Source organism: Alosa sapidissima, chromosome 17 (genome assembly GCF_018492685.1).
Source record: "Alosa sapidissima isolate fAloSap1 chromosome 17, fAloSap1.pri, whole genome shotgun sequence".
NCBI lineage: Eukaryota > Metazoa > Chordata > Actinopteri > Clupeiformes > Clupeidae > Alosa > Alosa sapidissima.
The window spans coordinates 7,930,780-8,000,974 of record NC_055973.1 but is presented as its reverse complement, the minus strand read 5'-3'; the positions used below and the strand labels follow the sequence as shown (position 1 = coordinate 8,000,974).

At 42.0% G+C, this 70,195-nt stretch overlaps 6 protein-coding genes and 1 pseudogene across 12 annotated transcripts; 4 read left to right on the top strand and 3 right to left on the bottom strand.

The window, feature by feature from the left end:
* Positions 1-2,006: 2,006 nt before the first annotated feature.
* ropn1l (rhophilin associated tail protein 1-like) lies at positions 2,007-7,871 on the bottom strand. Of its 5 annotated transcripts, none has more exons than XM_042068499.1 (7): positions 7,730-7,871; positions 7,272-7,433; positions 7,014-7,143; positions 6,717-6,878; positions 5,830-6,005; positions 4,948-5,045; positions 2,007-2,293 (listed from the first exon to the last, which is right to left on the bottom strand). In XM_042068499.1, exons 2-6 carry the CDS (start codon positions 7,400-7,402, stop codon positions 4,988-4,990), a joined length of 657 nt encoding a protein of 218 aa, XP_041924433.1. In that variant the 5' UTR covers positions 7,403-7,433; positions 7,730-7,871; the 3' UTR covers positions 2,007-2,293; positions 4,948-4,987. The 5 variants fall into 5 exon arrangements, with proteins under 5 accessions (XP_041924433.1, XP_041924434.1, XP_041924431.1 ...); XM_042068500.1 differs by having other exon boundaries at positions 2,007-2,284; XM_042068497.1 differs by lacking the exon at positions 4,948-5,045.
* Positions 7,872-8,162: 291 nt separating this feature from the next.
* LOC121688240 (arylamine N-acetyltransferase, pineal gland isozyme NAT-3-like) lies at positions 8,163-9,841 on the top strand. Of its 2 annotated transcripts, XM_042067706.1 has the most exons (2): positions 8,163-9,528; positions 9,624-9,841. In XM_042067706.1, exons 1-2 carry the CDS (start codon positions 8,706-8,708, stop codon positions 9,671-9,673), a joined length of 873 nt encoding a protein of 290 aa, XP_041923640.1. In that variant the 5' UTR covers positions 8,163-8,705; the 3' UTR covers positions 9,674-9,841. The 2 variants fall into 2 exon arrangements, with proteins under 2 accessions (XP_041923640.1, XP_041923639.1); XM_042067705.1 differs by having other exon boundaries at positions 8,165-9,841.
* Positions 9,842-10,606: 765 nt separating this feature from the next.
* On the bottom strand, positions 10,607-22,867 carry LOC121688637 (E3 ubiquitin-protein ligase MARCHF6-like). The gene is made up of 26 exons (XM_042068352.1): positions 22,635-22,867; positions 21,848-21,947; positions 21,626-21,699; positions 21,309-21,452; positions 21,060-21,132; positions 20,270-20,438; positions 19,385-19,598; positions 18,718-18,779; positions 18,492-18,524; positions 18,312-18,363; positions 18,139-18,197; positions 17,903-17,983; positions 17,712-17,780; positions 17,496-17,570; positions 17,091-17,225; positions 16,849-16,968; positions 16,631-16,731; positions 16,021-16,158; positions 15,449-15,677; positions 14,917-14,986; positions 14,114-14,295; positions 13,704-13,838; positions 12,692-12,781; positions 11,940-12,072; positions 11,060-11,195; positions 10,607-10,957 (listed from the first exon to the last, which is right to left on the bottom strand). Exons 1-26 carry the CDS (start codon positions 22,651-22,653, stop codon positions 10,867-10,869), a joined length of 2,784 nt encoding a protein of 927 aa, XP_041924286.1. The 5' UTR covers positions 22,654-22,867; the 3' UTR covers positions 10,607-10,866.
* An 842-nt stretch (positions 22,868-23,709) lies between these two features.
* On the top strand, positions 23,710-27,107 carry LOC121688911 (annotated as a pseudogene).
* A 1,843-nt stretch (positions 27,108-28,950) lies between these two features.
* cmbl (carboxymethylenebutenolidase homolog (Pseudomonas)) lies at positions 28,951-32,463 on the top strand. Of its 2 annotated transcripts, XM_042067489.1 has the most exons (7): positions 28,951-29,071; positions 29,424-29,569; positions 29,853-30,067; positions 30,148-30,255; positions 30,432-30,574; positions 31,369-31,460; positions 31,578-32,463. In XM_042067489.1, exons 3-7 carry the CDS (start codon positions 29,853-29,855, stop codon positions 31,755-31,757), a joined length of 738 nt encoding a protein of 245 aa, XP_041923423.1. In that variant the 5' UTR covers positions 28,951-29,071; positions 29,424-29,569; the 3' UTR covers positions 31,758-32,463. The 2 variants fall into 2 exon arrangements, with proteins under 2 accessions (XP_041923423.1, XP_041923424.1); XM_042067490.1 differs by lacking the exon at positions 28,951-29,071 and having other exon boundaries at positions 29,401-29,569.
* Positions 32,040-38,001, bottom strand: cct5 (chaperonin containing TCP1, subunit 5 (epsilon)). Its single transcript, XM_042067488.1, has 11 exons — positions 37,773-38,001; positions 37,024-37,084; positions 36,750-36,914; positions 36,225-36,423; positions 35,759-35,951; positions 34,629-34,778; positions 34,201-34,320; positions 33,832-34,017; positions 33,143-33,280; positions 32,627-32,807; positions 32,040-32,315 (listed from the first exon to the last, which is right to left on the bottom strand). Exons 1-11 carry the CDS (start codon positions 37,875-37,877, stop codon positions 32,188-32,190), a joined length of 1,626 nt encoding a protein of 541 aa, XP_041923422.1. The 5' UTR covers positions 37,878-38,001; the 3' UTR covers positions 32,040-32,187.
* Positions 38,002-38,280: 279 nt separating this feature from the next.
* On the top strand, positions 38,281-60,417 carry mtrr (5-methyltetrahydrofolate-homocysteine methyltransferase reductase). The gene is made up of 15 exons (XM_042067487.1): positions 38,281-38,770; positions 38,931-39,084; positions 39,322-39,475; positions 39,556-39,673; positions 39,915-40,302; positions 40,642-40,755; positions 40,927-41,080; positions 43,887-43,975; positions 46,308-46,488; positions 49,145-49,187; positions 50,068-50,260; positions 50,515-50,633; positions 56,757-56,849; positions 59,019-59,204; positions 59,645-60,417. Exons 1-15 carry the CDS (start codon positions 38,655-38,657, stop codon positions 59,787-59,789), a joined length of 2,247 nt encoding a protein of 748 aa, XP_041923421.1. The 5' UTR covers positions 38,281-38,654; the 3' UTR covers positions 59,790-60,417.
* The last annotated feature ends 9,778 nt before the right edge of the window (positions 60,418-70,195 follow it).

The following is a 70,195-nucleotide window of genomic DNA, read 5'->3' as shown; positions in this document are numbered from 1 at the left end:
ATGAACATTTGTTCCTTTCTTCCAAATGGCTATAGGCCACTGAATAGGTTGACTGATAAAATGCATGCCCATGCAGCTGTAGTTCAAGCCATTCAATGTATCTGTGATTTATTACTTGTCTGTTAGATGAAGTAATATATGTATTCATGACTGACCATACAAAACAGACTGTGACCCGGTCCCCTTCTTGTAACCCCCAAGCCCACCCTTTGCCACCAGACCCCCATTACCTCAGTGTACAGCGGACAGATAAGGGTTGTAATTGCTGTGGATAATTAGCTATTTGCTCAGTGCCAGAACAGCTGTGAACTAGACTGCAGCTGTGAATAGTTTGCTCGCTGGCTTGCTCACTCACTCTGACTCCCTCACTCATTCACCAACTCATTCATCAACTCTGTCTCTCACTCACTCACTCACAAATGTCCCTAAGTCACAGCAGCACAGAACAATACTCACCCATTCACTCATTCATAGTTTGCTCGCTTGCTCACTCACTCACTCTAACTCACTCAGTCATCCACACATTATCTCTCACTATCACTCACAAAATCCCCCACAGAGTCACAGCAGCACAGAACAATATAGGTCTAATAGTGCAGTGAATTCAGAGTCGGGCTTCAAGATTTCAACAAATTTGCTACTGCATTTTGTGATTTAACTAACTCACTGTGTGTGTGTGTGTGAGTGTGTGTGTGTGTGAGAGTGTCTGCACATGTACATGAAGGTCTTGATTGTTGAGAACACATGCATGTCAAGAGGGAAGAGTGAAGACATTTAGTAACTGGAGTTGGCGGTGCTCTCAGTCCAGCCAAGGCCACTCTCAGGGCTATCAGGAAGCGGATCTCTGCAGCGTTATAACCAGCCTCACTGAGAACCTTGAGCCTCATGGCCAGGTTAAAGGTGTGGTTTGTCAGCTGGGAGGATGTAGTGCACAGTGTCAGGGGCAGCTCGTAAATTAGCCCAAAGTCTATAGCAAACTCTACCATCAAACATTGGTTCAAAAGATGTGTATTCATGATTGAAAAGAAAACGTTTTGATATTGCTCAACTCCTTACATGACCTATATGGCAGAATTACTTACACTGCCACTGAGGTGTATTTTTTTGAAACTTCATTTAATTTTGTTATTAACTTAGTGTGTTATTTCCAGGAAGTCAATTTCCTGTGTTTGAATGCCGTATTTCACAAATTCACAAGCAGTTTCATCTTTTCAAATATTCTTCAGTTTCATTTCATTTAATTATCAACAAGACCCATGGCAAGTGCAGCCTGTCCGGTATAAAAGTTAATTTGTGTGCCCTGGCCACAAACATTTACTGCAACCACTAATGTCTATGTCCCATTATCAGATTAAATATGGCATCCTTGATGCTATGCTGAAGGATGCTATGGCTGAAAAAAGGAAAACCAGCATGCAGGGCATTTCTAGTCTAATTAATGCCACTTGGCACTGTGGGTCAATCAGCTAATTACAAAGTACTTGGAGAACAAGAGAGGAGATGTACTATTGCAAGTGACCTTCTCGGGGAAACCTAAACAAACATAGGAGGCCCTATTGAATGAAAATAATTTGCCAGCTTCACCCAGCCCTCCAAATTGCAATTAACGCGACCTAATCATTTCTCCCTCTTCTTTCTTCTAATCTAGCTGGGACCCCGTGTTAACCTCCTATTCAACAAATCAAAGTGAGATTGTGTGTTTATGTGCAGTGCTTGTCAATATTCTTGTCTGATTATGTGTTGTGATTAAACACAGCTAACATGAGGCTCTTGATATGTGGAGTTTTGGGGGGGATTTGCTGAAGTGGATTTGCAATCTGCCTGGCAGCCCATGGGAGAGTTGGATTTCCAAATTGCTAAACAAAACGAAAAATGAATGAGTCACTTGTGTCATTGTTGTTAAGAAGTACCCATGACCTCTATTGCGGTAAAAGGACAGGGGAGAGAGAGAGCAAGACAGAGGGGAAGTTCGACGTTCGGCAAAAACAGGAACAGAGACTACAACATCAGTAATTAGCGGACCATATTTTAATTCATACAGTAAAGTGTGTGTGTGTGTGTGTGTGGGGGGGGGGGGGGGGGGGGGGCGGCGCATTTATCACAATGCCCACAACATGAAACATAATCCATCTTCCACACATTCAGTTCAACCATTGAGTTCTGCGGTGGCCTCAGGCCGCCAAACATTACACCCAGTGACCATCTGCAACCAATCAGGACCAGGCTCTACTCAGCGTTTTCACCAGAGAGGCTTGTAAAGTCCGAGGGCAGAACCATGCCTCCTCTGTGTCCCCTGAAAGAGGAGGGGGAGAATTAAACAAATGTGGCAAATTGGTATCATGTGTACCCTGATACCGAGGCATTACAGAGGAAATGGCTCTCATGTCATGTTTTGTTCCATGTCCTGGCTCTACAACACTGCATGAATATTCATCGATTGTCTTGTACTGTACCATGTTAAGCACACACCATAAACCCCATGGGGCTTTGAGGGGGTCTTGTCCCACCTACTTCCTATCATGACGTACTGTATGGTCCTGGTCTGATTTTCTCCTCAGCTGCTCTTACTCACAACCTTCCGTATCCGGTAACTATCAGGCATGCATTCCCAGTAGTGATGTTCTTTACAATATCTGTCGAGCATCCTGCCAAGATTTTATGTCTAGGTGACAACTGAGAATACCACTGAGAGTAGATGGGCAGATTTCCATAAAGTAACACCCTTATGTCAGGAGATGTAGAAAGTGCAGAGTGCTGCTCAATGATAATGTAAGTGCAGGCCAATCGATCCAACAGAAAATATGGAATAATTTTAACACTGAAGGAACACTGGTGATTGTAGGAAATTACAGTGGGCTTCATGGTGTGTATACACAAACGTGGGTTGTTTGTGTGTGTGTGTGTGTCTGTGTGCAAAGGGGATGGAGGGTGGAATAAACTTGGCCCCCACCACAAATACAGGAAACACAAAATCTCCTGACCTCATTTCCTTTCACGTCACTCCTCACCCACAAAACAAAACAAAACATGCCATCTGCTTATTGTTACCACCTCCTCTACAGCTACTTACCATGTGGACATACTACTGACAATAAAAAGTAATTCATAATTTACTGGTGATATTTTGGAGTTACTAATATTATATTACTTAACATTTGTGAACTGCATATAAAAAAAAACACTAAACCATTTACAAATACTACAGTTCTTGGGTTTACCATTTTCATATCTGTCAGTTGCAATGTCATTCTCACAATGTGAAGGTTTAGGTCTTGAGTTTTGAAAGTTTTATGCTGCAATTGTTAACATAGTGCGAAGTGCAGAGAAGGCATTTAATGGCTACAAGACAAATAGCCATCTAAGATCTAAGCTCTTGACATCAAAAGGGAGTCAAGCAAAAACATGAGATGCTGACTTCCTAACACAGTTGTGAGTAGTGAGCCTGCCAATCAGAAAGGGGCTTGCGGAACACTAACTGGAAGTCTGGCAAAGTACCATCAGGGATTACAGAGATGAGGCAGCACGAATCTCAGCAACTCATGGAACACAGCAAAGTCAATGGAGATGAAAGTGCTGAGTGTCAAAAAGACTGATTGCGTCATGACGCCATCGGTGGTGTGTGTTTGTATGTGGGTGTGTTTGTGTGTGTGTGTGTGTGTTTGTGTGAGGGACGCTGTTGCCAGCATCTGTTTTACATTTCAGTTTCAAAAGAGTGATCAGAACATGAGCTCGACACACGCGGTCAAGAGGTGACAGATCTCACAGGCAACATTAAGGGAGAGCATGGGAACTGTGTCCACCCCGTGACACCAGCAATCTACAGCACATCATCGCATTACTCTATGTCAACCGAACATTAGCATATGAGACAGTAAGGCTGAGTACTGAGATGCTTCAAAACTGTAAAAACAAATAAAAACAAACACGTTTCACGATCAGGGTAAGCCCTTGACATTATAACCACATCCATGTGTTTGTGCCTCAAAATATGTCATTATGTTGGATAGCGCCCTGTTATGATTAATGACTAGACATTTTTTTTATTCAAAAAATGTAGATTTATCTAAAAATTGATGTTTTAATTTTAAAACTACACCACTTTACCACATCATATTACAAAAATGCATCATGGGCAGAAAACTGGACCACACAAAATCCCTGCGGAGGACTGATTTGTGTTTCCGACGCTCTACTGATTCGTTCGAGAGCAACATGTGTTCAAGTCAAGAGCATCAAGCTACAGTCCAGCCAGTGTAACTTGTGGTTTGGATTTTTTTAAAGATCCTATGTGCTGCTGCTGTTTTGAGTCACCATTGACCATGGACTTTATTAATTGTTTTATGTAGCCTATCACACTCACATTTAATGGGTACGCTGGCGACTTTGCCGCACCGTCTATGCTGTTTGTGTTGGAGCGCTTTGGGTTGCACTCTGTGCATTAAAACGTGCTATATACATAAAGTTACCTTACCTACCTACCTACCTACCCTAAATTATGTCAACACAAACTACACTACAAATATTTAACGTTTAATGTTTCAGATGTCCACTCAAACACATCTATTGGATTGGAAGTACATATCCAAGAATTATCAATGACCATTCGCCATGAACATTTTTGGATGCAGATGAAACACATACAGACACACACACACGCACGCATGCATGGACATACAAACACACGAACGCACACACACACACACACACACACACACACACACACACACACACACACACACACACACACACACACACACGGCACGCGCACACACACGCACACTACACTTAATCATTATTATCAAACTGTGCAATAGGTAACAGTGACAACATGTCTTCTAATCTAGTAATAAAAATGACTCTTGTTTTATATTTAACACTTTATGTATATTTATATACTGTACTGACACTTTTCATTATGCCTCTCAACTCTCTCCTTCTGGGCCTCACCTCGTCCATGTGCGCTAGCTACACTAGGCCCAAGTCTTAGTTACTTTTTGCGGGTGGTGGAGAAATTGGACAATTGAATCATGCCTTCTTGTTTGGCTCTGCAAGTCACATAAAAACAAATACATGAGAGCATGAATTACACAATCCTTGGAAATGTCTTACAAAAGCTGGCGTTCTCTTATGTTGGAGAGCTCATTTGGCTAAAGTTTGTGAAGCAAAGTGCCTTGTAAAGACAGCCTTAACTAAGAATCATAGCACCCTTTTACTGGTAAGGAAATATTCCATGAACAACACATACAGGTTTCCTATGATAACAAGCATGATAACTGTTCTGATTACTGATAACTGTAAACTTTAATGATAATTAAACTGTCCTAAGAGTAAACTGTAAGTATCAATCTGCGGTCCGTTACTACTCTCTCTCTCAGAATTAGCATTCCTACAGCCCTGCACAGCTGTGCTTGATGGTTAATGAGGTGTGGCTTTAGAACTGACCTTTGTGGCCACAGAATATGCAAACACGCCTGTGTCTATTCTCAGATAGTCTGCAAGGTACGTTGTCAAATTCATTTGACATTTTTCACAGTCAAGCAGAAATTAATCTTGACTGACTGACATTTAAGAGAGGGCTCTCAAACATGAACTGAAATGATTCAAATTCATATACTGTTCTACTTCCAACTGATACAGAATCACAGCAACTCTACTGAGCCTTCCCAAGACAGCACCTATGACAGCAGGAATGGCCGTTACTTAGAAGGAAATGTTGTTATTAAAATTATGTGTATGTGTGTGTGTTTGGGCACGCATGTATATAAGTTTAGAAGAACATACATAGCCCTGTGTGTGTGTGTGTGTGTGTGTGTGTGTGTATCTACTTACGCAACTTCCTGTAGATTCTGTATGAAGCTGTTGATCTGGTCCTGTGGGAGATCTCCATCCAGGCGGGCCAAATATGTGTACAGACTCACAAACGTCTCATAGGGAATATGAGCAGCACTGCCCTCTGGGTCGTCAGTGAGGATCTCACACGCACACTTCAGAGCACTTATGATGGACTATGGGAGAAGAAAAACCATTTTTTGTTATCAAAATGTTATGGGCAGCATCTGTAGCACAATGTACAGCAGTTGTGCTACAGATTTATCGATTCATAGATTTTATATATTCCATGATACATTTAAGTTACAATTATATTAAATTAAGTTACAATTACAATTAAATTAAAATGAAAAGAATTCAACTGTGAAACATGCATAAGCCTACAGCCAAGAACATTAAAAGCCGCTGTTATGAGTGGGATTCTGAGCAATTAAAGGCTCAATGCTGCCACCTAGACATTACAAAGAGGAACTGCATACTGGTACAAACTTCACATTATAGGCTAGAGACAAACAGACATTCAAGGTACCATCAGAGATTCTAAGCGATTTCTAACACTTTTTTGACACATTCAAAGAATATCTCCTCATGATCCGCTAGCTCTCTATTCTGTGAATCAAGTGTTAAAATATATATAAACAGCCCTGGCTCCGTGAACTCCAACAATTTGGGGCAAGCCTGTCCCCCAAATATAACATTAACATAAAGGGGAGTTTGTGGAGGGGATTGGTTAGCTTTCCAGTGTTTTGTTGGTGTCTTGGTACAAATAGCAACGGGGCATGACGTCATTCAAATAACAACGGACAAGATGCCAGAATCGCTCTTTGTACCTTTAAAAAAGGAGAGCAATAGCTGTCGATGTTACATTTGCCAAATATCCTACTCACCCCACCCAGTGCACTGCATCCAAGAGCAAAGAACTCCATCCAATCAACCACATCACCGAAATTGCCCAGAGAAAAGAGTGAATCCAGTTGGTCTGAGGGCAGGCAGAGCCCTCTCCACTTCTCCTGCAACTCTGCTCTGCTCACAGACTTTTTGGGGGAAAGCTTTTAAAAGAAAATAACACACACATATCTTTATTACACAGCTTTCAATGGTGCAAGCACGGGGTAAATTTTTACATATTCTCTTCACAGAAAAAAGCATGTATTTCATTATGTATTTAAAAATTTTCTGCTTACTTGTTTGTGAAGGACTTTGAGAAGAGCTGGGGAGAGTCCAGAGGTTTGTGTCGTTGCTGTGGATGGTAGGCCTAATTCTAACCTCTCTTTGGCTGGAAGAATTTCACCTTTTGATAAAGCTGAAAAGTAACTATAACGAGGAGAATCTCCATCAGTGATGTAATTTGTTGTCTTATTGACTATGAAGTTCATTTATAAAATGCAAAGGCTATGATTTTGTGTTATAGTGAAACGATATATTGTCCTAATGGTACTTACGCAGCAGACCATTTAAGCACATCATCTGGCTGTGTTTTTATAGCTGCTTTGGTAAACTGTTTCAAAATATCAGGCAATTCTGGAGGAATGTTAATTTGTTGAGCACAGTACATCGTATCAGGTGGCGGCATTGTGGCACAGTAATTTTAAAGTACAATTGTCCTGAAACAACAAACAAAAGTAAATAATACAAAATGTTGTTAGGCAGGACTAAATGTTTTTCTTGTAGAGGATGCATCAACACAATGTCTGATCTTTAGTTTTAAGTTTTGAATTTACCACCGAAAATATCCTTTGCTCTCTGAATTTGGAGAAATAGTAGTAGGCCTAGCTAAGCTCTTTAGCAAGAATTGGGCTAGATTGCCTGCCCCACACACTGCCATTCAAAGTCTAATACCATTGCAAGCTGACAAGTGTTTTAGCAACAGCTTACTAGTTTACGTTATATGTAGACTTACCGTGAATAGAAACGGAGTGACGCTCTTAGAGCAAAAACATCCAAAGTACCAGCAAAGATATTTAAAATCGTGAAACAAATGGACATTTTCAGAATCAAAAATCAACCTAGCCGACTTTTCAATTGCCTAGCAACCATTGTTTGATCTTACGTCACGTAGCAACCAAAGATAAAATTCTAGTCACGTGTTAGGTTGCCAAATATTTAGATTCAGCTCTAAAACGAGTGCAAGACATACTATACACTATAAATGATTTACAGCAGATAACTCAGTTTATAAATATTTTTTAAAAATCAGTTAGTTTTTCACCTCTTCTGTTTAAACTCGAAATAGGCTTCCAATGACTGCTTGCTAGTCAAAACTGAAAGTCCTCCTTAAAAACAAGATTATTATGCCTTAGTAATGACACCATTTCTTCAAATAACACTATTACTGTTGCATGCATTTAACTTTACTACATATCACAAGTAAGTAACGTCATGCAAAAAATGCAAAATGCAAAATACAAATGCAAAATCTGGCAACTGTTTTCTGGCGTTTGCTGTACTTGGAAAAATGTAGTGCTAGCATATTTCATTTGTTTTGTCCACGTAGTATGAGGGTTACAGAAGTTGTTGCTGTCAGTGTCAGTAAATACAGGAATGTCACTGTATACAGTAGATTAACATTTTAGATTGCATTTGCTGTTGCTTGACACACGCGGTTTAGAATTGACCATAGACCGTAAACAAAGTGAAAGTAAGTTTGACCTAAACTAAGCTAAAGTAATTTCCGGATAGCAATAACGTAACATGTTAATTCAGCGCTCTGGTGCACGATGTCAGTTTGTTGATAACCCTCTTTATTTTCTCGTATCATAACGTTATCATAACTTATTCGGACTTGCGTCAGTGCTCTTGTCAACACGAAGTTGCCTGAAAATCACAGTCTGCTGAAGCAAAAGTACGCTAACCTGGCAGTGCAGCGTCTTATTGAAATGGATGTGCAGACATATTTAAAACGCATTGGTTACTCTGGGCCAGTCGTGCCAAGGTTAGAAACTTTGCAGGAGATACACCGCTGCCATATGTTAGCGGTGCCTTTTGAGAGCCTCACCATTCATAGTGGTGGAAAAATTAAATTGGAACTTTCCTGGATCTATGAAAAAATAGTCGTGGAGCGTCGAGGAGGTTTTTGTTTCGAAAACAACGGACTTCTTTCCTGGCTTTTGGCTCAGTTGGGATTCCAAGTAACCATACTCGCAGCCCATGTGAGAAACCGATTCACATGTTTGTACGGTCCCCCTTTTGATCACATTGTCATAATGGTGACCCTCGAGGGACACAGGTGGCTATGTGATGTGGGCTTCGGGGCTTGCTATGAGCTACCCCTCTCTCTTGAAACACTCAGTCCTCAAAAGCAGGTTCATGGAGTCTTTCGGCTGAGACATCAAGGAGATATGATCTTTCTGGAGAGCAGTGCAGAAGCACAAGGTGATGGTGTGCAAGGTGAAGTAAAAGATACAACTCTGGGAGGTGAGATAAGTTGGACAGAGCTCTACAAGTTCACCCTCCAGCCTCGACAGTTGGAGGATTTCAGAAATATGTGTGAATATCACCAGACCTCCCCCAGCTCTCTCTTCTACTGCAAGTCTCTCTGCTCTCTCCTTTTGCCCCATGGCAGGATCACATACATGGGTCATAAACTAATAGTCACCACTTACCCGACAGAAGACGGACGCCCTGTGGTAAAAACCACACAAGATCTAACTGATGATGAGATACCACACATGTTAAAAGACAAGTTTGACATTGAGCTTTCTTCTCCACTCATTCCAAAGGATGCAGACATTGTGCCTCCCTCAGTCAAGTACTAACACAGTGACTGTTCTGAGAACCAAATATACATTTATAAACTGTATCACAACATGCCCATATGATATACAGGGATGTAGTGGTAAAATAAGAAGTGGGTAAACTATGAATTCTGTGATCACGGTAAAGTGGGCTGCACGATGTTATGCGGTATCGGATCTTTAGAAAAGGCATTCAGAACATGTCTGATGATGGTGGAGGTTACTGTCCAATGTTTATAATAATACAAGTGGTATTAAATGGTTCCTAGAGTGTTGAAGAGTGTACATATTGTGATTGTGGATAATACCGTGTTATTTTTAAAAAGTTGCAATTGGTGAATAAACTCTTTTGAGAGGTGCATAAACTTCTGAGGTGGGTAAACTGTGTTTACTTGTGTTTAGCCTCCACTACATCCCTGCCCATATACATTCCAATGCTACAGACAACTCATTACCTTGGTAGGCAGTGCCACCCAGATCACTCCAGTTCTGGCTGACTCACTCTCCTGCTGATACTTTTCACATTCAGAGCTTGACTATGGGTGGTTCCCCCTTTCATGCCAGAAGCTCTTAGCAAGCATCAGTTTATGGAATGAAGCTATGTTTTTGTACTGTATTTGAATATAGACTGAATTGGCTTTGAAAATACTGCCCTGATGAAAACTGTATAGTTGAAACGCATTGGCATGTAGCCAATTTTGATTAAAGGCTTTTTATATTTATCAGGAGTGCCTCATTTTTCTTATTCAAGTTTACTTAATAGACTATTTGAACTTCTAAAAGAATGCACTATTAAGTCTACCGTATTTTACCTATGCATAAGCCACATGAGGCTAACTATGTATTAAGATCGTATAAAGTTAAAAAAATCTGTGATCCCCCCCCCCCCCCATAATCCCTGATTTTTAAGCAATTAAATTAATAATTGTATTAACTTTCACCTGGCTCACTGACTTTTATATCATGACATATTCAAGTAAAATATGTGTGTATGATGGTGGTACACATTTTGAATTGCAGTATATTAGCCCTTTAACACAAAATAGTGACAATTTGCTTTAATAAATTAATATACATTTTTAGAAATGTACAATGGTTGTTCTATTAATCAATGTGTGTGAGGTATTTACATATGTACAGTCCTCAGTACGTTGCAAGGCAATGACAACACACACACACACACACACACACACACACACACACACAATGCGCGCACACACGTTCACACACCCACATACAATTGTCACGACACAACCAAATGGCAAATTAGCTGTACAATTTCATGATTGACATCTTATGCATGCTAGTCTTGGGGCGGGTAGACTGGTGGAGGAGCAGCACTAACTCTGTTTGCCTTTCTCTCATAATTTACCAGACGTTGCCCCACAAGATACCTGGAGTGAAACAAACAAACAAAAAACAGCGTTACAGAATACGGAGAGCATGAGGCATTGCACATTACGTTTACATGAAATGGAACAAATTGTTCAACTCACTTGTCATTTTTGATGTGTTCGTAAAGCCGCTTGAACTGGCGGATTTGGAAGGTGAGGATCCCCAGCAGTGAGACCACCATGAGCAGGAAGGGGTAGATCCTCCTCTGGACCAGGATGCGCATCTCAGGGGTCACTCCTGCACAGCAATAAACCCGTCCACTCAGACCTCATACAGCTTACACTCATAGATGCTGCACATCATTATACGTTACATTACATTTGTACAAGGACAGGTTTTGTACAAGGACAGGTTTTGTACAAGGACAGGTTTTCGGCCATCAGTGTTATATTATTATGTCCTCCCTACAACTTCAGTGCACCTATCCACCATGTTGTGGATTTTGGTCTTACTTTTTGCCATTAGCACCTTAGCCATGACTCAACAACTCACTCACTCCGATGTAGTCACACAGCTAATGAGCTCTGTACACTAGCCACTAGCGTAGTGACAAATTTGTCTTTGTCTTGAAGTTGGTAAACCAGTTTCCTGTTTGTTGAAATCACTGTCAACAAGCACCTGAAGACGAGTGCTTCAGTTGTACCAAAACAAGAAATACAATGTACGCGACTGTTTTTAAGCTTCTTAAAACGGTGTGTGGCTCTAAAGAGCACTGCTGTGTGCCCCTCTGCTTGGCTTCAAGTCAATATAAAAGTGATTTTAGCTTCCAAATTTTTCCTGAAAATGCCAGCCTACGTACACAGTGGCTGAACAAAATAGGATTTTTGGTGCCAGAGCACACATTTTAGTACAACTGACTCACTCATCTTCAGTATTGTGTTACTCAAACCCATATTGTTACAGTTTCAGTATAAGACAAGTCTATGAAAAAATACAATGCTAATTTCTTAATTAACTGCGATTTAAAATTGCCGAACTTACCAATGAGGGGAGTAATCCCAACAGCAATCACATAGGGCACAGCAAGAGAGAGCAGCAAAACTGAAATGACTGGAGCCGCCAGCTTCCGGATTATGAAATGTAGATCAATGTTGCGGATGCCATTGGCATACACCTTTGTAAACACAAAATACACAAAACAAATTAACAAACGGCTAAAAGATAGAGTGGCATTTATACAATTAGTGACTCAGGCAATTGATTAGTCTCATGGGATCAGGTGGCGTGACATAACAAGAGACCACAGTGTGGAGTCAGTTCACAAGGTTATGTTGTTGAAGCTGCTTGTATGTTTGTCTATGAGCAGGATTACATAAAATCAGGATTACATAAAATCAACTAGCCTGATTTTGATGAAACTTGATGCAGAGGTAGCATGGGCTAGAGACAAAAAACATTAATATTTGGAGTGGCTGCAAGTCTGACTTGCCAATGTTGCCAAATTTGGCATTGCCTCTTAATACTCCTGTATGCCCTGCCTTCAGGATATGTCTGGACATTTCAAATGCCATTAGCAGTGTAATCGCTACCATCCACCGATGGACATGTGCTAATATACATCTGTCTATGCAAGACCTGGGCAGTGTTTGATGTGATTCAGGAAGACCTCCCAGCAAAAGCTCACGGGTGCCCAACTGTGAGCCACAGAACTAATCCCAACCTTCCTCTCTACAAAATATGTTGGCACAGGGACTGGAGGTTAATGAACAGCAGAGGAGCCTGTTTAAACCCACCTGCTCGATCACAGTTTTCAGCCACCACTGGGGGCCCATCAGGGTAATGGCAGCTATTATTTTGGCGTGGAGCACCCCAAGGGCCCAGTCCTGTGGCACAAACGAGCAAAGCAGTCAAGCAAGGGCATATTACAAAGCAATACAGGGAGTCTTTAGAACACACTGGGCCTTCATTTCATTGGCTTGTAAGGCTGGTGAGAAGCAACAGTCAAAGCAACAAGCCAGGTCCGTCACACATTAACTAAATGGTATTTGGGAGCACTGTGCAGACTTACTCATGTTTGCGCTGAGCATCTTGCTCATGGTGTTAAATTAGCAAAAATGCTTAGCCAGACTTTGCTTGTTGCCAGATGAAATTAGGGCCTTTCATTTCTTTGCTTTGTTTAGGTGACTTAAGTGTTGGCTTTTTAACCTGATTATCTGAAAGTAACATTGGAAAAGGCAATACAAAGTCGATTCAAATCAATATAAAAGCGATTTTAGCTTCCACCTTTGTCCTGAAAACGCCAGCCTACATGCATTACGTAGCTAATGCAGCTATGTTGACCTTTAGAGTTTTACATTTTTTCTTGGACAACATACAACTTGCAGGAATAATACTGTTCAATGCTATGACATATTAACAGAGATCACTAAAAAAAAAACAGCATACTGGTATTTTTCGCTAGTTGTTTACACAGTTTTCACTAGCTGTTTACACAGACCAAGCAATACTGCTTTTTAATAACTAAAGTCAGCCATGTTGTGACCATGGTTGAAGTCTAACCTAGTTACCTAAGAGCTATGAAAGGAAAGGTCAGTGTGGAAACTATCCAAGTTGGCAGACCCAGCACGTCATCTGTACAGTTGGCTTCATGGTGTGGACGTTGCACTTACAGACTTTGACTTCAGCACCGTAGAGTGGTGTTCATGTGTGCAAGTAAACAGATAAACATAGGTATATACTCACACACAGACACATACGTACAATACATACATACATACATGCACCCACCCCCACACACCCACACACCTGCCAGGGGTAGAAGAGAGGCGTTTGATCCAGTGGAACCCGAAGTGGAGCCACAATCACCAGCTGGAATAGTAGACCTAGCAGTAGGGGAATGACCCCTGCCACCAGTACAGCCACAACCACAGTTTTCACAATCTGCAAGCAAAACATCAAAATAAATAAAGTGTTCATTACAACTTACAGAGACAAACTGGTTAGTATTTTATTTAGTCTTTTTTATTTCATTTTATACATAGCTCATTTCACATATTCCACCACTGGAAGATATAAAACACATCTATCGCAGTGATTTTACTCATAAAGACTATGCTATGCTCCTATTCCTGCAAAGAATAAATAATGAAGAACAAATTTAAACCCAATTAAAATGTAAAGGATTTTAATTTGACTGAAAGTAAATGACCGGTTACCATGAGGGACCACTCGTGTGCCTTCTGCAGAATGACCCGGCGGCCCTGGGGCATCCACGCCAGGAGGAGGGTGATGCCCCGGATGGACAGCCAGCACACGTACAGGCCGCACGCCGCAGTGTACAGCTCGTGAATCTTCGAGCTGCCCGTCCAAAAGGACATCAGATAGCGCCCGGCAAAGACTGACCCATGCGAGACGGAAAGAAACAGACGGTTGAGTTGAGACCATGATCATCTGAAGCTTTTAGCACAAACAACAGTAATCACTGATTCCTCATTGAGGTCTTCATTGCTATTGTATAGAGTTAAAAGAAGCTTTATTAAGCATTATGATATTCAAGCTGGGCTATACCAGAAGCGCATTTGCAGCGCTACATTCACAGAACGTAAAAATTGTTTTACAGGACCGGTCTAATTTTTTCGAATGTGCGCAAGACTCATGTCTGGTGTAGCAAGTTCTATTGATTATAGTGGAACTTAGTTGTTGCAGCATACGCTACGCAAACGGTACGCTTCAGTTGCACGCCCGGGGTTGCCCTACTATAAAGCCTTATTTTATAGCATAGTGTTCAAACTTTCAGAGTACATTTTATTTAGGCTATGTAAATTATTATAAGGCATACCTCCTTACCATTTATGAATGGTTATGGCAATGCTATATGGGTATAAACCTTTTGGTCTTCAGGTAACATTTCAGATTATTTCGTACAAATACTTGGGATATTGTCTTTCGCCAAAAGCTACTGAAATACAGAAAAACAGGAGGTTGGCTGCTGTGTAGAGTAACTGTGAGGAAAGCTCACCTGGTAAGGTGAGGCAGACCAGACTGGCCACTAACAGCGTGATGCACATCAGTGCAATCAGAAGACCAATCTGGAAACAGAAGACAGGAAAAATGAAACATGCAGCATCTACTGGAATCATCTTTATAAATACTATGGAAATCCTCACTCAACATGTGCATTCTCATTTAGGAGACATATTACATATGTACTTTTACTCAGATCCATAGAAAGAGAGAGTTGCGACACTCTTTCATGTCGCCGCCATGCAATCAATAGTTCCATAAAACCTGTGCTGAATGGCTGTATGGGAGGAGGGTGGGATGTATTTCTGGATGCTGGAGGACGTAATCTAGTAACTCATTGGCTACCGACCAAGTGATTGGCAGTTTTCAGTTCCAAAAGTGCCTCCATAACCCAGAAAATGGTTCTGCTCAGACAGGCTGGCTCACTAGACGGCACCAAGGTTCTGAGAATCGTGAAAACCTGTTTGTTTCCCTGTTGGTTGTCTGAAAGGCACTACATGAACGCGTGGTGGTGACAGCAGCCTTACCCTAAAAGGGAAACGGAGAGGCCGGTGATAGGGTTGGAAGCCCACGGGCCCCCCTTGCTGCAGGATGGCCTGGTGGGCCGCGTGGAGCCCCTCTCCCACCGCAGGGATGGCGTTCGCGTTGTTGTTGTTGCGTGGTGCCTGGTTGTTGTTGTTGCCAGCGGCAGCAGCAGCAGGCTGCTGGTCGGCCTCACTCTCTTCCTGGTCTCCCAGTAAGTATGAATGGAGGTCTCTGGGGTGAGGATAGTTCAACAGCATTCAGACACACTGACAATTTAAACAGCATGGCTGCTCTTAAATGAAGCCTTCCACTTGTAGCCTCTAGCAACTGCTTTGGCATAGCACACTCACTTGGTTAAGAATAAAGAAACTACACAGAATATAAATCCCTTTTGTGTGCATACACAACACAGCCACAAAAACTACAAACACTTCTTCAGTTTATTTAGAGCCCTCACAGTAGAACTGCCACACAACAATAATATCATGCCACTATTGCACTTGCTTCAAATGTTATTGGTTTAATATGTCTATATGCACACTGGTCACATCAGACACATGTGAGGAGGACTTACAGCAGGTATCCAGCGGTGACTGTCCAGGCGCGGACCAGGCCCTTGAGCCACTGGCGGGTGTGTCCCTGTTCCAGCAGAGCAGGCAGCACCACCTGCAGCAGCAGCAGCTCCAGGGACAGCTCACTCACCGGGGCGTCACTGCAGCAGGCCACAGGGGGGAGGCACAGTTAAAAACTGACTCGTCTAACCCATCACAGACAGGGGCGCGTTTCCCAAAACCATAGTTGCTAACCAAGTTAGCAAACTTGGTTGGCAATGGGAAATTGCATTGCAACCAACAAACTAAGTTGCTACCAGGTTAGCAACTATGGTTTTGGGAAATGCACTCCAGCACGGAGTGAGCCACTTTGACTCTGGACTACAGAGTGGTTGTGTGGATGGATAATGGTGCCTTAAATCCTAGAGAACTGCTTTATTTGGCTAGGTAAATGTAACTCAAAAAATGTCCGATCATTAACAGCATCGAGGTGACTTGATACTAAATTAAACTTATGAATGATTTTTAACAATATTTCATTCAGTTCCACACAGCCAACATGGAGGGAAACATCCTTCTGCTTTTTTTTCTTGGCAGAGTGTGACAAGCTCTTAGAGGAGAAGATTACTTTACCTGTACAGCATGACATTGTAAGGTAGAAAGCTTGGGAGAATGAGTTTGATCATTCTGATGGGCAGCCACAGCATAAGAAGCACGATAGAACCAAACACCACCTACAAAACAGCACAGACAAACAAACAAAAGGACTGTGAAAATGTGCAGCCAAAGCAATAACAAGGTATGTGATCAAGCAGCGATCTGATCACTCAAGGATCTGATGCAGCACTTACCACTGAGAGAATAAACCTCCTGAGATGTCTGTAAATTGGCAGATGAATCATCTCCTGGACTGGATTGAAGTCAGGATCGTTCAGATTTCTTAGAAACCACAAGACACCAGGTCTCAAAACCTGAAACAGACAGAGGCATTATAATTAAAAGCATTTTCACATAAATTAACTAATTAAAATCAGGGAATTCTTTCTCAAACCCATAACAGACATGAAGTTCTCAAATGAAATGACATGTTCACCTCTCGCAGCAGAAGGATAAACGAAGCAAAATAGAAGACGTAAACCATCCCCACAAGCCAGTGCAGGAACATGGTCGTCCCAGGGGCTGACTTGAAGCTCAGCTCCCTGTCTTTCAGCGAGGCGTCGAACATTTCCTGCAAAAAAAATATCCCTCATCATTATATCTGAGACTGACAGTCTGTCATGTACAACCATACCATAAATAAAGATAGGCAATGCAAGTTGATGTATATACATAGCACAATTCAAACACACTGATAATTGAAAGTGCTTTATGAATAACTAGACAAAAAGAACAGAGAAAAGTAAGAGATTAAAAGAAAGTAACATGCATCATAACAGTTACCGGTAAATTAAATAAAAAAAATAAACAATTAAAAAGTAGGACCAGACATGACTCATACCAATGAGCAAATGTCGAGCCACCAGCCACAAATGAGGGGGAAAACACCAATTTCAACTACAACCAGCAAGGACACCTGTGGGAGGCAGAATACAGCTTATTTTCACGTTGGTTGAACCGACGAGAGCTGAACTGACGAGAATACATAGTTAGCTTTGCTATGGCTGTATCAACCGATGGAAACAGAAAGAAACATGGGAAATAAAACGTGTTTCACCTTCACCACTATGTAGCAAACTCCTAAGAGACGTCGGGATCTCTGGAATCTCACTAGTGCTGCTATGCCCTGGGCATCAGTAGTTCAGGAAAATTAGTGTCAACATTTCATAATAAATAAAGAAAATAAATCAATCTGAGAAACAATTACAATACACAGTGGTCGTTTCATTGTCAAAAGTTGAAGGATACATGACACAAAATTAAGGTCATGGCCAGCAGTATGTAGCCAACGATGGTGGTTATGAGACCTTCAAAATGTGAGGCCTGGACCTGAATCAGAGGGGAAAATAAAACAATACTTACATTTTTTTTTTTCATTTTCATTAAAATGTCAGCCTGATGAGTGCATTTCCTTGCCTCTCAAATTTCATGGTTGCCTGAATGTACATGCTGACAGACCAAATCATAAGAAACTGTATACTCACATATTCCTCAAAGCCAAGACCCACAACGGAAAAGTGTCCAATATGATATGGGCAAAATGCTGGGAAAGCAAATATATACAGTTGAGACAAAAATCAAATACGGTTTACATGATGAATAGTGTTGGAAGCCACTAGTCTAGAGAAGAAACGTAGAAAAATATATGTCCACATACCAAAAACCAGGATGAAGAGTGTGTTCAGGGACACCACCCAAAAGACATGCTCCTGGGAAATACAGAAGCACACAGGCCCCAATTATAAACCCTCTGAACGATTGTACAAGTAGCACAAATTTGCCCATATTTAAATATGCTGTTTCGCAATGAAGTATAAAAACATCCAAATTTGCATACCAAAAACACTAGGGACCCATCAAGTCCAAGCATCTGGAGAAAGAAAGTTGCATTTTAGTGTCTTTTAAGAAAGCTTCTTGTTTTATAGTAAACACATTACAGTGAACCATTACAGAAGACACAATGCAAATAAATGCAAATCACAGGTCTTCATTCTGCCCTGCATTTCACAGTGGACAACAGTGAGTATCTCCTGCTCCATAAGCAAATGAGTTGGCACACTCACCCTTTCCCAGGTCAGTTCCTCTGCTGCCCGATCCCACTCCAGAGCATTCCAGTTCATATCATCTGTGTAGACAAGATCATGTCAGCCAGCACAGGCTATTGTTTACATAATCATGATGACAACTTCTCTTTCACGCTTGACACTCCATAAAAAAAAAAACAATATACACAACTAGGGGTATAAAGGTATACATATTCGTACTGAACCGTTTAGGTACAGGATGTTAGGTTCAGTACAGATGTGTACCGAATGCACTGAATGCAGTCTTTACCAGTAATCAACAGCAGACTGTTAGACATATGTCAGTTTAGTCAATTAACGTCATAAAATCTTTGAAACCTTTAAAAATACCATTCCCATTGTGCATCAAAAATATTGTCAGTGAATTTTAGGTTACCTACATGCTTTATTAATCGAAAATTAACCGAACCATGACTTCAAAACCGAGGTACAAACCGAATTGTAGTTTTTGTGTACTGTAACACCCCTATAAAAGGCATTTAGCAACAAATTCAATGTGTCCTGAATCTGCAAAAAATTTATTCAATATGTGTACCTGCCAATTTGATCATTTGAATGAAATATAGTAATAAAATGTATGCTTATTTCTTCAAATATTAGCAAAGTAGTCCCTATGCATCAAATATAAGCCTTGGGATAGAGCTACCTTGGCCTCCGTTGTTGGCCTCAGCATCTTCAGCCCCTGCCTCTTCTTCATCCTCGTTGTCAGCCTCCAGGTCTTCGGCTGGGTCCTCCTGCTGCTCGGGGTCGTCTGCTGCTCGCTCTTCGTCCACCTCATCCTCTTCCTCGGGAGGATGCTCCGCGGGAGCCTCCTCAGCCTGTGGGTCTGGGTCACCAGGGCCAGCTGCCGCAGCCGGGGCCTGATCAGACCAGGACAAACATGGGTTCATGTCACAGCATAATAATGCAGACAGACAGACAGACACGCGCAGAAAATATGTTGACATGTCATATTCACATACACACATGATGACGACACACTCATACACATGCTTAGTCACAAGCAACAAGCACACACATAAGGGATGAGGAGATTAACATCAAAACTCAGTTATAAATAGTGATATTGACATAATCTTTAGTGCTTTGAGGTCAGCGTTCTCAACCATTCTCTTACATTATATACCCCATTTATATGATCTAATCTTAGCCTTTTTTCCCCCTTGCATTCAGAGTGTTACTAGCAGACACCCTGGTATTTTAAGTGTTTGGTGTAGTGTCTGTCCCGGATAAGTGTTGCACTGCATAGCCACGGATGCCTGCAAGAAAATGCAGGCTATATTAAATCACCATATTTACCCAGAGACTTTCTAATGAGGAGACACAGCACTCAAAAAATCCTCCATAGAAAGGCATGGGTCTAGTTCATAACACCAATATGGCAGTTGTTTACACATATCCCACGAGGTTGGTGTTGTGAAGACTTGCGAACGCGCAGTTCTGCTCGAAATAGATGACCCGATAAGTGCCCAAAATGCGTTGCAATATGGCTGCCGAGTGGATGGACTTGCCTAAAAGGACTTTGGTTTACCTCATTGGCTTGTGCGGCCATGTTGGCTGCTGCCTGCAGATTCTGCTCCAGCCACTGAGGGGCGCCACCATGTATGATCTGCTCCCTCAACCACACCAGGCTGATGAAGGCGCACAGGGTGCACGTCACCACAAAACAACCCTGCAAGCAATCCGCCAGCAAGTTCTCCCTGGAAAATATCAACACAAAATACACACACACACACACACACACACACACACACACACACAGATCATTAAGTTATGTCAGCACCTCCACTTCCCTGCAGGATCCTCCACTAGCTTTGTAAAGCGGGACTAATCACACACTTGGGTGCTGAACAGGGATCACCAGGGGTCACATCACCACGGGGACCACATTTCAGTCATTGGATTGAGACACAAAATTAGAGTCTGGACACTAGTCAACAGAGGAGCAGGTGGCTCTATAATTGTTCATTCATTACAGTTGAGCTGGCAAGGAAAAAGTGAGTTAACATGGGCCTCAGGCATCAACATTGATGGCTATGCATTAATGCCTCACAGCAGTTCAAAGCATCAGGATATTTTTGCAACACTGGTGCTTTATACTATGACCCAGGTGTCAAATTTTGAGCACAAATCTGAGAATAGAGATGGATACAAACTGTGACAGTCTGTATCTTTTGACTTATGACTGCTGTGCACTTTCCAAATTAAGCCAAAATGCTTGTGTGTATTAATGTGCGTGTGTGAATATGTACTTGTGTGCTACTGACTATGACAATGACCAGAACAGACGGTGACCAGATGGTGACCAGGACATAACTTACGTGGACAGCATATCGAGAGGCAGGGTGAGGAGAGAGCTCACAGAGCCTGTAAACAGACACTTGTATATTCGACCTGGAAGACAGACCATCAAAGACAGGGAAACATGAGTGTCAGTGTCAACTGTCAGAGGCTTCAGGGCAATGTGTCTGGCCTCTTTTTCCCTGCTTTAGTGCTTTTCTGCACTGGTGAATATTGTTTTTTGTATTGTTGATACGCATTTAAGTGTGCGGTATTATATTTATACTTACATGCTGTGAGAGGCACAACCCCCAGCCATGCAAACGCAACAAGTGTGTAGTGAAACCAGTAGCGTATAGCCGTGCCAATACTTGTGACCAGTCCTGCAAATATGTCCTGTACCGGAAGCCGAGATGGCATGTCCGGCGAGTAGACTTTAAAAGGAAAACACAGTCCGTTTGTGGGTTAGATTGTAATCAATCATATTATAAATGCAAATATTATTACAGTCTAGAACTCTGTACAATACATAACATCTACTGCTACTTGACTATACTGTGATCATGTCATAAGAAAACACTACATAGGACATCCAATTAATACTTACTTGGTGTGAAAGCAAATCTGTGCTTGCATAATTCACAATATTCTTTCCTACTGTGCTTCAGCCACTGAACCAAGCTGTTGAAAGAGTTACAAAAGTTACCATCATATTAGTTAACAGTAACTGTAACAACCATACATAATCCATCTACTGTTCATCTTTTCAATGAGTGTGAATGTCTGGAACTGGATGTTCAAGTGTAAAGATATATGTCAACAAACATACCACTCTTGATGAATGAATTTAATACTGCCAGTGCAGACACATGGATGGTACAGAGGTTTGTCAGGAGTTCCCTCAGAGCGGCACACCCGGCATATATCAGCTAATGGAGAAGACAGTAGAGATTGGTCATTTTCAACCGAGTCTAAACTCTGATAATGTAAAGGGAAATGACCAGGAGAATCAATTAACAGTTGAAAGGCGAATTATTGGCTGGTCACGCGAAACCAAATAGAAAACCACAATAACTTCACGTTTCCGTTAACATCACGTGTGCCTTTTGATAATGTGCACTCATTATGGCACTGAACCACTTTACAGGGACTGTGCAGTGACAGACTGTGCAAAGACATTCAATTCTAGTATCTGTTTTCTCCTTAGTATACCGCATCCACACAGATAGTTTACCAAACAGACCGTTCCTGGTAAAATAGGATAACGTTGGGATTATTTAGACGATATTTTCGGGTTGTCAACTCTTGACATACATTAATCTAACGTTATGCATCCTAGATTCCTCGCTAGCTGACATTCCCCTAATGTTAGTTCGCAATAGGTTTCAACAAGTTGAAAAGCTAACGTCAGCTAACGTTTAGCTAGTCACTGCAGTGATACCAATTCCATCCCTTTGGTCAAGGAATGCAGAGCCATGTTTACAACTGAGATTACGTGCGTTAATTATAGACTAAAAACTGCAAATATGTCATGGCATGCCATTATTGTACGAGTCTGAGGTCAAGGTGTAACATTAGCAAGCTAGCATTAGCCAACTGTTAACTGTTAACGTTACCTTCCTCTGCCGTGTCCATCTTACACGATAACGCCTTCCTCTCGATACTGTTTGCTGTTGCGTCAAATCAGAAATCCATCAGTAGTCATAACATTTGTATATGCGTAAATTAGTGTGTTATCCAAGTCATGAATCAAGTGAAAAGTCTCCACAATATGTGCGGGTGATAATTAATCCTCTCTATTGAAATCACATCAGTCAGGGTGGATCCATCGCACAGCACTGAATGCTCACAGTCAGTGTCGGCAGTTTAGTACAACATACGGCAGTAACCGCACATTGCGACAGTTTGTATCATTTGTTGGTTTGTCTGTGAACAAAACGTTGCGTGGATGGAAACTGTAGTAGCCTTACGGTTACATGAGTTATTTAGTATTACATAATGATTAACCATCTTTTACAATTGTGCTAATTTGGACCAAGCATTTTGTATAATGCTAAACCAAGATTGGTTGAAAAATAAGAGCTTAACGTTAGGCCTACTCTTAAATAAATCAATGCCGTGTCTACCTAACGTTACGGTTACAGCGTGGGCACCGATGAGTTTTTGGGGACCATATGGGGTGTTAACATTTTTTGAAATAATGCATAGGCCTATGCATATGAAGAGTTAAAATATTTTGAAGAGCTGGCAAGCTTACATTTGCACTAGGTCCACAGGATAACGCGTCTCATCTCCTGTAGAGAGTTGAAAGATGAATTCTAAAGTCAATGGAGAGGCACCCAATATGACCTTGCGTTATTAGTATGTGTAAATTATAGAATCACGGTGCAAACAATTGTAGGCTAGTAGGCTAACTTTCAAAATAGCAGAGGGAAGAAAACTACAGGAGACTGCAGTGTAGGCCTAATAGTGAAGTTTTCCTGTCGATGCACGTGGCGCCGTGGCTTAGATGGTTAAAGCGCCTGTCTAGTAAACAGGAGATCCTGGGTTCGAATCCCAGCGGTGCCTTTTACTTGTATGATGCTGATTGTGGGAACTTCAACTGCTTAGAACGATAACAAATGAAGGACAACTGAAATGTATCTTAGGAGAACTTCCACTAAAAGCAGCAAAATATATAGGCCTATCAGAATGCCACAAAAGAAGACCTCAAACCAGTGAGGCCACCCCACTCATGTTGTTTGTTTTAGCCTTTCATCATCAATTTATTTAATTCTTTGTGAATTCTTTGGCTTTTTTATCATCATCATCATCATCATCATCATTATTATTATTATTATTATTATTGATAATCATATGTTATTATTACTATTATTAACATGACCATTATTGCTTCTATTATTTATTTTACTCTTTGTAATGCTTTGGCAATATTGTTCATACACAATCATGCCAATAGCACACTGAATTGAATGCACAGCCATGCCAACAAAGCACAGTGAATTGAATGCAGTCATGCCAACAAAGCACAATGAATTTAATTGATAAGGACACCTTCAACATAGATATAATTCTGTTTAATCAACCTTGCCAGACATTTAAACTGAGAGGCATGTTCCTCGCTTTCATTCAATCGGTAACCAAACCGATAAGTACATTGAGAAGTAGGAGGAAGCATCGACGTGAAACTGTGAGGTTGAGAGGTTAGTGCAGAGCCGGTCAGTAAATGTACTTGATTAATGTGTATGGTTTGAGTAGGCCTATATGTGTACTTACAGTGTGTGTGTACAATGTGTGTGCGTGCTTCTGTGGGAGTGTTTGCTTTGCACGTGTTTATGTGTGTGTTTGTGTGAGTTAATTGATTATCCAATTTGGCGGTGAAAATGCTTTAGATTTGTAAACATAGAATGAATAACGTGAATACAGTGCACTATGTACATTGTTCTTATACTTGCACACTATTCAGTATGTGAATTTCAACAGGGTAGGCTAGTGTCGAACACTAACTCTGTGCACTTAACATGACGATCGCAACATTTACTGTCCTCTATTCAAGAGCTTTATCTAAGGTCGCGATGTATTTATGTTACTCTGCTATTGTAAATAGCAAACTTCTCGCAAATTATCCCCCTGTGCACAATGTAAATGGTTTTGTTGTGGAGGTGAAAGATTAACAACAGGCAAAAACGACCTCCAAAGAGCTATATCAGAGAATGTCTAATAAGGGAGACGGGCTCGTTTCACGATTCTCGCGAAAATGACTTTTTTCGGGTTGAATGGTGGCCGTCTCGCTTCCCCCTAGCGCCTGAGGGAAAAACCACCCTGGCAACTGTGGGCCGGCGGGCCGACGGCCTCAGTGTCAGGAAGTAACGAACGAATTGCTTTACTGCGTTCAAATACACATACACGCCAGGCAGATTGTCCCAGATTTCTTTTTGGGTAAAGAGCCTTGGAGTCCATCTCATGACTGGTCAAAGTTTCAGGAATGGCTCGAGGATAAAAAGCCAACAAACATCAACAAGTATGCTAAAGTATTCTAGCAAATGTCTCCAGACATGTTGTAATACATCCATTTTTGAACAGGTCAACATTTGGTAGTTTTAAAACCAGTTCTGGGGTTCACTCACTTCGCTTTACTTTTAAGTCTAGAGCAGTTCTTAACATAATGACCCCCTGAAGGACCACTACCCCCCTTCCTCTTTCAGAGAAGTTTTTTTTTTTCTCTGTACTTGTACTCTTTTTTTTTTGCAAACATCATTGACATTACAGAAAATGCAACACTACGACATGCACAAGAATACTACATAAGACAAACAGATGTACATTACATAAACACATACTGTAACTTAATATCACATTGACTTGGCTTCCACAAACATAACACAACATAACATTAATAACAGAAAGGCTAGGATGGTTTGCGTCCAGGATGATTACAGATATGATTATCAGGGATGAAATTGATGACCGGAATGAAAAGAAGGGGGGATGGGGGGGGGGGGGGGTGCGGATGGTAGCTCTGAGAGTGTGAATGAGGTGGTGTTGGGATGGGGGTGGGGATGGGGGGTGAGGGGTAGTGAGTATGTGAGGATGTATGTGTGTGTGTGTGTGTGTGCATATGTGTAAGGCTGGCTTGCTGTTGGGCCAGGAGGAGAGAAGCTGGAACACAGAGAGGGAGGGTTTCAGAGGAGAGGAGTTGTAATTATTCTATTAAAGATAAGTATAATAATAGGAATAACTGATTGCCTGGTTGATTGCCTGACTGATTGCCAACCTGGGCACCCATTAATGGCCACAGTTCCACCCAGCCCCCGCAGTTATACTCTTTCAGAGAAGTTGATGCCGTCATGAAATACCTGAGGGAGCAATGTGGAGCAACCAGGATTGGATCAGTGGGCTTCTGCTGGGGAGGTGTCGCTACACATTATGTGGCTCTCCAGTACCCACTCCGAGCTGTGGTATCTATGGCAAGTTCTCATTATGTGCATGGCATTTTCTGCATAGTATTCTGCAGTTTATCTGATATTAGATGCAGTACACATGAGGCCCCCGACAATGCCATAGCCCCCTATGGTATGTGGTCTAGAGCAGTGGTTCTTAAAGTTTTTGTCTTACGACCCCTCAAAAAACATTGGTCATGCTTTGTGATCTGCTTCAATACAACCGGCAAAAATGTTAACTTTGGAAAATGGTGCAAAACAGGCATTGATGGCAAAGGCAGAAAATGTCTTCACTCACCTATGCTATGTCAACACCAAAGGCATTAATGTCAGCCTTTGTCAGTCTGATTTATTATTACCCAATGGATAACTCATCCAATGTATAACTGGTGCTCCTGTGGCAAAATAAGGCTTCAGTGTTCGGTCACTGGAAAGCTCAAGCACAGCATCTTCAAGCTTATCATTGGGGGGCGCAGGTATTTAATTTTTTGCATAGACAGAGAATCCACTTTCAGAAAAACATTATGGAAATACTATAGCCTACCTACATCTACGGCTACTGAATAGTCTAGTTTTTAAACATGTTGGTCTAAAAACTAGACCACGTTGGTCTAAATTCTTTAATTTAGACTACAAATCATTTGGGACGCCCTCCCATAGTTTTAGCAACCCCCAGTTTAAGAACCACTGATCTAGAGATGATTCATGTCCTGAAGTTGTAAGTAGAACCTTGGTGAGACCTTGTAGGATTCGATTCACTATAGTTCTGGCGCTTTAAAACAGGAATTGTCCGTGACACAGAGGACCGATACCAGTTGAAGAGTCCCACTTTCTTCATTTTCGCCGAGAATGATAAGTTCATTCTACTTGATCAGGTAGGGCATGTGTTTGCATCATTGTTTCAACTGATGTCTCCAAAAAAAGGCTTCTTACAATGGCTCAAATGTCATTGTCTACAATTGTGTTCATGTAGGTGACGGCACTAGAAAAACGCTTGCAAGAGAAGTGCAAAGTTCCTTTCCAAGTGAAGATTTTCCCTGGACAGACTCATGGATTTGTTCATCGTAAGAGAGAGGCAGCCCAGCTGACAAACCATTCATTCAGGAGGCTAGAACAGACATGTTAAACTGGCTGGAAAAGTTTATGTAGAACTGAAGTAAAAGATACAGTTAGCATCAAATGCATTACAAATGTATAGGGTAGAGTGGGGTAAAATGCCCCCCCCCCTCCTATATTTCACAAACTAATCACTAGATGAAGTAGTATTATTTCAATGCACCATGTCGACAATGGAAGAATTTTTAGGCAAGTGTTATAATTTTCAGTAGTCGCTAAAAAAGAGTTGGCTATTGTCAATATATTGATCAAATATAGTTGTTATGAATTTATTGATTATATGTTATTGCTCCACAATAGATTTTGTTTACTTTAGTTGTTTACTTTTGATTTTGCTATTAAAGGTTGTATCAGTGATAGCGGGGACGTCACTTCTGTTAATGTTTAAACAAAACATTGAGCTAGCTCGCTACTTCCTCCCCCTCCCTCTTGTGCAATTAAAACTCTCCTAAACGCGCATCTCGTCGGTTATTGGTTGACACACTTTGTTTTGCTTTTGAGGGGTTGCCAACTCTTGTTGGTAGCAATTATTTTTGTGTACAGATCTCGGAGGCTGCCTACAGAGACACGTTTTTGACGGCCTGCTTATGGGGCAGGCAGCTAGCGGATCGTTAGGAAAGATTATGAATGTGATCATTTACGTTTGGCCCTTTTTTGGGCCTGAAATCGCTGATACAACCTTTAACCCACCCAACACATAGTTCCTACAGATAACTTGTCTTTGTTGTATTGTTTTGTTTGTTTGTTATTGTATTTCCCTGCCTTTGTCTCTGTTGTATTGTTTGTTTGTTTGTTATTGTGTTTCCCTGCATTCCTACTATGTAAAGCGACCTTGGGTTTGAGAAAGGCGCTATATAAAATAAACGTATTATTATTTATTATTAATGCATGAGGGGCATTGCTTTGACAGGGTGGGGGTATTTTACCCCACCGCTGGGGCAAAACGCCCTTTTGCACATTTTTTTGTTGTCAAAATACTAATTAACTGATAATTCTGGACAATTTGCATATTTGGTTTATAATTCATGACATTGTCACTCAAAACTGGGATAGCACTGTTTGGATTTTTCTAGAGTATTGGTAGCCTGGCGACTCCCAGGGAAAAACAGGAGGGTTGACAGTCTTGATAATGTAGTCCTAGCTAGACTAACAAATTAATTTATAACAGTATTGAGTTGATTGATATGTGGTCTGAAACGGACGTCCAGAAGACGTCCTTATTTGGACCAGAATGGACCTGCCAAACAAAGACCGACATTTTTTATGTCTAATTTTGGTTGAAATCACGGACATAACAGAGACGGGATTTAGCCCAGATATCGACGTCCAAAAGACGTTGTGTGCTGGGGGGAAATAGATTTTATTACAGGATGACCCTCAATTCATTCAATTCAAAAGCATTCAAGAAAAATGGCCATGGAATTGCTTAAGATAGGCCTAAAGAGAATTCGTAGTCTGGATTCGACTAGTCAAACTCCAGACCTCAATACAATAGAAATGTTTTGGCTATCTGAAGCGATCTGAAGTACATGGCAGTTGTCACCCCAACCTCTCTCAACTGACTGAGTTCTGCAAGGACGAGTAGGCAAAAATCTGCAGAACCAGATGTGAGACACTGGTTAATGTGTACAGAAGACATTTTGTTGAAGTAGTGGTGCAAATTCTTTTGTTGAAGTAGTGGTGCAAAAACTCATATTTTGAGTTGTTGTGTAGGGTACTAAAACACTTTTGTTGAATATAATGAGAATATAGAACTTTCTTTTGGAGGAAAGCTCTGGAATTCTTGCACTCCTCGATGACCAGCATCTTTGGTGGCACCAAAGCAGATCTCCTTGACAACGCCAGTGGTCCCAGGTTCAATGGGGTCAGCTCACAAAAATGTGATTTCTTTTTTTTTTTTTCAAAATACCTAGGCCTAGCCTACTTCTTCATTTGCAGTAGGCTACCCTAGATATATTAGGCTACACTGTCTTCTTTAGTGAGCAAGTGTGGATATGGTAATTGGTAACTTTGTTATTATCTGCACATGTACATTGCACTAGCAGAATAAAAGCCAATGTGCTGGATGACAGTGGGCTTTGTTGATTAAAGCAGAGAATGTCTAAACGGGCTCTGATTAAAGCTTAGCCTATAGTGACTAGGAGATCCCATGGGAGATCGTGGTTTTGAATCTCAGCGGTGCATTTTACTTGTATGGATTTAATGTAGCCTATGTTGCTGACTGCGGGGACTACATGCTCCAGTAGGCTAAGGATTGCAAGCTGTAAGATTGATATGCGTGCTCGATAGATCAGGACGCCTTGGCAGCTACAACATTGAATTGGAAAATGATTCCGTGTTTCATTAAAGGGGCGTCAACCTTGCTGACCATTTACAGCAGCGAGCTGCAATCGGGAACTGGAAGCATGTTCCTCGCTTTCATCAGTCGGTAACCAAACCGAAAAGTAGGCTACCAGGCTATCGAGAAGTGAAAAGCATCCAAGTCGAAGTGAGAGGTTAGTAGCATGCCGCACATCTACGTTGTTGTATGTGAACTAACATGCCAAAGACGTGCCTGTAAATTAGTTATGTAAGGTGCAAAGACATTTTCATACCAACAGTTCAAAGCTGAAAGTTATGTAAAAGGTCACGTGATGAAGTACTGCAAGGGGTGGTTACAGGGAAAACTTTGGTCACTTTACTGGGGAAACAAATGGCCATTTGAGTTAGAAAATAATAATAAGGGAAAAACACAGCAAATGCTATTGTTAATTCATTGTACCAAAACATTTATCTTAGATGGCAAACGAAGAAAAGCCATGTCCATGCGACATAGGAGACCGGATGGAATATGGGGGACTGGGTCAAGAGATGCAGATTGAGCACGTGAAGGTTTATGTTGTAAAACCAGCTGTCAAAACAGATAAGGCGGTCATTGTTATTCAAGATATCTATGGATGGCAATTACCCAACACAAGATACATGGCTGACATGCTCTCCAGTAATGGATATATGTAAGTCTCCAGTGATTACATTATTTCTGGATTCTATTATTTAAATGTCCTTTGCACTGATAGATATTTCTTCCTTTCAGAGCCGTTGTCCCAGATTTCTTTTTGGGTAAAGAGCCTTGGAGTCCATCTCATGACTGGTCAAAGTTTCAGGAATGGCTCGAGGATAAAAAGCCAACAAAAATCAACAAGTATGCTAAAGTATTCTAGCAAATGTCTCCAGACATGTTGTAATACATCCATTTTTGAACAGGTCAACATTTGGTAGTTTTAAAACCAGTTCACTCACTTCGCTTTACTTTTAAGTCTAGAGCAGTTCTTAACACAATGACCCCCTGAAGGACCACTACCCCACTTCCTCTTTCAGAGAAGTTGATGCAGTCATGAAATACCTGAGGGAGCAATGTGGAGCAACCAGGATTGGATCAGTGGGCTTCTGCTGGGGAGGTGTCGCTACACATTACTTGGCTCTCCAGTACCCTGACATCCAAGCTGGAGTATCTGTCTATGGCAAGTCCACAATATGTGCATGAAATATTCTGTATAGTGTTCTGCAGTTTATCTTAGATGCAATACACATGGAAGGCCCCTGACAACACCATAGCCCCACCTATGGTAAACTCTTAGTTTGTGGTCTAGATCAGTGTTTAACTGGTGGGTCGCGAAGCTTGTGTTCAAAAAAGATAAAAATTTAAAATTCTACCTTATCAGATCTAATATTGGACCTTTAATTTGATATTAATTCATATGTCAGTTGCTGACATAGAAAATGTTTATGCGACAGGTCATGTTAGACATAATTTTAGCAGTTAACACAAGTAGGCTATGGCCCTGAATATTTGAAGTAGGATATGGATTCACTGAAATTGAAGACAAAATGGCACAGAAACCCTAGTGTGGTGTGCAGTGAATTGCTGGCACATGAAAGCATGACCATGAAAACTAAAATGTCACATGGAAACCAAGCAGCCCTTTCAAAAACAAACCTGTCGAGTAGCCCACTTTGAAAGGTTACATCAGGAGTTGAAAACTTCACAAATGTAATGCCAAACATCATCAGCATGTAGGCCTACAGGCACTTGAATGCTAAAGAAATATATGGGTCACTACTTGATGAACATGGGAAATTGTGGGTCCCAAAGCCAGACCAGTTAAGAACCACTGTCTGGTCTAGATGATTCTGATCATGTTCTGATGTTGTAAGTAGAACGTTGTAGGAGTCACATACCCACACACTTTTTGTTCCACTCATGCACATGCGCTGTGTTAATGGAGATATCTGCATGATGACTCTTTTAAAACAGGAATTGTCCGAGAGAGAGAGGACCGATACCAGTTGAAAAGTCCCACTCTCTTCATTTTTGCGGAGAATGATGCGGTCATCCCACTTGATCAGGTGGGGCATGTCTGTGTTTACTTCATTGTTTCAAGTAACTGTCTCCACAAAAATCTAAAAACAAAAAGTCCTTTTACCATGGCTCAAATGTCCTTATCTACAATTGTGTTAATGTAGGTGAAGGTACTAGAAGAACACTTGCAAGAGAAGTGCACAGTTAATTTCCAAGTGAAGATTTTCCCTGGACAGACACATGGATTTGTGCATCGCAAGAGAGAGGACATCAACCCAGCTGACAAACCATTCATTCAGGAGGCTAGAACAGACATGTTAAACTGGCTGAAAAAGTATATGTAGAATTTTCCTACACGTAAAAGTTAACAAGACCAAGTTAGCATCGAATGCATTACAAATGTATAGTTGACTCATTCATAGGACCAAATGCTGTGCACTAAAGTGCTAGTCTTAATGACTAAAATATGCCCAATCCTTACAATGTCCAATGTACCTGGAAGTGGTACTATACAATGGTACGTAGTCCATCATATTGACTATTGAACATTGGAATAATTAAGTTGATGATTAAATTAAATTATGGATGCTGGTTAGAAACAAATAAGAATTCAAATGTACGAAACGTGACAGATGAAGACTTTAATGACTTCGGTCCCACTACAGTTGTTAAGAGCAACGTATCAAAGGATAAATAACATACTGAAAGACTGGACACATTTCTCCCGATACAAGTGCACAAGGTGATTCACTACACATTTTTGTGAGAAAGCGCTCAATCCTCAGACTCGCCCGGGTTTCTGATGTCATCGATCTTCAGGATCATCTTCACCACCTGGGTTGCCAGGGAGATCTGCTGCTTCTTACCAATCAGTGTCTCGATCACGTGCTGCTGCTTCATGTCTGAGCAAAACAATGAGAGGGCACATTGGAAAAACTATACATGTAAAGCAATAAGAATGCATATTAACCTGCATGGCAGCTCTGAATTTTACTGAAATCAAACAGCTACTAAAACTGTACATGTTGCCAATAAACTGACCAATTCCATCAAGTTTGTTTTTTGCCCCCACGATCTGCCCCACAACTGAACACGTGTGGCAGATCCAAAACGGTAAATAACATTAGAAGTTGAAATAAGATGCGAGAGCAAACGCATGTAATGAAAAGACTCATACACAACACATTCAAAGACGCATCTGCCTGAAACTTACCATTAGTAGACATGTTGAGGCAGTCGATGCCGAGCGCAGAGTTGTTCTCCTTCACTTGTTTGGCTCTGACTTCAGTCATAGTCTGGATGGGGTTCAGGCCACTGTTCTCAGCCAGTGCCATGGGAATGACCTCAAGAGCGTCAGCAAACGCCCTCATGGCGTACTGCTCCAGAGAGGGACACTGCAGACACAACAACCAGTGTGCTCAGTGAAACATGTCAAGAGCATAGAGCGTCAGCTAATCAACAGTAACCAACATTTATAACCAGAGTCAGTAACTTAACGTCCTCTTGACAAATGAAACAAAATAATAATTTTATTATTTATAAATAATAAAAAAAATATATACACACTTGACAATTGAGCTTGACAATTTCCACTGCAATTCATTTTTTGCTTTCTTTAAATATAGATGTACAAGTCCCTTTCCCTTCACACAACAGCAATAACAGACATTAAAACATTTTTTAGTTCCCCACATATGTGCAATGTGCACAGCTTATCAGCACACCTTACCTTATCAGCTGCCTCGTTGACAGCAAGAGAACAGGCAATCTCTGAAGCACCACCACCATACACAATACGATTATCCCGGACCAAGTTACGGATTACGCACAGGGCATCGTGAAGGGCACGCTTGGCCTCCTCAATAATCTGCAATCATAGCAGAACTGGTCATAAGTATGTGACTGAGACAAACATGGGCTCCACAACATGGGCTCCACATCAATCTAAAACAAACAGCCCGACTCAAACTTCTTTGGCCTGAGGCCCAGTCATGTCAGACTTAGGGCCAACCCACATGTTTCCCCATGTATCCCACCCATGCCTAAAGGTAGGCCAAGAAATCTATCTATATATGGATAAATAAAATGATCATCATTGTTAGGCTATATAGTTGTTGTACACATACGGTCAAGACAGTTAGTAAAACAATCAATATGTTCAATACTAACATTGTTCACAAAAAGTTTTTTAGTGAAATCATGCTCTTCAGAGGACTGCTTCACTAAAATATAAAATTGCCAACGCAATTACAATGGTTTCATTTCATTACTCAGCATGATTTCATTATCAATTGTGCCGCAACTTAGCAGACAAGTGACATAAGCAGCGGGCATAATGACACCACGGACCAGCAGCCTTGTTGCAGACCGCATAATTTGAAAAACACTAGAATATCCACCATTACTTGGCCCTCTTACCATTTTGTTTCCTCCACGGATGAAAATCGTAACAGCTCTGGAGTTTTTGCACTCCTCGATGACCAGCATCCTATCTTTGGTTGTACCAAAGCAGATCTCCTTGACAAGGCCAGCGGAGCCCAGCTTCTCTGGGGTCAGCTCAGAGAAACGTGGCACGATACGCCCACCGGTTGCAATGGCGATGAGCTGGACAGAAAATTGCAAGTTCAAAATATGCACACATTTTACACAAACAATTAAAAACAAAACAGAGAGCAGGGAATAAAATAAAAGCAACTATAAAGACAATTCTAAAAAAAAAGAAAAAGAGAGCAGCATTAAGGACGTTCCGCTGTAACAATACTAGATGTCGGGCCATGGCCCACCAACCTCAATTTCAGGTCCCCCCACCCAGCGGATGGCAGGGAGTTCACTCTGCAGCAGCAAGTGGTTTGCCTCGTCATCAAATCCCCACTGGCAGATGGCAAGATTGGCCCCAGTGTTCTTGATCTGAGTAATCAGTAAGACACCGTTAATAACTATATTTATTCAGATCACAAGATACAAAGACTGCACACAGCACTCTAAAATATCTGGCACAAAGCTTCATATGATGCATCAGTGCAAGGTTAAGAGCGAAATCAAACATGAACAGAAATGTATGATTGACTATGATTTGTGACTAATTCCACACACACACGACTGCACATTTCTACATCACAACAAATTTGTAAAAAGCTTGCATTAAATGTGTGCTTATCAACAATTGCTGATAAATGCGTCGCTTCTATAAATGTATCAAAGTTCTTCACACTGACCTGATGGATCATCTCCTTGAACTTATCCTTCTCGTACTTCTGAAGAGCTCTGTAGTCCTCCACAGAGGTCACATCAAGCTTATGCTTGGTCTTGGGCTTAGGGGGCTCAAACGGACAGGTCAGGATGGCAATCTTTGTGTCCTTTAAGACCTAGAAAAGGACAGATAGCATAAGCTCTGTGCTCAGAATTAAATGTTTAACAAATTCGCATGAAGCAAAACTACTACATAAAATGTAGACTTTTGAAAAATAGGGACTTTCGATAAACCCGATGGTTGGACATCTGATAACATCTGGCTGATCGTTGAACATCTGTAGCTCTAATCAGTGCAGTGTGCACTCTTCCACCATTACTGATGGTCCTTTGTCGACTGGTTTATAGCTGGTTAATGTGTTGCATTGATGTCAGAGCCATCTAAAAAATGGTTGCTCTAACTGGCCGTTTAGCTTGTTTGTTTGTTGCCAAGAAGCAAAGTGTAATCGTCAGATATTCCCATAGGAGATATACAATCTTGGTAGTTAAAGTTTGGCCTCTGAATGACTGGATCCAACAGCAGTTTCCCCTTTTTTCCCCCTCAGCCGCTTTCATTTACTCCCCAATCAAAAGACTTAGGGCTACTTCTTCATTAGAAGTAGGTATATTGCACACTGTATTTATTGAGCAAGAATGGTGAACTAGCACAGAGTCCCCATTAAAGGATTATACACAGTCGGCATTAAAGTTGGCCAAGTATGCATTCACCTGATGAAACAAATGACTGACTACATCTGGAGCATTGCATGGGTGGAGACATACTGAAAGGTTTAGGATGCAGATTTTTTACATTTTTAATATTGCCCTAAATCTTTCCACTTACAGGTGCATTTCAAAAATTAGAATATCGTGGAAAAGGCTTAAAGGCTAGGGAAACCATTGCTGATGTTTTAGATAGATATACTTTATACTGAATTTCTGATTTCCATGAGCTGTAACTGTCATCATCAAGATAAGCATAATCCATATTAAAACAAACAAAAAAAAAGGCTTGAAATATTTCACTTTGTGTGTAATGGATCTAAATTGTATGAAATTATAAGAACTTTTCCATGATAATTAGCAAAGCTCAAACAGCAGGAATCAGCCTGTATACCTTGGGCATCTGAGGGTGGCTGAACTCCTTGTCCACAATCACGCCCTTGATGAGCTGGGTGTCTTCCAGCTTGCCTCCGACTTTGCCCTCCACCTTGATGAGCTCAAAGTCGACGTCTTTCCTTCCCATGTCTGCCACCGTCAGGACAGCATTGACGGCAATTTCTGCCATCTGTCTGTGACAACGGTTAATCCTGATGGATAGACGGAAAAGAAATTACATGGATTGAAATTGTGACAATGTAATTCATTGGGGATGAATAATTGATAGCAGAACTGTCACTGGACATTCCAAGCACCGTTTCATTCTAATTTCTTGTGTGATCCTGAATTCTCTCAAACTGTCAAATTTCTCTCAAACTCTCAGAGAGTTCTTTACAAAATCTACTCAAGAACAAAGAAGGTCTTTCAAATTTAATTTACAAACATGACATTCTGATGGTAAACCTGAGGATGCTCAGACTCACACTTTGGACCCTAGCGTCGTCATGGCTGTCTGAATGAGGGGCTCTGTGTTGTTGGGGTCGACAGGGAAGCTGTCGCTGATCTTGTCAAGCTGTGCGATGGCAATCTGTGCAGCGCGGTCATAGCCATCGGCAATCCTAATGGGGTGAATGCCACGATCCAGCAGCTGTTCGGCCTCCTCGAGAAGAGCACCAGCCAGTACTGAAGGAAGAAGAAACATAAAATGTAGATCTGTAATATCCTTACATGACACCGACACCTGTTGCACATAGCAGAGCACACCTGTATCAGATGTTTGTTTAAATCCATTCAGAGCAGCTTCTTGCAATGAATCGATACATCCATGCATAATTGGCTACTTCAGTAGTACATCAACTCTAACAACTAGGCCTGTAACTTGAATTTTATACATAAGACAACAGTTATGTTATTCACAATAATGGACAAAATCTGATGCAACTGCACTTCTTTGAGACTGTGCTTGGAGAGAGAAAAGGGGGTGAGTGATATGTCCTGCTATCACTTACCAACAACACCTGTGGTTCCATCTCCAATTTCATCATCTTGAGACTTGGAGAGCTCTACCATGAGTTTGGCAATCTGATGATCAACATCCATCATACTCAGGATGGTGGCACCATCATTTGTTACTGTTACCTCTCCATCCCTGTCAACCATCATCTTATCAAGTCCTGAAAACCAGAGATGAGTAATATTTAAAATATGTAATATTTAAGGTATGCAAAAACCTTACTGGGGTGGAAAAGACAAAATAAGTTAAGATAGAATGCAAGTAATTACCATTTGGGCCCAGTGATGTTCTCAGCGTTGTGGCCACTGCCTTTGCAGCCATGATGTGAGACTGCAATTAAATCGAATTTAATTTTGATTAGAAGATTACAAGAACATAACGTAGATTTTCAGTGGATTTACTCATAATTAACACAACGTAATTTGTGTCAATGATCCCCTTAATGACACAAATGCAAATATGTCATGTCACAACAGCGGCTCTCACGAAATCAGTTAATGTTTTAACATTAACGTAACATCCCATTGGAGGTGAACATTAATACACAGTGGTGACTTTTCGCCAATGTAATTTATATCAACAGATGCAGCATCACACAGGGTATGTTAGGCTATGTAGTCGTAAAACAGAAGCAACTGCCACTTCAGTTCTTAGTTAGTTTCAGCAACACATTCATCTTCTGAGATTTCCCCTCCATCTAGCTAACGTTACATCCTCTGGTCTAAGCACATGGGCAAACGGCAGCAACAAGCTAACGTTAATTAACGCACATCAGAGTTAGCCTAGGATTATGAAAAGATGCCAACTACTTCACTGTTTGCGATATGATTAGTTGCATAACTACGGACATTGCGTTAAGTTAATGATTTGATTGTTCTTATTTTATTAGACTGCGTTTGTTAGCTGGCTAACGTTATCTTGATAGCTAATATGCTACCAAACTGGCTAAACCGATGCACCCATTCATGGTGATGTTAGCAACGCTGGCTAACATACCCAGTCATTGTGCTTAGCCTACCTTCAGCGCATCCAGGCCCGTCAAGCGAGTTTTCGTATCTTGGTCTTTAATAATGATGAAAGGCCGGCCATATTCATCGAATGCGAGAGTCCCCAAAGCGGACATCTTTGCAAGAGAAGTACGCAGTCCAAATACTTGTATAAATGATTATTTCAGTGTTGTGAGTTGATGCTGCAGTAGAGAACTGGCCTCGCTGATCTGCCGGCGAGTTCTGGAAGGATCATGGGGCGGGGTGGCCGAAACCATGTAATATGACCGGTGACGTTTTATACTTTATTTCTGAACATCTTGACTTATATTGTGTAATATGGAAAAATACGACTTGAATAAATCTTCTAAATATTCTAACTATGTTACCGTAACAGCTCCTAGCCTTTGGGTTGAATTAAAATTGTGCATACTGACTCTGGAAGAAATGGTATAGTCTAATCTCGCGTTATCATACACCAAATCTCGCTTTATTGTCATAATATTCGTGCACAGCATGTGGATTGTCAGAAATGTCTCTGTTTTAACTACCGCTCTGGTAGTACTTTTGAAACATGGTTACATTAATTTAAGTGACACCGTGCTTTCTGAGCAACATTTCGGTGACACATCGACAAGCAGTCGTTTTGTCAGCGAAGAACTTGATTCTAAGGCATTCACACCTCACGTTCTTGTATGAAGTTATCGAATCTAGTCTTCTCTAAAGACAGGTCAGGGACACTTCAAGCCACATCACTATTTATTCTCTTTATCTGATTATTTAATATTCACTATACGATCATCATCCGCAGATCTTCAGAAATGGGGCACTAGTAACAGTTCAGGGTCTTCCATCTAGGGTCATGGTTCTTGGGTTTTAGCAGTAGCTTCCTGATGTGATGTAATGTCCGGTCAATGAACCTTCGGCTTCGAGGGCTCACTCATGTGTTCCGCCTGTATCGCAGCGCATTACTACATGTTTTACAGTCTACGATATATTACTCCTCCTGGTCGCTGCATGCATTCACTTGGTAAGTTGAAATCGTCTTCGCTAATAAAAACCCCTGGATATCTGTAGTATAATAGTACAGTAGTATAATAGGCATAGTAGTACTATGTGATGATAATTGGTGTAGCCACTGGCCGAAGGCAAGGTTCATAAGTTGTCAAATTCTCACCTCTCATTCGCAGGACCTATGTCATGCCTTGTGAGGTGAAGCGTAGGTTCGTACTTCTCTACGGATCTCAGCGTGGACAAGCACAAGCTATCGCCGAAGAACTTTCTGATCAGGCAGCAGAGCATGGATTAGTAGCTGATTTGTTTTGTTTGAGTAAGAAGGAGAAGGTAACATTTGAAGCATCAGAAATTATAATGCATCAAATGGTTTTGGTTGGATATACGGCATAGAAATGAATGGAGAAATTTGTCGTGAACTTGATTGAGGTGATATGCTGAATTGTGTTGTGTTGTCTGTAACTATTGAGATATTCATCTAGTTATAGTTATTTCAATGCTAAGATAACTAATTGAGATTAAACTAATCTTACTAAACAGATGATCCTGTAATATTTAATTTTCCAGTACAACTTGGAGAAGGAAACTGCTCCAGTGGTTTTCATTGTTTCTACAACTGGAGATGGGGAGCCTCCTGACAATGCCTTGTCCTTTGTGAAAACTATCAAGAATAAGAGCCTGCCCCGAGACTACTTTGCTCATCTTAACTATGCAGTCTTAGGTAAGGCACCATGAAAAGATGTTATTTTGCTCTTTTTAATATGAATTTACAGTATGTGATTCTTCTATTGTCCCATTTAGCTTTGGGAGACACAAATTACGCAAACTTTTGTAACTGTGGGAAGACCATTGATGGCCGTCTTCAGGAACTAGGAGCCAAACATTTCTACTCCACAGGATATGCAGATGATGGTGTTGGGTATGAAGGCTGTTGTCATCATTCTGTTGCCTTTAGACAATTTAATTGAACTTTTTGGATTATAATTGATCTTTTTTTTATTACAAATGTTCTCACAAAAGTCATGACATTTTGTGAGGACATTCACTACAGACTACATGTATAGCCATCAACTGAATGCTCACAACAAAGGTCTTTGAGTCATGTCCTAAATTGATGTTTAAATCAGATCAGATTGCAACCACTTTTTGTTTCTTGCCAGGCTTGAAATAGTCATTGATCCGTGGATTGAAGGAGTGTGGGAGGCAATCAAGAAGTCCGTAGCAGAGATGGCCACCCCAGGGCAACAGGACACTGACTCTGCTAGGAGCTTGCACACCACTGATCTTACTGCTGCTGCGGGCCAGGAGAACACACGGGCATCTGGATTAGATGTTGGTGTAGCCTCTCTAACACTCAAGGACAAGCCAGCCCAGGCATCAGAAGTGCCAAAGTCCACTTCTGAGGTGGAGAAGAGAGAGCCTAAACCTGTTGTGCTGGAGGTGTCGTTGACACAGTCTCTGCCGCCACTGTCAGAATCCGCGCTGAATGTGCCTTCTCTTCCCCCTCCATTTCTCAATGTCTCTCTGGAGGATGCACCTGCCCAAGAGGTAGTCTGTCTTTCCATGTTGTTGTAATCAGTGCTGGATGTCCAGATATTCTGCCTGTAGATGTGTCTTGATGACATGAGTTTTGTGTAAACATTGTGGTGGTTGTGAACAGCTGTTCATTTGAATTTTTTTGTACAGTATGAAGCGTAACCATAGCCATTTTTCATTTTCCATGTTATTCTGGCAATCCCAATATTCAGGATTCCAGAATCAAGAATTTGCATGTTTTTTATTGAAGATGTCATGCAGTAGACTGTAGTACACTGTTCTATATCATACTTTGTAGTGTCCACCATAGATTGATTTGCAGACAGTCCTTCCTCTCCTCTCATTCTACAGTTGTCTGGCCCAGTGCGTCTGGACCACCATCAAGAAGTGTCCATTTCAAAGACAGTACAGCTTACTCGGGACGATGCAGTCAAAACAGCCATCATGTTAGAGCTGGACATTTCAGTAAGTTATCATAGCAAGCTACAGATTTGTCAAAATGTCATTTTGTTTACACTATTTAAAAGCATGCAAAGAAACATTTTGTTTATTATTAAAATGCTTTCTACCATGAAAGTGAAATTGGTTTGTTCCTGTCATTTTTGGAGATGTAATGTAGTTCCATTGTGTGTGCAGGGGAAGGACATGCCTTATCAGCCAGGAGACTCTTTTGACGTCTTGTGTCCGAATGATGCCAGTGAGGTACTGAAGCTTCTCCAGACACTGAGGCTGGAGCAGCAAAGCCATCACCGCGTTCAGCTGGAGCTCAGGAAAGACACCAAGAAGAAAGGTAACAATTCTGCATCCACCAAGCCAATTTTGATCAATCAATTCTCTAAGTTCACAAGTGCATATCTACCCCCTCTTCTACCACTACCTCCTTTTCTACCACTTCTCCTCCTACCATACTTTGACTAGTACTTAATATGTAGGCACTCCTATCCTCTAGTACTAGTATTGACAGATGCAGTGGCAATTCTTAGCTATAGTCACCTCTGCACTGAACCTTAAATGTTATTCTGTTGCTGTAGCTGTAGCTGTAGTTCTGTACCTTAAATGTTAAAATGCTTAAATGGTCATAGCTGAAATATTATTCTATTGCTGTAAGTCGCTTTGGATAAACGCGTCCGCCAAATGAATATGTAGTGAGAAATTCCAAAGTGTATGTATTTTAACATTCCAGAGTGTAAGGGCCTGTTGATTAAGCCAACCCAAATCGCATGCATGCATGACCTTTGTCATGCCACATGATGGGGGCGATTAATCATTGTTTTTTTTAACGCAATCATTGAAGAGTGCTACTTGCTTTAACATAATGCTTGCGCCTCAGAAGACAAGGTATGACCGGAGAGAGAGCTCACGTGAGGCGACGGAAGGGGGATCGCTAGAAATGTATTTAAGCAAGACAATTTGTATTTTGTTTTTGAGTTGGTATGGTTGTGACGCTGGGATGGCCTACGTTCTATATCAACTCCCGGATTCGTTAATAAACCTCGAGTTTTTTGTCTTTGCCACTGCTCGGTTTGGATTATCTCCACTTTGTTGGTTATTTTTTACACTACAAATACATGTAAGTGTAAATGCATATCATGAACCTTCAATAGTCAAGTACATATAGAGTAGTACTGCATGTATAGTTCTACTGCAGTTACAGAAAAGAGTAACCATGTGCATTTTCAGTTATTGTCATCAAAACCTCAGCCATGTATTGCATTATAAAATACTTATTGAGTAAACTCTTATATGGACAACATATACATACATCAATCATTATTTGATTATCTTGTTCTTAAACAATAGCACAAGTACTTGACATGTTGATTGCCATAAATGTTTTCTTTTGAGACAAGGGGTGCGAGTTTGACAGCATATCTTGCCGACAGGTATGACTATGCACGCTGTGGCCCGAGCAAAGTCAAGCCGAAGCTAATTAATAAAAGAAATAGATAGATCAGAATTTTAACACTGGTTGCATGTGATTGGTTTATTCAATTTCACTTCACCAGAGAGGTCTCGCCTGTGGTAAAAATAAAGTATTAATCCACAGAGAGGCAAAAAGTAACGCACAGGCAAGCTGACCGGACGGTAGTGTACAAAGCTTTATTCACAACGCTGGAGACAAGTTACAAACACACAAGCATCCTAGGCAAGCATGAGAGCAACAAGTCTGTCATAGACAAAGTCTTACCGTTATTTATAGAACTAAACAGGGTATTCTTGAAAGATTACGCAAAATAAAGAAAAAAGAGCTGTCATCATAAAGAAAACTAATTAAAAGAAAAGCTGGTACTACTCCAGACTCTCTAAGGCGGTTGACCTCAGAGGTCATGGACAAGAGAATCACTCCAGACTCCCAAGGGAGGTTGGCCTTAGAGGTCACAGCTAAGAGAAAACCAAAATAACTGAGCTCATCCTTGTAATGTCTACATTTCTTTAAAGTGTAGCCAATTGGACAACAACCACCCCAGTAGCAATTTAACAGCTAAAGTGTTGTCTTATTACTGGAAATTTCCCCACACGCCCATTTCAAAGTATATATATCGTATGTATATCGCCTTTCAGTTTGGGCAAGCTATGTACTTTTGCAGGTAATCGACTGTGTGGTGCAGTTTGTACACATTGTTTGAGAATACACCAAAATGACTTAGAAAAAATGTAAATACAAGTCAATAGATGAGTGCAGTGTGGCTGCGTTCAAGACAACTCAATTCCAAAAGAATTTATTGAGTTTACAGTATTTGTATTTGAGAGAGAGTGAGTCTATATTTACAGTGTGCTTTCAAGAATACACTAAAGAATAACTTACAGTGGAGAATTAAGCTTCTTGAAAACAAAGATGTAGCAATGTGCAGACTCACAGACCTACCAGCCTAGAGCTTATTTAAACAGACTGCTCCCCATTAGAATGTGCTTGACCAGACAGGGAGAGAGTGGCCACTTATGAAAGGCACTTTCCTGGCTGAACTCGCTGTCCTGTCATCTGAGGTGACTAGAGTGGAGACCGAGGATTTGCACACTGCCAAATCACCTTACAAAAAGTTTAATACACAATGTGTCCACCTCCAGCTTTCATCAGGGGGGTATTCCAAGTACCTGGTTTAGTGACAAACCTGGGTAAGTTAACTCATAGTAAGTGGTAAACCTTTTAATAGAAGAGCTGTATGGCTTCATTCTCCTAACAAAACAATGCCAATGGACTCTTGTTGTAGGAGGTTTGCCACTTACTCTGAGTTAACTTACCCAGGTTTGACACTAAACCAAGTACTTGGAATACCCCCCAGGTGTTTGGACAAATGCACTTTTTACTTCAGCTTGAATAAGGCCACCAGCTGGAACGTGTATTTAATCTTTTTGCAACAGCATTTGATGGTGGGCAGACCTTCTGTCTTCGTTCATTCACCTCAGAAGGCATGAGCGAGTAAGTTCAGCCAGGATTCAAAATGCCTTTGATATGATTCTGTACTTATTTTTGCTCCAGCACCTGTGTGTGGGATGTGTGTGCTTTCTTCCCCCTCATATCCCTCACAGAGCTTGCGTGTCACTCTGCTAGTATCAGATCCCCTGAAGTTGAGAGCTTGTGCCCTCTGTTCTCACAGCTGCCCAGCTTCCCCCATACGTTCCAGTGGGCTGCACCCTGCTGTATCTGCTCACCTGGTGTTTGGAGATCAGAAGTGTTCCGAAGAAGGTATGATTTGGTTTGAAATGACCATCCTTATAATGGCTCTCACTGCATCAAAAAAAGAACAGCTTGTCTGTAACTATGCACTGTGCCCAATGTGGATGTCTAAATATAAAATGTAGTGCTCTGAATGTACGGCTTGTCCCATATGGTGTGTGTGTGTTTGTAAAAGAGAGTTCCCGCTCATGAAGCTCTTTATGGAACTTATGAATTGTTTCCACACTGTTACAGTTTTTCACAACTGCTGAAACACTAAACCCCATTCTCTGAACCAAATGCTCAGTTGCCTGAACAAAAACTCAAAACACATTCTCATGCAATAAAACAAATTTTGCACTGTGATACACTTGTAATACATAATGGTAAAAGGTAAACACAAAGAAAACACAGATGTCATATGTTAAACACGACTCAAAATTGATCACACTTTCAAATGATATGACAACCAATATATAAGCTAGTTCAGAGTGTAAACAGGTAGCTGAACAGTGCAGGCTCGTATCAACAATGCACAGAAACTAGTGAGGCAATAGAGTGCATTGAAGGCTGTAGATTGTAATGTACTTCTCATTTGCAGTACTGAAATGCCTGTCTTTTGCCAGTATAACATTTTTCACAATTACTAAAACACATTTCTTTAAAACCTGCCACCCTTTTCTCAAAACTGTAAACACAAACCCCCATTCTCAATACTTTATATTTACTGGATTTACAGTAAATGTTGAATTCACTGAGGTATGAAATGCAAAATGCATTTACTGAATTGTAAACATGTTTCTGCTGTGGCTATGTGCCCTGCCCTGAACACTCTGTTTTCCATGTTTTTGATATAGTGTTAATGACTGAAGTATTCTAATTTTTTCATTCTCATGATGTGTGTAATGGTAGAAGTATTTTCATTTTGACTGCTTTGTGAATGATCTGAAGACATTGTTTGGTTTTGAGCACAGGTACAACTGTTTTGAGGTGATTGTTCAGTTTTGCAGAGGTTTTGTGAATCTAGTTTGAGATTGAGGGTTTGTGTTTAGAGCAGGGGTATTCAATTAATCTTCAGCGAGGTCCAGTTACGAAAAATTTCCTCAAGCAAAGGTCCGGAGCATCATAATGTTTAACATGCGTGTTTAGGCTATGTATGTATGTATAATATTAGGATGGATGGATGGAGCCTAGTTATAGATAGATAGATAGATAGATACTTTATTGATCCCCAAGGGGAAATTTAAGAAATAGAAGATTGTAGGCCTAGGCCTAATGTTTAATGTGAAATAAAATAAGTAGCCTAAAAGGCAACATTCGAAATGAGGAGAAATAAGGCAAGATAAGAGTAGGCTAATTGTGGAGAAAAACTGAGCCTTGGCTATTTTTAAGATCTTAACGTGAATAAAATTTGAGCTGAGACAAGGATGGATATTCCACAGCTGGTTCCTTGAACCCATTAATCAGCAAGTTTAATTTTTTTTTTTAGTTTTTTTTTTTTTTTTATGTTGACCCAAAATCCTGGAAACCCAGGAATATCACGTTGTTAGGCAGTGAATGCATGTAGGCTTAACTAGATTGTGGTGGATCAATCATATTGCCTTCTTAAATCGTAAAATATTCTGTGGTCTCAGTTCACTGTTGAATGGGCCTAGCCTACCCTATGCTTGCTCAAAATATATGCTTTGTCTTTGTAGAGGTGCTTCAAATTGGCGCTTAAAATCGCCTGTCTCAGAATATATAGAAGAGGTCCAGGGCAATTCCGCGCAAAACTGTCACATCCATATTTAGTTGGCGTTACGGACGTGACAGTTTTGTGTGGTATTGTCCCCGTATCGTTATATAAAGCTCTGTTCTCGCTGTCTAGCTTTCTCCTCTTTGAGCAATCGATGATTTGAAAATAACTTACTTATCGTTAACTTAGATATCCATCTGATTGTTTCTCGTCCCGTCTCCTCTCCTCGCTCGTTTCAGGCTATCAGTCTCTTCTCCATAGTAGGCTACTTTACTCACTGACTCGACTTTATCAGAATTCACAGATTTCACTGGCTGGGTAGCAGCAAGCGAAATGATGGTTCCTGAAGCTCCTGAAGTAAATGCTGTTATCCTAACCAACGAAACATTTAGCGCAGCTTTAAATTCTTACGTGAAAATCTAAATTAGGCTATTATGGTCTGGGTCCGGATAGGATCACGTCATGGTCCGGACTCGGACCGCGGTGCGCCATTTGGTGATGGCTGGTTTAGAGTATTGATAAACGGGTGAAAGGTTTAAAAAAATGTGCTTTAGCAATTGTGAAAAATGACGTTGATATCCATGCTTATGCTCCATCTGTGCCTCCCCGGTCCCTGTACCCCCCCAGGCCTTCCTGAGGGCGCTAGTGGAGTGCACCAGCGCAGCCCCTGAGAAAAGACGCCTGCAGGAGCTGTGCAGCAAGCAAGGCACGGCCGACTACAACCGCTTCATCAGGGACACCAGCGTCTGTCTGCTGGACCTCCTGCTAGCCTTCCCATCATGTCATCCGCCTCTGAGCCTACTCATAGGTCAGTGAGATTACATTACGATTGGCATCCAGAGTGAAAATAACACTCAGTTACACAATTATTGCCTGTTCTTGAGAACTTGACAAAGAATGAAACCTAAGGTCAAATGAAACTCAAAACGGATAACATGAAAACGGACAACATGAATTATAATCAAAAAAGTGGGTCCTTAGTTAGGGACATTACTTCAGGGAGGAATTATGTGTAGCGTTCATTCTGGAAATATGACTGATGTTTAAAATCCCTTTAGTCAAGAAGTGTCTGCTAAATGTAATGTAAAAAAATCCCCAAAAACATCAAGTATAACTGCAACATGTTGTCATACCACTAGGGGGCAATAAACGTCTGGAAATGAAAGATTGAATTTGAAGGCTCAGAATCCAATGCAGGAGAATAACTTTTGTGTGTGTAAACACATTTGTATCTATTGGTTACTTTCCTATAACTCTGAATGTTGACAAAGAGACCTCTAAAGGGTAAGCCTTTCATATTTTGCATGACAGGTTTTTTTTGTATGCGTTTGTGGTCCTGAAAAATGCTGCGTTAAGAGCATCTCCAATGTCAGTTATTTTTGGGTCTGCTGAGCAGTGACCCTCTCTGGGCTGAGGAGAGTTGAGGGTCATGATGAAAATTGGCAATCATTTCCCCAAATCGGCAAAATATGCAAAGCAGAGTCTGGTGGAGCAGCTGTCTCTAATAGCCCATAGCAGTGTTGAACCCTGAGGGAAAGGTGCATTCCCGCACAAGTTCAGCACATCATGCACTCAGATGACTGATGCAGACATAGTCTGTGTCCCAAAGGCTATGCTTTCTATGCATGAATACCTGTTCACATGCTAACTATAGTGGCAGCTATGTAAACATCAGTAGATATTATGAATATAATTAGGCAGTTGTTATAGAAACATATGTGTTGTATTAATACACAGTCAGGAAGAACTTTTGTAAAAAAATCTGGAAGTATTTGTATATCTAAAAATATTTTGTTCATAACCACACTAGAGTGGATTTAAGATGGAAAAATAAGCCAGAGAAATAAAGGTAATCCATTCAAAAGATGAAATGAAGAAGGGGAGTAGAGAAGTAAGCTTTAAAAGATAAAAAATCGTTTGGCTAAGAGTTTGAACACCTGTAAAATAGTTTATTTTGTTGTTGAGCTGCTGTAAGAAGCAGCCTGCCATTTTAATGTCACTTTTTGACAGCAAGAAGACAACCCCTTTATTACTGCGCTTCATGAGCTGCTTTATTCCAACACGCTGAGCGTGATGTCATTCAGCCTCTCCCTGTCTCCCCGCGCGACCCCTCACTGAGGCAGTGAAATTAATGGAGCTTGTTGTAGACTCCATGACTGACACTAAGGACATGTTCAGTGCATATGGATGGTCTGAGACTCTTGTTGCATGGTCAGCATGCCATCTGCCACAGCGCAGGTTCCATCCTAAATCAAATGGAAGTGTCTTGATTGAATTCTCAAACGGCTTGAATGGCTCGTTGATCATGATTAGTTGCATCGTTCTCTCTCTATCTCTCTTTTTCTCTCTTGCTCTCTCTCAATCACTCACTCACTCACTGTGTCACTTTCTCTCTTTCTCTCTCCCTCTATCTCTATCTCTCTCTCTCTTTCTTTCTTTCTTTCTCTCTCTCTCACACACACACACACACACACACACACACACACACACACACACACACAGGCCTGTCACAAGAGCTATTTTTGTTGAACGAGATATTGTCTCAGAAAATATTGTGATAAACAATGTTATTGTCATTTTAGTCAATCTTATGCTATTAATATAGCCTTTTTATTAATATAGTCCATCTTATGCTATTAATATAGCCTTTTCTATTAATATAGCCTTTTTATTAATATAGCCTAATGTTAATGTAACCACATAATAATGCAAGTACAAGGCCCCTCCACCTGCAGCTGTGCTTGTGCTCTAGTCCTAGCTAAGAGAACTGGATGGTGTAATGATGTTTCAGATGAACTTTTAAGTTAGTTGTATTGTCTATTGTTTTTATTTTAAGACAAAGTCAGAGAAAAACACATGCTATTCATGAAAATAAAGTGGATACTTATCGTCACACACACACACACACACACACACACACACACACACACACTTCACTTGTCTCTCTTGCTTTATTGTATAGAGATAAAAAAGATATACATTTTTAAATGAATATTGATATAGATGATATAGAAAAATAACTGACATGCTGGTGATATACAGACCACTGATATCCTGACATACATATAAAAATTTAAATTCTCACCTATTTCAGATGCTGTAAATATACAACATAATAGTTTGGCCAGTTCCTTTTCTGTTTGGAAGAGAGATGAGACACAGAGGGAGGTTGTGCACTCAGGTAGCGATAGAGGTAGTCCCTGTCCCTCTGGTGGGGGAATTTTAGAAACGGGATTTCAAACACAGGGCTAGTGAATTAATGAGTGCACACCACACAAGAAAAAGTGACGCTAGCGAAGAAGAGAAATGGACTACTCGCTCACAGAGGGAATACTACGTGAATGGTTCAGGACTCTTACTCAACATGAATATATGTACTGTATGTATACGTATTTGAAGTGTGCCTAGTCTATTGTAACCACTGTGTTGTGTGCTGGGTTCATTTTTTTCTCTTCCTCATGCAGAACACTTGCCGAAGCTGCAGCCAAGGTCCTACTCAGCAGCGAGGTAAAATGTTTTCTGTTACATTTGCTGCATCAACACTTTGTTTTCTAATGAAAAATCCCCCCTGAAGGTTTTCCCTGCTGAGACTCATTTATATGCCACAGTCTCTTATGGTTACGGTCCACAATGCACTCCTGCACAGGAAAAGATTTCATAGTTTTAGTTTCAGACTGTGATGCATATGTTTATTGCTGGAAGCACACACTAAGCATGAAAATGACCAAGTTCGAGGTGGAGCAGGGCTGTTTATTTCTCTCCAGTATTCTCATTGGCCTACTGACCTTGGTTGCAATCTGTTCAATATATAGAGTATTACGATGATCAGAGGCCATAAATGCATTAAGACTTTTAAATTATTAATGGTTTGGCCAGCAGGGGTCCCTAGAGAGCTGATGTTGCAACCAGCAGACAGTGTACCAAATATAAAGCTGATGTAAACTAACAGCATCTATTTGTACATATAGATTTTACTACCAGAACAAACTGTGTGTATGTGTGTCCTAAAGGCCTACTGAATGTGATGAAATTATATGTTATGCCATAAAATATCTGCTTAGCCTTCCTCTCTAGGAAAGAGAACAAACCAACACACACACACACACACACACACACACAGCAACCATACCTGTTGGGAGTCCATGTGTTCCTTGTGGTCTCTTACTTGTAATGCATAGTAGGGATTGTACAATGATTGAACTCTAGGTTATAAAATAATATAATTATCATAAAAAGTATTTGTATTCATGGGATTAATGAAGACAAAAGTAAGCAAAAGTAACAGTTTGTGTTGGTCTCACTGCAACTGCCATTGCATAATTCATACCTATCGGTGACAGCAACGGAACATCTCTCTCTTGCCCACCCCTCTCCCCCTCCGTCTCAGCTCCAGCCAGAGGCATCCAGGCAAGCTGCACTTTGTGTTCAACATCGTAGAGTTTCCAGCATGCCCTGAGAGACTGGTGGCCAGGAGAGGTGTGTGCACGGGCTGGCTGTCCAGCCTGGTCTCCCCCATCCTCCAGTCCGACAGCGCCATGCAGGGCCCAGTAGAAACCACCGTTAGTGCCTCACCGCCTATGGTTAGTATAAGAAGCTGTACATCCACATTATGACTCATAGGGCATTACTGCTCACTATGAATAGAGCTCACTAGGAGTAGAGAATCGGAACATTCTTTGCATCCCCTGCAGCCTGCTTTTCTGAATGTGCTTTCTCTCCATACTTACTATTATCTCAACCCTTGTTCATTATAGTGGTGCATCATGGGGGCAAAAACTTAACTGCATGCCTTTTCTGTTTGTCTGTTTGTGTGTGTGTGTGTGTGTTACCCAAGATACACATGGGTCTGCGTCCAGGTAACGCTTTCCGCCTGCCCTCTGACCTCTCCGTTCCCATGGTAATGGTGGGTCCTGGCACAGGGGTGGCTCCCTTCATCGGCTTCCTCCAGCAAAGGTGAGGGTGCAAGGGTAGACTGGTGTCTATCATCAAGTCATAATAAGTAGCTTGTTGCAGACTTTTATTTTTCTGTTGATAAAAGATAGATAGAAGAAAAATACGTAATAATAATAATAATAATAATAATAAGTAAGAAACAATGAAATGGAAACAATGAAAGGTTGTTCTGAACTTCTGACTTTCATGGGAAAACAGTGCCAAAAAGTTAAAAAGTCCTGAAACTCAGATTTATCATAATGTCTCACAGTGTGTTGTTCACTTCTGACATTCCAAGTCCGTGCAGGTATGGAAATGCCCTTTGAAGCCTTGCTTCTTGATTACGACTGTTCCAAGCCATTACGAGGCGAAGCGAGCATGCGAGCGAGTGGGGTTGAGGGAGCGCGATCGATTTGACTGGGAGGGAAAAAAAAGGGGGGAAGGCAAAGCGAGCGCGAGAGCGACGCGGCCACTGTTTTTCACGAGCGCAAATCATAAATCATGCGAGTTAAATGCTGGGGAGGCAGAAATGCGCTATTGACCGGCCGCCTCCCACATCATCAGCGCAACCTGCCAGAGCTCCCACAGACCCCTGCATCAGATTGGCCGGCGGTGGAGGCGGAGGTTGGCTGTGTGAAATATGCGGAGGGGCGGGGGGGGGGGGGGGGGGGGGGGGGGGGGGGGGTTGGTGGGGGTGAACGAGGCGGAGGAGCTATTCACTGAGGCCCCTGTCAAATTTGAGAGGATGATTCAGAGGCCCAGGGCCCCGAGGCACAGGGGCTCAAGCCAGGCTGGGGCAGCCGCATATGAATGAAGCTGTCCGCATCCGCAGACGCAGATGTCCATCTGGATGACGGGCGGTGGACATGCCGCAGAGAGGGGGGGGGAGTTATGACCCACGTACCTCTTTTACCTTCCTCTCCCTTGGAGAGAGGGAAAGGAGAGGAGAAGGAGGAGAGATACATGAATCAGAGAGAGAGAGAGAGAGCGAGAGGGGGGGGGGTGCATAGAGAGAAGAAGGAATAGCTGATGGGTTTGCATTGCCATGAATGTGATACCTGTACACATTCATTGCAATGCAAATACACATACCTGTACAGCATATATATACTTGGATGAGAGAGACAGAGGGAAGAAGAGGTAGAGAGATGCATGGAGCTGAAAGAGCAAGAGAAGACCGAAAAAACACACACAGACAACATACAAGGATCTTGATTCATTCTTTCCTTCTACCAACTTTCTCTCAAACAACCCCCCACCCCCATACACACACATACTGTAAGCACTCTCTCTCTCAATCACTCTCTCTCTCTGTCTTTCTGTCTCTCTATGTCTCTCTCTCTCTCTCACTCACACTCACACACACACATAAGACACCACAGATGGTGCCATGGTACTAATCAGTGGGGCTTGTGTCAAACCTGAATGGCGAGTTGATGTAGATGAATGTCTGTGGCTCTATATGGATTAGGGGGGGGGAGAGAAGTGCAGCACAGAGCAATGGAGGGAGGAAATGTGGGATGGAGTGAGTGAGCTATGGAGACGGAATGAGAGACTGATCGAGAGAGTTAGACAGAACGTAGTTCAGAGATAGATTTGGAGAGGGGGGAGGGAGGGAGGGAGAGCGAGTGCGAGCACCTGTGTGCTGTGACAGCCCTGATGAATGGGCCTCGTAAGGCGCTGACAAAGTTGCGTGGCGCCGCTGCAGCTTCCAAACTGTCAAGGTCATGGCAGCGGTCCGACAATCGCTGCCGAATTGTTCCGTCGGCCCGGAGTGCTGGAAACTGGTTTTAATCACAGTGGCTCTGCCCCGCGCCGGACAGCAACACAACAACACCATCACTGGTCACACAGAGGACCATGGCTCTGGAATCACTATGAGTCTTGCTCCTCCTCTGTGATTGTAATTTATGCCCAGTTAAAAATAAAAATAATAACAGTCCACCATGTCAGTGTGCTGCATACATTAAAGATACATATTCATCCGTCAGCTTGCAAACTACCACTGTGGCCACAGAAGAGTGTTGCTCCTGTACCTCCAGCTTTCGAGTGTGTCTTCTTGGAAGATAAAAAAAAAAAAAAGTTGTTGTGAAGTTGTTTATTTCTCAAAAGCAGGCCACTAACCCCCCAGAGGGCTAGGAGGAGGTTTCAGGCCGGATGCCTGCCGTTCCCACCCCTGTTTCTTCTAGCTGGCTGGATCTCAGCAGCATCTCACTGGGGCGCGGTGTCTGTATGTGGGAAGTGCACATGGGCCTTCAGCTTGAGATTCTGCCAGCGCTGCCGCCTCCAGTGCACTGCTTTTGATCAGACTGGTTAAAGATAACAATCGCTGTTCTGTCAGCAGGATGCTGCCGGGGTCACACAGAAATGAATGATTTCTTTGAAGGAGCAAACAGCGAGAGACCTTCAGTCAGGTCAGTTAGTGAGTCAGTCAGGACCTACGCATCTTAACTGCCTACATGCATGGCTGCCGAAGAGAGGAAACCTTAAGATGGAAACCTGAAATGAAAGATTGTTAAAGGCCACCAACAATAAACCTGTTCTGTCACACGCACAAACATTTCAAGGTTGAAGATGCTGGAAAAGCTCACAGCAAAATGTGCTACATAAGTGTAGCCATGCAGTATTTTCAGCACTCCGTACGGTAGTAGTTTATCAGTGCTCTGAAGGTACGCAGTGTACGAGTGCCCAGGATGGCACTGACGGGCGATGCCATGTGCGGAGAGGGAGCCTCATTCCAAGCCAAACCCAGGACGGTGGGAGAGGGTCGATGGCGAGGCGATTCCTTTCCAATACTGCCATTCTGTGGAAGGGTTCACTGTTTGTCACTCGTCAGTGGAGGCGTAGAACACATCCAGCCAAGAGGCAAGGTCTTCTCCTGGCCAAACAGAACCTATGATTGAACCCTGTGTACGTGTGTTTAAAGGGTTGTATTTTACAGGGTGCAGCTGGCTCCAAGCTATTTGTATTCAATATGGAGTCACTTATGGCGTATGTGTGTGTGTGTGTGTGTGAGTGTGTGTGTGTGCGCGTGTGTGTGTGTGTGTGTGTGCCCGTCTGTGCCACAGTGGGTGGTATAGCAAAATGGAATCCAGGTTTTTCATATTGGTATTGATCCCTTCAGGGCTAAAGCCCACTGAAGCTAGTTTATTGAAGGCCATTTCCAGATTGGATGCTAGGCTTCCAGATGCTAATGGTGCTGCTGTGGGGAGAGCCAGTGTCAGACACGAATAGAGCCGATGCCAGAGCCGGTAGAGCACAGCTCAGATCATGCTTTTGAACAGCCCTTTGTTGTTGTTGGCTCTGTGGTCACTGTCAGGGATTTCACATGTAGGGAATAGGATGTGACACACAGACCTTAGCCAATAAGACAGACACTGTGGGATACTTAGACCAGATCATTCCAGGAGCTGTCCAGAAACTGTATGGAAAGCGATTGAATGCTAAATGCTATAGGCACATCAATGGAGTGCCCTTTTTTCTTTCTGGTAATCAGAGGCTTATGCTGATTCCCAAATGCTAAAGGGAAACTGTCAGCCTAAAATAGACACTGCATGGATTTGACATAGGAACTTTAAGGGGAAGAAACCACTACAGACTAGCTAGAGCAGGGGTGGGCAAACGTTTTGGCTCAAGGGCCAGATTGGGTTTTGAAAATTGGCCGGAGGGCCGCACAACAACCACCCCCCCCCCCCCCCCCCCCCAACCCCCAACGGCACACGCATAAAAAAAATAATTTTTTTATAGCCTATAATTTAGTATGAAAAGTATTTGTTTTAAAATATGAATTGCTTAAAAATACTGCTAATTTTATGCTGTTTAACAAATGTATAAATTGTGCACTGTCGCTTTAATTCACGTTTATTTCTCAATGATCTTCTGCCTGCTCCGTTATGGCAGTGCTGTACCTACGGCTGGGCCCTCTCACAGTTTTTAAATGGTCAGTAGTGGGAACTACTGTTGCCTTCATGATTTCCTTTTAAAACTTTCTTATAAGAAGGAGATATCAGTTATCAACAATCACAAGCCAGCTGGAACCTGCTGCTCTCTCTCCCTCTCGTGAGTGCAGACGCGTTCCCAATTAAATGGATTGCATAATGTTCACGTTAGATCTGCTGCAAAGGAGATAACTAAGAGTTAACTTAGTTTAACATGATGTTATCTCTATTTAACATGATGTTTTGACATTGACATTGTAAACGTTATCTAAGGGAGAGTGAAAAGCAGTTTGCAGTAAAGCTAACCAACGTCGTCTCTATCGCAGGAAAAAAATAGCGAACAGCCTGATAACTAAATGAAATGCTCAGCGGGCCGGATGAAAGTGCTTGGCGGGCCGGATCCGGCCCGCGGGCCGCAGTTTGCCCACCCCTGAGCTAGAGGAACAGTAGAAAGATGAATCATATTCAACCAAAGATTGTAAGCTAGATTATCAATACTCAAAATTCTATCAGTATCGATTATTGAAAGTTCACATTCAGCAGTGAGAAACTTTGAGCAATTCGATTCTCAAGCATTCTCAAATGTCTTTGTAACAGTAGCCTGAGGATACAGTAGCTCTGCAGTGAATAAACCTCTCTATGACAGCTCAAGAGATGTGCTAGTGACAGATGCTAGCACCCATGGGTTTTTAACCTTCCTGCTAGCTCATCTGCCACCCAGTGCGAGATGCAGCAATTTCACAGGTTCGAGCCCTGGCCAGTGCAGGCCTGAACCCTTCTGTCAGCATAATGTAGATTGCAGAATATCTGGGCAAAGACTGGGTAGATATGATGGACTGGGTCAGTTTTAAGACCATGCTGTGGTGTTCTAGATGATTCCTCTCCCTCTCTCTCCCTCTCTCTCTCTCTCTCTCTCTCTCTGGTGAATTAACAGCTGAGAGTGTGATGAGTTGGTGTATGATATCCAGGGATCGAAAGAACAGATTGCAAACACCAGACTAGTTGCTGTGAGTCCTTGGTGGTCACTGTGTGTGCGTGTGTGTGTGTGGTGTGGTGTGGTGTAGAGTGGTGTGTGGGTGTATGTGTGAGTTTCGGATGTGGCATGGCCTGTGTGTGTGTGTGATGTAGAGTGGTGTGTCTGTGTGTGTGTGTGTGTGTGTGTGTGTGTGTGTGTGTGTGTGTGTTGTGGCTCGTCAATATGCTAATTGCAATTAGAGAGAGCAATCTGTGCTCTCATCAAACCGGATTAGTATGGGCTTCTGTCAGACCCCTATCAGACATACACTCTCAAAGGCCAGTTATTATTGGTGTCCGTGATTAGAGGAGAGTTCCTCTGTCTTTTGTTCCCGAGTTGAAGAAAATCTGCGGAATTTGATTTAACTTCGCTGATGCGCCAGTTTGATTTAGCATCTCATGTAGGAGATTTGGAGCAAGAAGTGTCGGGCTTTGGCTTTGTGTGTGTACGTGTGTGTGTGTGTGTGTGTGTGTTTGTGTGTGTGTGTGTGTGTGAATGTGTGTGTGTAAGTGTGTGTGTAAGTGACTGAGTGATTGAGGTGAGTGAGTGAGTCTGATGTAGCGGCCAGTGCAAACTCATCACAGGGTCAGAGGTTGGCTTGTACCAATAGCATATCGGGTCAGTCCCATCCTGCACTCTGATCAGAGCCGAGCTGGCACCTCAAACAGGTGCGTCATTCCGATAGCGGACAGCACTCCGCCTGCCCACACATCCACTTCCGAGATCTGGGATCCCCGCCATGCTTGCCCACCGCATGGAAAATCACATTAATTGAATCCATCCACACAGGCTTTAGGTGTGGAGCTTGCCTGGTTGAAGGTATAACTCCGTTTTCTTAAGTTTGCCGGGGAAAGTAATCAAGTGTAATCTCCAGAGTGTGAGCATCCACAGCGCGGCCCGTTGGTGTACATTTCGGTGCATTTGTGAATTACATTTGTGAATTACTGGTTTTCACTTTTAAAATAGCCTATTTCTAGTGATATGCGTTTCAAATCATTTGGGAAAAGGCTGCTGCTGTCAGGAAAATATTTCTATGCATCCTGCTGTGTGTGTGTGTGTGTGTGTGTGTGTGTGTGTGTGTGTGTGTGTGTGTGTGTGTGTGTGTGTGTGTGTGTGTGTGTGTGTGTGTGTGTGTGTGTGTGTGTGTGTGTGTGTGTCCCTCTTTCATTTATCTGTCCATTTGTCTTTCAGGGAGAAGGAGAGGGTGAATCATCCAGACGGTTGTTTTGGGGAAACATGGCTGTTCTTTGGCTGCCGCCACAAAGATCGAGACTTTCTCTTCAGGTGTGTGAATTTAACACACACACACACACACACACACACACACAGACAGAAATGAATTGCATGTGATCACTTTGTTCTCTCTACACTCTGGACCTCCTTGAGTGTAGATGACAAACAGCAGCGGGCCGTGCTGGTGGCGTTCCCTCATGTGAGAAGCATGTAGAGGGGCCTCCTGGAGCACGCTGGCCCCCCTGGCACCCTCGCTCCCCCGGCCACTCTCACAGCACCGGCCTGTCCTTGAAGCTGATGATGGAGATGACCATGAAATTAAAGCGCTCCCCTCGGAGAACGTGGCACACACACACACACACACACACACACACACACAAAACAAGACATTACATGCGGTGATGTGGCGCTGGACGGCCGTGGCGGCCCTGGGCCCATAACTCACCTCGGCGCAGGACTGAGTAATGACACGACTACGCGGGCAGTGGGGCAGGGCGGGGGCCGCGCGCTACACGCTAATCCACCGACACCAGCAAGTTATCATCCGCACGCCTCATGATTCAAGGCCAGGTCCCAGGCCCCCCGCTGCAGCTGTTCGTCCTGTCCACGCGCGTGGAGGGAAGGGAAGACGTGTTTGGGGGGGGGCTTTATTGTTTAGGGGTTTGAGCTCCCTTGCAAGGGGAGCTGGTTACTTTATTTCATGCTGTTTTTATCAGCCTTTGACATTGTTTTTTTTCTTCTTCACTTTTATGTGTGTGTGTGTGTGTGGGGGGGGGGGGTCAAAGAAGGGCTGCCTTGTATCTACAGCACACAGGCTTAAAAGAGGAATGCAAGAACATTTTAGTCTTTGATGTTACGAAAGAAAGAAAAACAGTCCGCCCATTTTTTGACGGGTAAAATTCTTCACTCACAGCCAACCCGGGAAGACAACAGGTCATAATTCCTAATCTGACTCAACATTTAACATATGTGTATGAGGTTGGGGGTGGGTGTGTGTGTGTAGGGGGGGGATCCATCTACTCTGTGTCAGTAAAACACAAACAGACATTCAAAGCCTTTTTGCTGCCAGATCGTCTTTGCTGCTCCGTGTTCAGATGGATGGGTGGGGCACCTGAAGGAGTAGAAGAGGCGCTTTGGGGAGCTGCAGCAGAGTGCAGACATTTTGTCAAGGAGTGCTGTGGATCACTTGATGTTGTTTTGTGTGTAAATATCCAACCGTAAATAAATACCCATACCGTTTGAGCCAAGCACACAAGCACTAAACAGGGAGCTCAAGAAAAGGCTGGGCCCCTCACGTCGCAAACCAAGTAAACTTTCATTTGAATGATTAGCCCTGGACTCCATGAGACAACAGAAGCAGGTGTGTGTATGTGTGTTCACTTGTGTGTGTGTGTGTGTGCACCACAAACTCATAAACAGTTCTATAATTGAAACTCGCAAACACCTCTTTGCTTCAGCTCAGCTTGATTACTTCTGCAAGCTTCAGTAGGAACAGGGAGGGAGCAAATGCTTCTTGGCAAAGCTTGGCAAATGCTCCTCTTGCTCCCAGACCACTGGCTTAACAAAAAGAGTAGATGATGCATTGTGAGAAGATGAGCCAAGTGAGTCATTTAACCTTGCCCTCAAAATCTATACTGCTTTGTCATCCGAGATGAACAAAGATCTGCCAACCATGGCTATTCATGTCAAACTTAATACAAAACCCTTTTTTGTAAACCTGCATAAATGAATGCTCTTTCTTACTTCATGAGGAAAGTTTGACTTTAATAGTATTGCGTTCTGTTGTGTGTTTACAATGCTTCTACAAATATAATATTAGTTAATATTGCATAAATATTAAGGCTGTGTGTATGTGGTATCAATATCGACAAATTAAAATTACACTGATTAAACTATTTAGCATGTAGTCAATAACTTGTGTACAAGCTATGCCTCTCATATATCTACCTATCCATAATTAAATTGAAGCATAGTTCTATTCCTATCCATAATTAAACTGAAGCATAGTTATATTCCTTGCTGTCCATGGGCAGTCAGTCAACAGATACTTGGTAACCCAGTAACATACACACACACACACACACACACACACACACACACACACACACACACAAAGAAAGCACAAAGAAAGGACAATAAGTCACCTTGACCTCAGAAACCTCAGTTCTCCACTCCATTGTTTCTAAGACAATAGGCTGCTGTTTGCTGTTCTCTCCTCAGAGAGGAGCTGGAGCGGTTTGTGGACAACGGCACCCTGACCTGCCTGAAAGTCAGCTTCTCCAGAGACGCCTCCGAGGGGGCCCAGTCCCAGTCCAGCCCCAGATATGTCCAGCACAACCTGCTCCTTCATGCCAAAGAGGTTGCCAACATCCTTCTCAAAGAGAAGGGCTACTTCTATGTCTGCGGGTGAGTTAGCCTGGACCAATTGAGGAATTATACTAGAGAGCTCTATGATTATTAGGCCTGCAGCACCACTGTCCCTGATTGCTGCTTCCTTTTCAAAGATTCACTGTTGTGAGTTTAAGGATTTTGATTATGTATGTCTGATAGGTAGCCATCCCAAAGTCATTTACTGACCCAGGCTTTGCTTTGTTTAAGCACTGTTGACATTGATTCCTACCAGAGCTTAAGCTGATGAGTATAAAGTGAGTGACTGCCTATTGTGAAAATCCCTGAATACACTGAATTGATTATCCAAGGGGCATGTATTGAACCAAAATCTCAAGATCTACTACTGTAGTGTTAACACTGCTTTACCCCTACCTAAAGTCGTAATGTGTGTCTGTCTGTCTCTGTTTGTCTGCCTGTCTGCTTGCCTGTCTGTGTCTGTGTGTCTTGTCTTGCAGGGATGCTAAAAACATGGCCAAAGATGTTAATGATGTCCTGCTAGACATTATTGTGGCCGAGATGGAGGTGGACAAACTGGAGGCTATGAAGACTATAGCCATTCTGAGGGAGGAGAAACGTTACCTGCAGGACATATGGAGCTGAGCCGCGTCCAGAGACATCTCCCCAGAGTGCTGACCTAAGACTGCCTGCACGGATGACCAGTTTTAAAGGGCCGAGATGTCAGTCACTGTCTCCCTCACCTCCTGCCTTTCAAAGACTGCACATACTGTATGACTTAGACAGATGCATCAGTTGAGTGGTTTGAAATAATGATCTCCAGCAAACTGGACTTGAAACTTGAATTTTACTCAAGAATTTGTTTGTGCCAGAAGTCATGTGCATGTGCATATCGCGCGCACACACACACACACACACACACACACACACACACACACAGACACAAACACACACTCACACACACTAAGGTGCCACATACACACAAAACAAACTTGTGCCTTGCATCCATAAACTGTAATGTATGACACAGAATTCATGGTGAGAAGACTGTTCTCCAGGCCAAAGGCTTCAGTGTGCAAGCGAAAAGGACATTGATATTGGTTAGTAGGCTACAGTTGATAGCAGTAATGTCACTGCCACACATGCAATATATAATGTCCTTACCAGTATAAACTGAACTTTGGCAGGCCATCACAGTTTAGTGAATTATTTGCAGAATCTCTGTACAATAAACGCCCTAAAATCTCAAATAAATTTTACCTTTCAAAAGGCAGGCCGAGTTCATGTGTCAATGAGCATTAATGAGGGAAAAAACATCTTCAATCACAGAATGGACCCTTTCAAGAGAGTTCCATTATCAGCATCATAGTTGGCCCCACAAGACTTCCTTTTTAACATTCCATATGTTATCTTAATGCAGAGGAAGTAGATTGGGGCCCAAATAGAACGTTCAAGCATTGTTTTTGTTTTTATTGTTGAAAGGGTAGATTCTCTTTCTCCCTCCCTTTTCACATGAAGTTTTGACATCTTGTGGTGGACCTACTCCCGAGGTGGAGAATTCTGGTTATATCTATATATATATATATACAGTGCTTTTCGTGTTCATTTCACAATGTTAAGAATTCACATGAAAAACAGACCTCTCGACGCAAGTCTATTTATTCCCTTAAATGTGGCCCCTTCTTAAGAGAATAATTTCCTCATCTGTCATTTCCTTTTTCCTGTTTCCACAGTGTGCGACTTTGCTTCTTTACTTTCCCCTTCATCAGAGCATTGATCTTCGAGATGTTTTGTTGTGGTGTTTGTTTTGGTGCTGCTGCTGTCTATATTTGAACTGAAAGCAAAATTAAGTTCAAACACTCGACTTCAGCTTTGATTAAATCAATCTTTTTGATAGAGCTTTGATATGTACAAATCGTAAATCCCACCTCATTCACACAACACACAAGAAATGAGCTGTCATCCAAAAGCCTCTCGGCTGCTCTGCATGCAGTGGACTACTCAGTCTGCCCGTTCACACATCCACCTGCAGTGTCTGACCGGGCACTGAGCACATTGGGAAGGCCCTCGACAGGAGGGGATGATTGACTGCGACAGTATTTCAGTGGGTCAAAGCAGTAATGAGAGGTGTTCATCATGAACAAATAAGCATCTAATCCCAAACCCCCGCATGAAATACATATGCATATGAATATTGTATATTTATAAAGTGTGTGCTATTTAGCAGTAGGTACTTTTATCAAAGGGCCATGGACTTAATTCCACAGTCAGCAATTCTCAGGCACCAATGCTAATACTGCTCTATAGTAATGTCTACCTGCATAACTGTCATGGAAGACACAACATAGGATGATTGATTGAAATAAATTATGTTTTAGTTTTTAAATTAAAAGTGACTGTTGTTTCTGGTATCATACACATGCAGGTACTCTTATGAGACCGTTGAAGGAGGATCACTTGAATATAATAGTTGCCCCAGTAGGACAGAATGTCCTGGTGGTCAAGGCTGGACAAATGCCATACTTCATATAAAAATTTGAACAGAGATTCATTTTCCACCAGTTAAGCTTTGTGTGGACCATTCAAGCTTGCGCAGGAGACCAAAGGAGCCAAGTTTGATAAGGAAGAGAAATTTCCGCTTATAAATTATTCAGCAACAAATAAATATATTGTACTGATTGCAGTTACAATAAGCCCACAGTCAGCACAAGCCCTGCAATGAAATCTGACCTGTGACCAATATGCTGGGACCCACAAAAAAGCACAGCGATAAGAAATGGCTGCCCACTCAAGGCTTGCCTTGGTAGATAGATATAAAACCCCATTTTTATCACATAAAGTGGAGCAAGCGGTGGGTAGGGATAGGCACCAGTGCCTGAGGCATCTACACTCACAACGACAAAACTGGCCACGATAAATCACAATGGCGCTTATAAAAGGATTGCCATTGTCAAAGTAACATTTGGAAATGCCCCCTCTTTTTACATTCTACATTACAATTGGCCACTTTTTTATTCTTCCTGTGAGCGCTGGGCCCTTTTTTAGTGGGTACATTTCCTTTATGGTCCTCCCCCTCCAGAGTTGTCAATGCTGCATTCAAAGCAGTGTGTAGAGAGATACACTATCTACACACTGGTAATGGATGCTAAACATTAAGAGTACAGAATTCAATTACTGAATTTCATGAATTGAGCTGAATTTCTATTGACTGAAATGTAAAAGCTTTGGAAAGCAGTTTCGTTAGAATAGTCAACACAATTACATATTTAAATGCAATAACACACAAAACTCAAACACAAATATACACAAGTATATTTGTCCATGTCTCTTTCTGACATCATGCTGGATGTATCATATGTTTCGATGACACACAGGTATATATGCATACATAGATACATTTACATTTGCTGCATGAGAGCCTTCATCTGGTTAGCAGTTTTTACTCTCCTGGCTCCTATGAGAAGCAGCACTGTCAGGGATGGATTACTGCACGGGCCTATCGGGCCCAGGCCCAGGGGCCCAAGGGGTCAGGGGGCCCTGAAGCCCAAGCCTTTGCATGGAATCATTGCCTCAATATCAACAAATCAGGATGTAGACTATGAATCTGATTGAATTCAGTACTGGCCATCCCCAAAATGCACCAGAATACAGGAAATCACATCAAACAAGTTAAAAAATGTCTGGGGGAGGACCCCCAAACCCCCCCTCCCACATATGCGACAATTAGTGGGGGGCCCTTAATACATCTGGGCCCAGGGGCCTGAAAGTTCATAATCCGTCCATGAGCACTCTGTGTGTGTGTGTGTGCAGCCACGGCACCTATAATGGATGCCAAACATTAAGGATGGATTAAGTGTTAAATTACAGTTCCCTAATTAAAAGGGTTCAAGGTGCCTTTCTTGGCTGCGTGAAGACGTGCTGTAGCAGTAATCTAAATGAATCAAATCACCGCACCTCACAAGCTGGGGCCGCTACGTCCGCTGTTGTTTGGGTGATAGATTCTCCTGGTGGGAAGGCTGCAAATGAACCAGAGAGATCTATGCAGAAGATAATGACAGTCATTAGACGATAGCCTTATAGCTCAGGAGTCGTAAGCTCATGTGTAGGGTAGAAATTTCAATAACACATAGTTGCACTGTAGTCCTTATGGCAGTGGTAACACAAGGAATGGATGATACAATTGACCTTACCTACCATGCCACACTTTCAGGCCAATCAGCATGCTGAATTCAAGAGCACAACATTTAGGCATGCAAGTTGTTTGCTGTTGAGCTCGACCCTTTCAACAAGAAAAACAAAAAAAATGCTTGAACGTTCTATTTTGTTCCCAATCTACTTCCGCTTCACATATGGAATGTTAAAACAGAAGCCTTGTGGGAACAACTATGATGCTGATAATGGAACTCTCTTGAAACAGTCAATATGTAAGAGATAATGGACGACACTCCATTAGATTATCCAAAAATAAACGCACATTCAAGGTTGTAATGCGGCCACGACGCGCAGCGGAGAGAAAAAATACTCTTTCCTGATTGGCTGGTGGGGTGGCTATTAATTCTGAATAACAGGACACCATTCCATATCATATGCTTATGTAGTAGGACTAGTAGGACAACGGTTGCAGGCTTCACAACAATGGGTTTAACTGTAAACAATCTAACTGTCCATGCTATCGCTGTTATAGGGCCAACAAAAGTTGTACAACAAGCTGAACTAGTGAGCTTCTTTTAAAACGGAACTGCGTGTTTCCTTTGCTTTACAGTGGCAACCGGGTGAAAAAAATTCTAAGTGCGGGATAACGGCCTTTGATGTGTCCATTTATATGATTAATGGACTCAGGCGGAGTTCTTTGCCCCTCGCCCTTGTCCATTAATTCCGTATAACAGGACACCTCGGCGGCCGTTATCCCTTACTTAAAATTTTTGTTATCTTATTTAGATAGTTAAAGCTGTTAAATATATATTTATTTCAAACTGTTACTAGGCAGTGCCGCATGAATGGTTGCTACGCTGGAACACTCTTCAGTGGGTCTACCACCTAGGCTACATATAGCCTAAATAAGTCAAAACATTGATGGAATCAAAATAAGGCATTTTTATTTTTGTAAATTGAACTGCATGTTCCCATTGAAGTTTGATCTGCCGGCTTTCCAGTCCAGCCTCAGACAGCAGCTGAACGGTGGTAGCGTGCAAAGAGTGGTTGGTGAAGCGCTTCTCAAGTCCAACTGATGCGCGGCAGCAGGTGTTCATTGAAAGTAATTCTGGTAGGCCGTAATCAGACATATTCAGTGCAGCAGTGATTCTTTGCTGTTTTTCCTTGATACAATGTTTCAAATTAACGGTAATTTTCACTGAACATTCTAAAGAACTCGGGCGAATTGATACAAAATATGTAGGCCCAGAGCCAGGTACCTTTATATGGCTCTGTGTAGGCCTAAGAAGGTCAAAATAATTGAACTAGCCTACTTCATAGCTGTGCAAATAACCGATTTTTAATCGCACATTCTAAAGAACCTTCACAATGGGAAACTGAATCAAGCAGTAGAATAACTAAAGGGATAACGGCCGCCGAGGTGTCCTGTTATACAGAATTAGTGGCCGAGGGCGAGGGGCAAAGAACTCCCTGATGCGCAGCGGAGGGGAGTTGCCTCCGCCGAGTCCATTAATTCTGTATAACTGGACACACCTCAAAGGCCGTTATCCCGCTTATCACCCGGTTGCCCCTGTAAAGCAAAGGAAACACACAGTTCCGTTTAAAAAGAAGCTCACTAGTTCAGCTTGTTGTACAACTTTCGTTGGCCCTATAACAGCGATAGCATGGACAGTTAGCTTGTTTACAGTTGATTACATTGTTGCGAAGCCTGCCTCCAGGCTCAACCGTCGTCCTACTATCATTGTTATAGTTACCATTCATAATCATTGATATGAAACTGCGATTAATGTGGGGCAGCCTGGCTCTTGATGTGAATGATGACACTTGGGACAAAAGGTCAAGGGCAACGTGCCATGTTGTCTTTTGGCCTGAACATCAAGGCTGTATGAGTATTGAGCTAGATGTGCTGCAAATTCATCTGATGACAGCTGGAATATATTACACATTAAGTACACATGTGTATCATATTATATCATATTACTTTGTTTAGAAAGCAACAAGATATAACAGATTTCCTAATGGAAACAACAAAAAAAAAATCCACACTTTTCTTGATAGACTGGCATGTGTGATGATCTTGTTTGGGGTGTTATTAATTACAATGTTCAGAGTGTCTGAGAAGCATATGTATTGAGTCTAGATCCATCACAGCTGTGGCGGGAATGCTCCTCATAGCTCTTCCTTGTCTACTACAGCTTCTAACGTGTGCATGCACTGTTAATTAAGCACAAAAGTTATAAAGGTACTGACACTGCACTGACTGCACACAACACTGACACTGCAAACGTCAGTCTATGAGTTATCACAAAGCATTCACAAATGTATATGATTCATGTGGGACTACTGGGAATTTAAGAAGTAATAAATCATGGTGTGCAGATAGATGGTCCCCAGGATAAATCTGGGGTAAATTTGAGTGTGTGGGTTCGGGTTAAGGTGAATCTAAAACTTTATTACAACATTAACTTGTGATCTCAAGTTAATAGTGATTAGAGACAGCATTCGTTGAAGAAGTTAACCCTTTTCAGTGGGTTGTTTGTGGGCAAGGCACTGGGCAGAGTGAGGTTTTGTGCTTGTATTTTCTCTGGCCTTCCTTATCATAAAAACTTTGGCTTGTGGAGTTGCCTTTAGGCACGCTGTCTGCCCTGAGAACATCTATTCCCATCACCACTGCAGCATTTCCAAGGTGCTAATGGAAAATGTACCAACTTGCTGAAAAGAAGAGGGTGAGAGGTTTAAAGTGCTAAGGGCTCGAAAAAAAAAAGTTTTCCTGACCACTACCCAGACAAAGGAGCACACAAACAACCTCTGAGCCAAACACAACTGGACACAAGCAAAACACTGACGCCACTGAAGTCCAGCCTATCTTTGGGGCATTCGTGAACCAATCTCATTCAGTTTAGCAAACATATCTCTCTGTTAGGCCTCCATCTGGTTCTTACTGTTTGTATGTGACAAATAAAAGTCATCTGCAAGAACTATCTCATCTAGCAAACAATCACATCAGCACATATTTCAGTCATTCATCAAACTTGGCCATGTGCAAAACTGATTTGTTGATGTCTTTTAATTTGTCTCAGAGCTTTACTGTAATCACCTCTAAAGGAGCCAAGCTGGTTATGAGCCTTCATTACAGTATATTGCATGACTGGTTCCTTGACGAATCCTTTTGTCAGTTTTATGTTAGCCTGTTGAGCATCCTCTGCATCCTCTGGTTTGTCAGTAGTTTTCCACTCTTCTCTGAGTGAAATGCATTGTGCTTAAAAGAGAACTCTGGCCGATCACAACATAGGGCCTTGTGGTTCCAGTCCAGTTATACTGCTGGGGTCATCCCTATGTTCCCCGGGCCCATGTTCCCCGGGTCCTATGTTTCCCAGGTCCTGCTAGTGGCTAGCATAACTAGGCGGCTACATAGCTGTCTCATAGGGGCTTAATTTAGACTGTGTTTGTGCCTTTTAACAGACTCATATCATTACAAGTGCTGATAATGAACAGGATCCTTACGAGTCACCACTATGAGTGTTTAACACAGTAATTGTGAAGAAACAGCATCAATCCAGTGTTTGGACTTTACAGGAAGCAACCAAAGGAATCAGAGGTATGTGACTGCCTGTACAAACACTGGATTTATATTGTTTCTTCACAATTACTGAGTTAAACACACATTTAAAATCAAGATCATAGCACAACCTATTCATTTTGATGTGATAACCTCTATTCCACCTTTATTCAAAGTTGTTAGTATTTCTGAAATTGTATTGAATAGATTACAAGTCTCAAATAGCATGACCTACAGACCCCTAATAAGTCAGGACGTCAGGTCTCTGAAGGTCTGAGAGATGCTCTTGGCCTCGCCTTCACCTTGCCTCGACTTAAAGACTAACGCATTGTGTGGAACACCTGCCACCTTCCTATTGAGGTAACCTATTTTCCCATCGATACCTCCACACAGAGGAAACTGAGTCCGAAAATAGAGCTGCGTTGCAGATGCAAAAACGAGACACGAGGCGCCACCACCACCACCGGCGGGGTGACTTTGCCTCACAATGAAGCCGTGGTTTTGGGGACATCGCTCACAAACCCCCAGACAATGGCTGTCCCCTAGTGGCTGTCCTAACAAATGAGACATAGGCCTGTAGAGACATCATTTCTGCCTTCTGCCTGTCAGTTTCAAATGGTTATGGGGTATATTAGAGGGGGGGAAAACACACATACTGTACAGTATGTATGTTAATTAATGTGCATTAATTATTAATGACTGTCTGATAGGCATGAGGAGAGAGCAGGTAATCATATTTCTGTCCATTATTGTGCAGCAAAGCATTCCTTTCATGAAGTGTTGATACATTACCCAAGAAAATACACACTTACATGACAAACAAACACCCACACACATACCATAAACTATAATAAATATTGCATGCACAGACAAGCATAAACATACACAAAAACACACATACAACAAACACACACTCACACACACACTGTTATGCACATACAGCTCATTCATTTTAGTGCTATGTGTGAATGGACAATGAAGAAAATCCCAGCTCAGCAAACATGAGGCTCATTGTAAGGACATCGCAGACCCACTCAATCCTTGTTAGTCAGACAAAAGCCAAACAAATTGTTTACCTCTAAAACACTTCCACTGACAGATTCAGAGTTCCTTGGATTTATGATCTCTGCAGCTCTGACAACCGTAATGGCTTATGCAAATTATTGATTAATTGGATTTGTGGAAGAGGTGTGGCAAATGTGCTAAGCAACGAAGAATGCACTGTGACTGATCAAGTAGAGACAGTGTGTGTGTATGTGTGTGTGTGTTTGTTTGTGTGTGTGTGTGTGTGTGTGTGTGTGTGTGTGTGTGTGTGTGTGCGTGTCTGTTTGTGAGAGTGCTTTTTCTGTGTACGCTTGTTTGCACTGATTCTGTTACCTGCTGCTGGGAGGTCCAGGGTATGTGTGTGTGTGTGTGTGTGTGTGTGTGTGTGTGTGTGTGTGTGTGCGTTCATGGCTGATTTGAGGCTGTTCATTGCTGATTCCTGTCACCAGGAGGGCTGTGTGCAAGAGACTGTGCCTCTATGCTACCTGTCATTTGAAAACAGGGAGTGTGTTAACACAACTCACATCCGCTCTCCAGCCTCGCTGTTGCCACGCCAACAATGCATCTCCATCCACCGCCCACTCCTCCTCCTCACTTCTCCTCTTCCTCACTTCTCCTGTTTCTACTCTCCTCTTCCTCTTCTGTTTCTCCTCCTCCTCTCTGCTCTTCTCTGCTCTCCTCTGTTTCTCCTCTCTTTTCTTGTCTGTTTCTCCTCTCCTCTCTTCTCTTCTCTCCTCTGTTTCTCCTCTCCTACTTTCTTCTCTTCTCTTGTTTGTTTCTCCTCTCCTCCTCTTTTCACTTCTCTTGTCTGTTTCTCCTCTCCTCCTCCTCTCTTCTCTTCTCTGTTCGCTGTCCCTTCCCATCACACTTTAAGTATTTGAATCCCTGCCATGCACACCCGCTGACATGGTCTGGCTGAAAGGCTGTCAGTGACTCATAGGAAGATTTCTCTTTTTCCACATTCGACCGCCTCTGTGAAGTAGGAGATGGGCTGTGCTACAGTTGGGGGGGCGGGGGAGTATTGTCCAAGTAGGGGTTGTATCGTTACTGACCACAGGGCTAGTGTTCCTAAAAATCCCAATAAGAACATTCTTAATGTCTTTATGAACATTCTGAGTATATAAAGATGAGCATCCCCCCCCCCTCTCTCTCTTTACTTCTCTTTACTTTGAGGAATGAATGAAGATACATGTCTGGTAGACTACATCTGACAATGCATCATCTGGGGAAGCTTTTTCCAGGGCAGATATTTCCTTATTTTCTTTTCAATATTTTTTTTCCATAGTCCGAGCCACCATGACCAGACCAGATGATGGATTTAAAAAGCACAATCTTAAAGAAAAAGGAGAAAAAAATCCTTTTAGCCTGTTCATGTCACATGTCGCACTGTCAGAAAATGCTGCCATAGTAAAACAGAGCTGGTAAAAGCAGAGAAAAAGTACATTTCCACGGTTTCACACATTTCACTCAAACTCACATGAGCCGTACGTTAGCCAACAAATTGCACATCACTGCAAGGCCGCCAGAGTAATGTCATGGTCAAAATGTCACGGAAAATCACTGCATGGAAAAACAATGGCCTTTGTCTCCAACTCCAAATCCCACTGACTAATGCAAGGTAATTATCACCAGCCTGACAGATGGGCTTTCTCTTCACCAAACATCAAGCCACTGGGCTATTGTTGTACGCCGTGGCATGGCCGTGATGATAATGCAGACTTTAATTAATGTACGTTAATTATTAATCGGTGTCTGATGGGCACGGGGAGAGAGCAGGTAATCATATTTCTGTCCATTATTGTGCAGCATAGCATGCCTTTCATGAAGTGATAATACATTACCCGAAATGCTGAGACCGCTTGTTCATCCGTTTATGCCTGGCGAAATGATTTGTGAAAGGGAGAGCTCTGAAAACAGTGAGCACATTGTGGGGAAAAAAATCGATTTCACCCTCTCCATCAACTGAGACCACAATCCAAATGGCACTCGGCCAACCCTCCTACCCGTGCTGAATTAAAAAAGAATCTTCAATTTACTTACTTTAAGAAGAAGAAGAAAAAGAAGAAGAAGAAACAATGACCCCCCCCCCCCCCCAATAAATAAATAAGATACTGTCGTGGTGCAACATACATTGATGAATCATACACATTCTTTCTCTACTTATTATACTTCTTTTATAGGCTATACCTATCCTTATTCTGTTATTACTTGTGTACCTATCCTTATTCTATTATTACTTCTGCCAAGGAGAAGTTGTCTGTCAGGTCTGTTTGTCTCTTAGTCTGTTTGTCTGTCT

Coding starts and splice junctions, on each gene's coding strand:
- ropn1l (XM_042068497.1), bottom strand. CDS start 7,402: ATGCCGCCACCTGATACGATGTACTGTGCTCAACAAATTAACATTCCT. Junction 7,144..7,271: donor GTGCTTAAATGGTCTGCTGC/GTAAGTACCATT, acceptor TCCTCGTTATAG/TTACTTTTCAGCTTTATCAA. Junction 2,294..5,829: donor CAGAATCTACAGGAAGTTGC/GTAAGTAGATAC, acceptor CTCCTCTTTCAG/GGGACACAGAGGAGGCATGG.
- LOC121688240 (XM_042067705.1), top strand. CDS start 8,706: ATGGATGTGCAGACATATTTAAAACGCATTGGTTACTCTGGGCCAGTC.
- LOC121688637 (XM_042068352.1), bottom strand. Junction 21,700..21,847: donor AAATTCATTCATCAAGAGTG/GTATGTTTGTTG, acceptor CTCTTTCAACAG/CTTGGTTCAGTGGCTGAAGC. Junction 11,196..11,939: donor TGGGATTACTCCCCTCATTG/GTAAGTTCGGCA, acceptor ATTGCTGTGCAG/GAGTGACCCCTGAGATGCGC.
- cmbl (XM_042067489.1), top strand. CDS start 29,853: ATGGCAAACGAAGAAAAGCCATGTCCATGCGACATAGGAGACCGGATG. Junction 30,068..30,147: donor CTCTCCAGTAATGGATATAT/GTAAGTCTCCAG, acceptor TCTTCCTTTCAG/AGCCGTTGTCCCAGATTTCT. Junction 30,256..30,431: donor AAGCCAACAAAAATCAACAA/GTATGCTAAAGT, acceptor TTCCTCTTTCAG/AGAAGTTGATGCAGTCATGA.
- cct5 (XM_042067488.1), bottom strand. CDS start 37,877: ATGTCCGCTTTGGGGACTCTCGCATTCGATGAATATGGCCGGCCTTTC. Junction 34,321..34,628: donor TCAAGGAGATGATCCATCAG/GTCAGTGTGAAG, acceptor CTGATTACTCAG/ATCAAGAACACTGGGGCCAA. Junction 32,808..33,142: donor TCAACGAGGCAGCTGATAAG/GTAAGGTGTGCT, acceptor TTGTGTCTGCAG/TGTCCCTCTCTGGAGCAGTA.
- mtrr (XM_042067487.1), top strand. CDS start 38,655: ATGAACCTTCGGCTTCGAGGGCTCACTCATGTGTTCCGCCTGTATCGC. Junction 46,489..49,144: donor GCCTCTGAGCCTACTCATAG/GTCAGTGAGATT, acceptor TTCCTCATGCAG/AACACTTGCCGAAGCTGCAG. Junction 50,634..56,756: donor ATCGGCTTCCTCCAGCAAAG/GTGAGGGTGCAA, acceptor TTTGTCTTTCAG/GGAGAAGGAGAGGGTGAATC.